The sequence below is a fragment of the Panthera onca genome, chromosome A3 (genome assembly GCF_046562875.1).
Source record: "Panthera onca isolate mPanOnc1 chromosome A3, mPanOnc1 haplotype 2, whole genome shotgun sequence".
Classification (NCBI taxonomy): Eukaryota; Metazoa; Chordata; class Mammalia; order Carnivora; family Felidae; genus Panthera; species Panthera onca.
The window spans coordinates 14,242,441-14,314,529 of record NC_138341.1 but is presented as its reverse complement, the minus strand read 5'-3'; the positions used below and the strand labels follow the sequence as shown (position 1 = coordinate 14,314,529).

The following is a 72,089-nucleotide window of genomic DNA, read 5'->3' as shown; positions in this document are numbered from 1 at the left end:
GGGGAAAGAAAAAAAAAGTTAGAGAGGGAGGGAGCCAAACCATAAGAACTCTTAAAAAGTGAGAATAAACTGAGGGTTGATGGGGGGTGGGAGGGAGGGGACAGTGGGTGATGGGTATTGAGGAGGGCACCTGTTGGAATGAACACTGGGTGTTGTATGGAAACCAATTTGACAATAAATTTCATATTAAAAAAAAGAAATGTGTACAAAAAGGAGACCTAGCTTATTCTGGGATGTCAAAGAAATCTAGGTGAAGAAGTAAGTCAGGGAAAGGACTTTACAAATTATTCCATCTAAATCCTCAATTACAAATAAAGCCATTACAAGCTAGAAAGAAGTGACCAGCTTGCCCCATGAATGGTGGTGGCTGACTCTATATACACTTATCTCTCTATAATGTTACCTACTCTCTAAACAGAACCTTCCAAAACAAGTAATTAGTTAAAAAGACTCAATGTAGAGATAGATGCACTATAGGCATGCAATCACAATAGTTACGGCAAATAAATATTTAACAACATTTAATTCAATTCAGTGAAAATATTGTTAAGTAAAAGTAGAAAGTATGAAGTAAAATAAGTGATAGTATACACTGACAGTACAGGTATTCCCTTTGAGTTTAAATTCAGCTCATCGTTAAAGGCTCAGCCACTATTTTATGTTCGAGAAGCATTAGTCTGGCCACAGGGAGCTTCTTAGAACTCCTGGCACATGTGACTATCTGCACCACTCTTATGGCATTAATGCTTACTGCTGTGCATTGCCATTTTTTTTTCATTTTTATATCGTTTTAAACTTGAGCACAGCAGAAACTATATATCAAAGCTTTGTGCATAGCCTTTAGCCTTTAGTGCTGAATAGTAATCAAGGAATCACATGTGTGGTAGACAGAAGTCTAAATGGCCCTCCAAGGTTCTAACCCTGTAGTATATATGCCATGTATAATCCCCTCCCCTTGAGTTTGGGCAGGACTTTTGCATATGATGGATTCCAAAGGTGAAGAGAGTTTTACAGATTTAATTAGGAACCTTAACCAGTTGACTATGAATCAATCAAACTGGGTGGACCTGATCTAATCAGATCAGCTCTTTAAATAAGACTGGAAACTTCGGAGATTCTTTTGCTGAGTTTTAAAGAGCCACCATGAGTTTTACAGCTGCAAGGAAATGAATTCTTCCAAAAATCATGTGAGCTTGAAAGAGCACTCTTTTTATTTATTTATTTATATTTTTTTAATGTTTATTTATTTTTGAAGGAGAGAGAGACAGAGAGTGAGCAGGGAAAGGTACAGAGAGAGGAAGACACAGAATCCAGAGCAGGCTCCAGGCTCCAAGCTGTCAGCACAGAACCTGACACAGGGGTCAAACTCATATGAGTTGTGAGATCATGACCTGAGCTGAAGTCAGACACCCAGCTGACTGAGCCACCTGGGTGTCCAAAGAGAACTCTTAACCTCAGATGCCACTACCATTCCAGCCAACACCTTGACTGTAGCTTTTAAGACTCTGAGCTGAGGACCCCACTAAGTGTACCCACCTTACTGACCCGTGGAAAATAGGATATAAAAAATGGGTGCTGTTTTAAGCTACTGAGTTTGTGGCGAATTATTCTGTAGCAATAGAAAACTGATTCAGTAATATATCTGTGTTCACTGTGCATACCCATGCAAGATGGTCTGGAGAGAGAAAAGCTATCTTAAGTAAATGGTGACAAATAGTGTATTAGCCAGCTTGGGCTGCCATAACAAAATACTACAGACTGGATGGCTTGACCAATAGAAATTTATTTTCTCACAGTTCTGCTGGCAGGAAGTCTAAGATCAAAGAAGCAGCATGCTTAGTTTCTGGTGAGGGCTCTCTCCTTGGTTTGTGGATGATTGCCTTCCCCCTGCGTCCTCACATGACCTTTCCTCTGTGCAGGTGAAGGCTGCCCCTCCCTCTTCTTATAAAATATACCAGTCCTATCAGATTAGGGCCCCACTCTTATTACCTCATCTAATCTTAATGATCTCTTCAAAGGCCCTGTCTCCAGTGACATAAAGTCACATGAATTTGGGAAGACGCAGTCCAGTCCATAACGAAGAGGTAATGCAGATGGATGGCAGAGGCACAAGTGAGTGGCAGTGGAAAAGGAGGAAACAGGATGCAGCCTGGAAAAGATATAAAGGAATAAGGGCCTGATGCTTACTTACTTCCAAGATAAAGGAGCAACCCACACCAAAGCAAAGTTTTCTGTCTTGGAAAGATCCACCAAAAGGGATATAACTGGCATAAAGGAAATCATCATTCCTTTGAGGACTGTTGTTCTTTGTTTTTCTGTTGGAGAGAATAATCAGGAAAAGAGGGGCAGAAACAGGGCAAGAACTTTTGTTGAAATTAAGGAATCGGCAAGTCATACAGTTGTGTCTACTAGACAACGAGGAATACAGGCTAAAAAGTGTAAATAAAAAATTCACATTTTAGCCAAAAAAAAAAGATGATGTGTAAATAGTTAGAGAAAATCTTCACTGAAATTAATGAAGAACTTATGGATTTTTTTCTATTTTTTTAAAATGTAATTCTATTTGTTTGATTTCCCAATAAAGAATCAACCTATTTTATGCTGTCCAATCCAGTTACATGTTAAAAAATGATCAAATATAAGTTTATCAAAACTGAAAATATTTCTTTTTTTTCTTTTTTTAAAATGTTTATCTATTTTTGAGAGAAAGAGAGAGAGAGATAGCAGGAGCGAGCGGGGGTGGGGGGAAGAGCGTGCATGCACAAGCAGAGGAGGGGCAGAGAGGGAGACACAGAATCTGAAGCAGGCTTCAGGCTCTTAGCTGTCAACACAAAGCCCAACACAGAGCTCAAACCCATGAACTGTGAGATCATGACCTGAGCCAAAGTTGGATGCTTAACCCACTGAGCTACACAGGTGCCCTGAAACTGAAGATGATCACACAGCAGTTCTAAAACATGTTTTATAAAATATAAACCTCATGAGGCAATCTATTATAGACTTTTATTGTAATAAAAAGATGTACATCTAAGCCTCTACCCAAGAGCCACAATGCTCATTATCTTACAAAAGATTCTGAAATCAACAAGGATAGTCTAGATCAATGGTTCCCAAGTTTGGTTGCATATTAGCATCACTCAGGGAGATTTACGAAAACACACATAAACAGGGTTCATCCTAGGTTAACTGAATCAGATCATGGTACTGGGCCTAGATGCTACTAAATTTAAATTATCCTCACATAAATCTGACGCATGGCTACAGTATTGGTCTGGAACAGGTTAGTAAGACATTTCTGTTAGTCTGTTCTGTAAATTAACCCCATGCTTTGTCCTTCTGTCATCATAAACAATTAACTAATTCCTATTAGACATTGTTATTAGCCTCATTAGACAAAGGAGGAAAATAAGATTTTAAAAAGTTTAGAAGACAGGGGTAGGGTCTTACATATTTGAATGAGGGAGAAGATAAGGAATGGTTTCAGGGAGAAAGAGAAAAGGTGTTTGACCTGATTCTTACAGGCAAACCCACCCCTATTATTTACAGAACGAGAAGAGTACCGAGTGCCCTCTCTTCATCTTCCAAGGATGTGCCCTCCAGCTGCATGGCCCATGCTCTGAAGGACTGACCTAGGAAGGCTCCCCAAAGAGGTTATGGAAAAATGCTTGGAACATTTTAAGTAGAGAATTCTGGAGTCCCAGTTACTTGGAGCATGGTGTAGAAAACAGAAAGGGTTAATGTGCGGGCTCAGAAAGGACATGTGCCTTTTGGCCTTATTGATTTTGCACCTTGTAGGGTGAAACATGGCTAAGGAAGGACAAAGTGGGGGCTCCCTAAAGCCCAGGATGTCCAGAAAGTAGTACCTCCTCAAGTCACAATCAGATAGGATTCAGCAGACACTGCTAGAGAAGGAAGGAAGAGACAGGGAGAAATTGCCAGAGGAAATTAACCAAATGCTAAAAGAGAATGGTCATGGAGTGAATATTCAAACTATATTAGAAGCAGAAGATATCCATTGTTCTTGCTTCCAAGAAGGTATTCCCTCTTATTCTCTTCCTATAACCTCTGCCTCCTGAAAACCTTAACTACTAAGGGTTGTATTGTGTCCCCACAACATTTGTATATTGAAGTTCTAACATCTAGCACCTCAGAGAGTGACATATTTGGAAACAGGGTCATTGCAGATGTAATTAGTTAAGATGAGGTCATACTGGAGTAGAGTGAGCCCCTAATCCAACATGACTGGCATTCTTTGGGCACAGAGACATATGCACAGAGGGAACACAATGCGAAGATGAAGGCAGAGGTCAGACAGATGCTTTTACAAGCCTAGGAAGGCCAGAGAGTGTCAGCAAACCACCAGAAGCTCCCTCACAGCCCTGAGAAGCAACCAACCCTGCCAACACCTTGATCTCAGGCTTTTAGTCTCCAGAATTGTGAGACAATACATTTCTGCTGGTTAAGCCACTCAGTTTGTGGTATTTTGTTACAGCAGCCCCAGCAGACTAATCCCACGCACCTACATGGATGTCACCTTCTCCTGGAGGCTTTTCTCTTGCAGCCCCTCTAAAATCTCATTCTTACCTTCTCATCTTTGGCCCGTGGGAGCATGGTCCTCAGAAAAGTCACCATACTCACTTGTGTTACAGTCATGTGCGTACCTGTCTTCTCTGACGGGCTGGAAGCTCTGGTCCAATCCATCATTTTCTTCCTGCAACTTAACACAGTACTTGGTGCAGGACAGGCGCCCAACACATTTGTTGGATAGAACAAAGTAAAGGAAAACCTTATAAAGAGCAAAGCCTATAGGAAAATATTTTTGGTCAGTGATGCATAAAAATCATTTTTCTCGCAGGTGAAGAGCTACCTTGAGTCTCAATTATTTGGCACCTACTTTCTGACAAGCATGGGACAGCCCCCAGTGACGCAAAAATGAATCAGATACAGCCCACAGTTAAAAGAATTCACAGGCAAATTAAAGGAGATATTCAAGTAAATATTCATACTGTAATGTCGTAAATAGTAGCTAAGAATGCAGCACAGGGTTCATTCTATGGGAATTCCAAAGAAGTATCTACCCCATCTGGGGATCAGGATGAGGGGAATAGGAAAGCAGTGGATGGTCAAGGAGAGTGACAGCTGAGCTGGGACCAGGACTGGGCCTCCCCACTCTTCTGGAGGTGACTGTGAACACACAGGCCTAGATAGTTGATCTTAGTCCTCCCAGAAATGTGTATTTGAACAATTCAGTGTTTCACTGAGTAGCAGGTGATTGAGCATGGATTTACAGAGAAGGGATCAGTAGGTGGCACAGTTAGAAAACAGCCACCTCCTGTAGTCAGTGGTTACCCCTACCAGGAAGAGATCTGAAAAGCCAGCAGGAGGGATAGTTACAACGAGTTTGTGACACACTGGAATGCAAGTCAAGAGAGTGCAAGGTCAAAGACAAGCAGCAGCCACGGAGAATGGTTCACAAGGAACTATCCTAGTTCTTCAGAAAGTGCTCCTCAGAACACATTGCTCTGCAGGCTCCTGACACTCAAGATTGCCTATTCCTCCCTCACGCTCGCAATCTTGGAAGCTACTCCATTTAGCAGGCAATCACACTGTGAAGCAACGGCCCCTCCTTTTGCTTCTGTCCCACTACATCAGTTTGTTAAGGCAGCTACAACAAAGTACCACAGACCAGGGGGCTTAAACACCAGAAATTTATTTTCTCACAGTTCCAAAGGCTGGAAGTCTGAGATCAAGGTGTGGCAGTCTTGGCTCCTTTTGAGGCCTCTATCCTTGGCTTATAGATGGCCTTCTTCTTGCATCTTCTCATTATCTTCCCTCTATGTCTGTGTCTGTCCAAATCTGTTCTTCTTAGGACACTGGTCATATTGGGTTAGGGCCCACCTGCAAGACCTCATTTTATATTAATTATCCCTCTAAAGGCCCTACTCCCAAATATAGCCCCTGCCTCACCTTCTGAGATGCTAGAGGGTTAGGAATTCAATGTATGAATGGAAAAGTGGACATGATTCAGCTTATAACACCCACCAAAACAGACAGTTTTGTTCTGTGTTAGACTAAGTTTTCTGTTCATGAGGAATTTCAGAATTCTGAGGGGGGAAATTTCTCTTCCTGAGGTGTTAGCATTCGTTTAGAAAACGTAAATACCCTCTCAGATAACTAATGGAGACTGGAAGGACAAGGCCTGAAGAAGGCAGAGATAGAGAGATGATGATAGACAGATAGATGAAGCTTAATAAAGTTTTAGCATCACGCTGCCATTATGAGTCCTGGGAGCCATAGACTATTCTAGCAGGAGAGAAAAAGTAAGGCCTCCATCAAGAAGCATTTCGAGATAAGCATTTTCAATTTATGGAACTTATTTCCAATAAATTTGGCAAAGAGATTTTTAAAAAAGAAATCCAAATATCCAGTTTTCCAGTAATGCATTGTGATTACATTTCATGCTCTAAATAAACATTTACTTTTATATCTAATTTTGTATTCTTTCTCTCAACATGTAGACTCCCCCTCCAAACTAGATCTGCCTCATAGAAGAAGATGAAACAGAAGAAATTCTTTCTCATAGCATGGACACTGAAATGTCCACAAATCTAGGCTGGGGCTCCAGGGGTGGGGTGTAAGCTATGTCATCTACTAAGAAGAGGCAGCAGAGGGCTGTGAAGAGAAAGGAGCCTGCAGGAAAGCAGGCAAAATGTGTTTTGTCTCTGCAAATCAACAACATTAAGGCAGAGTGGAGAGAACATACACACTGGTGCTGCCGACCCTCCATGGAACTTATCAATCTTTGAAGTATTCAGTCCTGGGCTGATATTCACGCTAAAAATGTTCACTGTAGAGACAGAGAGGGGAAAAAAAGAGCTTTCACTGGAAAATAGTTAAAAAAAGACTACATATTGGCTCTAAAATTATCTTTAACAAGAACTAAGAGATTCCTTTCCCCAGCAACTGAATGCCCAAGTCACCTAAACCATACCTTTGTAAATCAGGCCAAGGTGACACACAGAGGACCATGTGACTCACGTTTACCAGAGCTGGCATGGCCCATGCAAATGAATCATCCCAGCTGCTCATTCACCATGCCACCTGCCAGGCTTAGATGCTCCACACCGCAAGGCCTTTGCAAAGGAAACCATAGCACCTTACGTTAAGACTGCTGGGACACACAATCTCACTCTATCACAACTCTATCACAAGTTGGAGTTTCAACTTGTGATAATTCATCACAGCTCTGTCCTCAATTTCAGTTTGGGACTAGTTGAGAGTCAGACATGGCTGTCAGTCAGATGAAGACCAAACCTCGGATGTATTACTTAAAATAACTAGATAGGAGGAGGTGAATTAGATGGATAGTCACAGTGAACTATCTAAAATTTCCTCCAAACTTCAATCTACCCATAAGCAGAGTGGACAACTGTAGGCATGCCCAGTCAGTCAAAGTTGCCCCGGTAATCTAACCACAGCAAAGAGAGGACTTCAGAGATACTCTCTTTGCGCGCAGTCACATCTGAAAGAAATTGAATCTAGGAGAGCTGAACCAAACTGCCTGCTTCCAAACTCACCCGTTAGAGGAGCCATGTCTATCCCTATGGAAAGAAGTGAGTGGAGGCAGGAAAGCAAAAAGCCCAGGAGGGTGCCTCTGGCCAGAACACCAAACACAGGGCGTGGCAGATTCCACTGTACCGCATGCACAACAAAATGTTTTGATCTTTAAATCAAGTACTAGCACTTTCAAAAACAGATCCAAAGAAAATAATCAGTGATACAAACAGTTATGTATCAATATCCTCGTTTTAACATTTAACATTGCAGACCTCTCCCCGTCCCCATTCCTGTTGCATAGTCCCAGATAAAACAAGAGAAGCGGGGAATCCAAGTGCCCTCATTTCCCAACTAATCCTAAATGGAAAATACAGGAGCCAGCAACCCTTCCCTCACTCTGAGAGCCACCCAGTAAGGGCAGGAAAAAAGCTTAAACAATAAGGAAAAATAATAGTAATATCGCAGAGTGTCTGGGTGGCTCAGTCAGTTAAGCTTCTGACTTTGGCTCGGGTTATGATTTCGTGGTTCATGAGTTCAAGGTTCATGAGTTCATGAGTCGGGCTCTTTGCTCTTTGCTGCTAGTTTGGAGCCTGGAGCCTACTTCGGATTCTGCGTCTTCCTCTCTCTCTCTCTCTCTCTCTCTCTCTCTCTCTCACTGCCCTTCCCCCACTCATGTGCATGTACACACATGTACGTTCTCTCTCTCCCTCTCTCTCAAAAATAAAAATTAAAAAAAAAGAATAGTATCCATTAAAAGGTTTTCTAAATGTTTGTAATAAAATGAAAGACATTCATGCTGTAATGGTGAAATTTTTAAAAGGCAACAAAATTGTACTGCAACATAATACAAACACACATTTTTTAAGTGTTTCCACAAAAAATATAAAATAGATAAGAAACATCACAGGTGTATTTTTCTTATGTTATTACACATTTCTCTAACATTCCACAAAGAGCATAGATTATTAATATAATCAGAGTAAGATTATTTTTTCAACTTGCCCAGTGTATCCAGCCCATGATATTCACCGTGTATATACTACTTTCATAAAATAAAAAAGGAATTAAATATTTATTTTTTCATTTTATTTTTATTTTAGAGAGAGTGCATGCAAGAGGGGACAAGGGGCAGAAGAAGAGAGAGAGAGAGAGAGAGAGAGAGAATCTCAAGCACGCTCCATGCTTAGTGTGGCACCCAATTCAGAGCTCAATCCCAAGACCCTCGGATCATGATCTCAGCCAAAATAAAGTGTCTGACACTCAAATGACTGAACCACCCAGGTGCCCCAAGGAATTTAATTTTTAAGTATCACTCTTTGATCATGGGTTAAACAACAAGAAACCTAAATCTGCATTGCACATTATCATATAGACAACAAATAAATATCTACATCTATGTAGACATCCCCGTATTTCTACAATATAAAAGAGAAAACATATATTTTATCCTACTGTTGTAATCTACCTAAAAAGATGAGGATAAATATCTAATATAAATATTGATTCTAACAAAACTAATCAATGATCAAATAAATTATTGTCTGTGATCAAAGGCAGTATCAACATTTAATTATACATGATTAAGGTGCCAGATAAACTACAGTGTGTTCAATCAAACCTGAATTTCAGATAAATAACTTTTTTATTATAAGTATGTTTTCTGCAATATTTGAGAGAGCCCATGCAATACTTGGAACATACTAAGAAATTATTCATTATTTATCTGAAATATCAATTTAATTGGTCACCCTGAATTTCTATTTGCTAAATCTGGCAGTGCTGTTCATGAAGTCATTTCAAAAAGCTACATTCTCTCCCCTAAATATCCATTATACGAGTTCCAGCAGGGGCCCGAACAATTGAATTAACCAGAAAGCAGTCATCAAATGAAAACTAGAGCTTTCTAATTCAGAGGAAACACTCCTAGGAAGGACACTGGAATAGATTTCATGCTTGTAAAACTTGCTGTGTACACGCAACAACTGCCTTTGCAGACCTCTCCCCGTCCCCATTCCTGTTGCACAGTCCCAGATAAAACAAGAGCAGCAGGGAATCCAATGCCCTCATTTCCCAACTAATCCTAAATGGAATATATAGGAGCCAGCAATCTTTCCCCCACTCTGAGAGCCACCCAGCTGCACCACTCCATCATGCGACAGCTGCAGGAAAGTGACTTGAACTGGCTGTGGTTCCTCCGTAAAGCACAGAAGGCAGAGAAGCCAGGATTGCCAGAGCAATACCTGTCACTGGAAGAAGAAAGGAAGAAGTTGTCTGGCTTCCTTCTTATTCTGGAGATGGTTACCATATATTGTGATCGCAGGAAAATAGAGGCTGAAGAAGGACAGGAAGGGTGCTTGGACAATTGGTATTTTATTATCCTATGGCTGTTATTCCATTGTATGAACAATAAAATATGGAGCAAAAGATGCGGTCTTTCAAGCCGTCTCTATCTCACATATAGATAAGAATTCAATCTCCAAGAAGACTTCGTAGCCAGGTGGTTCTCTGGGTCCTTTATTAAGTGCTGATTCCAAACCCTGAAAGATACCTACCTATCGTTTGATGCAATACTTCCAGGAAAGTTGTTTTAGAGGAAGAGCAGTAACAAAACTGAATTCTGAGAACCACATCAGCAGGAGTAGGAAGGAATCCAGCAGAGGGTCTCCAAAGAAGGCATGTTCCAACTGCCTGAGCTTTGAACCAGATGACCCACCATGCCAAAAAGGACTCACTCACAAGGGCAGCTGCAGTTTCCTCCCTGGGTGATCTGCCCTCTCCTCAATTCTCCGAGGCCTGTCCCATCCCAACAAGGAGGTTTTTTAGCCTTGTGGTGAAAGTGACAGGTAGACAAGTAGATAGCAACGTGGTTAACTCCTGCTGTTCAATGACAACAATGGCCCGAAGACTCAAGCTGATAAATTATACATTTATCACCTTGCAATTACACATTTATTCACCCTGCAACTGTCCTGTTCACATACAATTGTGAGGGTAAATACCAATGTCCAACAGTTTGAAATCTATGTTATTAGCCCAATGTAGATTGGATGCAAACTAAGATATAAAAATCATGCCTTCTGTATTCTAATTTTTGTAACTTAAATATCATTTGCTTCCAAAACTAATTGTGTATATGAATTTCACATTTTGTTGCAAATCGATGTTATGTTCGTGTGTGCCTAGCATATTTTATTTTAGCTCCAACCTCTGCAATACCATATACTTTAGTTATATGTCATTTGCTTTAAGACATTGTGAAAGCCCTGTTTCCATTCCTTTTCACCAAGTCTGGCTTCTCAGTTGAAATTTTATTACCTATCTAGGTTGATTGTCTCCAAATGTCCTTTGGCCAGAAGCTTCCATTCAGCCAGAAGATTGCATTCTTATCTATATGTGATATAGAGAGGGTTTGAATGACCACATCTTTTGCTCCAAGGAAGCAGAGAGCTGAAAGAAATCACTCCTAGCCATTAAGAATAAGTTCTATTCCCATCTTTCCAATCTTTTTTCACTGATACTAGAAAAAGGAGGCATTTTCCCATAAAAGACAACAACCAGCTGGCTTTGAAAATCCTTAAGACGGGGGCGCCTAGGTGGCTCAGTCGGTTAAGTGTCCGACTTCGGCTCAGGTCATGATCTCACGGTTCGTGAGTTCAAGCCCCGCATCGGGCTCTGTGCTGACGGTTCAGAGCTTGGAGCCTGTTTCAGATTCTGTGTCTCCCTCTCCCTCTCTCTGCCCCTCCCCCACTCATACTCAGTCTTTCTCTGTCCCTCTCAAAAATAAATAAACATTAAAAAAATTAAAAAAAAAAAAAAAAAGAAAATCCTTAAGACATTGAAAGGTACTGTCTACGTCAACAGGATGCTTCTAATAACCATTTGTAAATAAAGCCTGCTCTTGGAAAACCTAAAGGCTCTGGCTCTCCATTGACACAGGCACTCACCAGTTTGCTTCTTCCTCCCTGAATTTATGTGAGTGTGAGGTGGGAAAGAATATTTAATTGATTTTGGTTATTGCTCTGTAATGTGAATGGACAGCATCTAAAGTAAGATGACTCTATCAGGCTGCTTTCCCTTCACAGAAATGAAAGTGGGGTTAATCTACTATATATCTATATCAGGAGCATAAACATCAATGTGTATCATGAAAGGACCTACTCCCTCCTCAGCACGGTGTCGGGCAGGGAGTGGTCAAGAGGCATAAGGCCTGGTTGAGTCCCTGGGCTTCTACTTGTTAGAAGGACTGAAAGGGACTTTGCATGAGGCCTAGTGTGAGTTAAGTTTCTTCATCTGTAACACAGGAATGAAACCTTGCCTTCCTCCTAGGCTATTCTAGGATATGAGTAGGAGAGTGTGAGCAAAAATATTCTACAAACTGTAATGACCCCAATAATAGCAAGTTCATAGTATGTGAGCTCTAGCTACAAAGGAGAGTCAGTCTCTAAGGATTCCCCTCAAATGAGGGCAGAAATGGTGACTTGAAAATAATGCTTTTATTTTAAATCTGTTTTAAACACTGTATATCTCCACCAAACAGATATGTTACTCTGGGGGAAAAAAACAGCATGCTGGTATTTTCAATTTGTTTATTTTATGCCACTCCTACAGAATAACCCAGGCCCTCTCTCCATAAAAGCCTTTCCTGATCAATACTGTGTTTAACCTCAACGTTACAGAGGTATTTAAATTAGCACATGATTCTCAAGTTCCTTCTCTCAGAGAAGTTCCACGGAGTAACTTTCTAAATATTGCTTTTGTCTGGGCCAAATCAACTTGAGATGCCAGATGTACATTACTACAAAGCTGCATTATAAGACAGTGCCATCATAACAAAATGGTGAAAACCAGAGCAGTTTTTATTAATAACAGCAGAACCTAATTTCATGGGTTTTAATTTACCATTTTTACATTTTGCTCTGACATTATCCAGATATAAATTGTTATGATGAGAAGCTATTCACTTGGGACAAAAAAAAATTACAACTCTGCTTTTAAAAAAAGACTCTGCATATATCAGTGAAGGACACGCTAATAAAGATTGGTCTGGAACATTTCTCTTTATGACGATTGACTTATCAGCAATAGTTACTGCAGCAGAGTTGGAAATTACATAATTGCCAGAAACTGTAGATATTTGACTTGGCAAGAACCCTGGGTTTATCTGATTTATTTTTGTTAAGAATTGGGCCCCATGGATATTTAGAAATGTTTAATGAAAGAACAGTAGAATATAAATGAAACAAGCAAAAATCCTCTTTTCAAAGGCTTCATTTAACTCCATCCTCACTGTTGTGATAACACAAATAAACCAAAGACAAACCTTTAGTGATGGCATTGGGCAAATTAAAACATTATGAGCTACTAACATCTGGACAGTTTCTCCCTCTTCATAATCATGCTCGTCCATTCTCTGCCTACTATTTATCAGTAGGCACTGCAATAACGCAACACTGAGATTTGGAACACATGCGTGGTCATGAGCACAACACACGAAGGGCTATATTCATGTGCAGGCATGTTCTGCCCTCTGCACTTGAGAAAGAGGTCACCCATTGTAGAGGGAGACAGACAGACACACAGAGAGACAGAGGCAAGTGTTTTGCGAAGACTGTTCTCCTGCCTTTGGGTCCCCAGTGCCTGGCCAATGCTCATTACAGAGCTAATTCACATCAAGTGCTTTGTTGTGGAATTGAAGTGAATGAGTCAGATGGACTGACTAGCTGGACATGGTAAGAGGAGACAGAATACAAAGACCCGAGTTTTGGCTCTTTGGTTGCATCATCAACACTGTGTGACTATACACAAGCCCTTTCTTCTTTCTAGGCCTTGGTTTCCTCATCTGTAAAATGAGTTCATTTTGATTGATTGTATCTGAAATATCTCAAATATCACCTGCTCTATTAACCCCCCCAAATTTTTAAGGCCTATTGTCCCACCAGAAATGTCACACTTCCTCCCCTGTACAACAAACTGTATATTCACCACTATATTTATTCAGTAAGTTCACTTATTTTGGCAATACCCTCCCCCCGCCCCCGCAGAACTCCATCATCGGTAGCTAAATTTTCTGTTAAGTTCCTCTTGATGTTCCCACATAGCATAGTTCTGATGGCATCCAAGGTGTGGTGAGCAGAGCCACATAGCAAAAAAAGTTCAAGCTTTGGAGTCAGACCAACCAGAGTTTAGATTTTGGTTCCTTCGTTTTCTAAGAAAGTTACTTAGCTCCCATGAAACTTGAACCACCTACAAAGTAAGATTCCTATTTCCTTCATCTCAGAGTTGTTGGAAGGCTGTGTTAAGACAAATGCTTTAAGCAGTCATTTGGCACCTAGCCAGTTTCTCAACATTATGTCGTTGCTTATAATCCACCTGCTACCTTGCAGATTCACTTAAGAAACATCATGTATGCCCCTTCTTTCTCATCCCATAGCTTCACATTCTGAGATCAGGCCCAGAAGTGAATGGGCTAAACAGACCCCAAAGGAAGGGAAAGCTACCCATTTCAGAAGTTAGTCACCTTCATCCCTTTGGAAACATTTATTGAGGACTGTGACGAAACAGGACAATATCATGCACTTGAGTACAAAATATAATCAAAGTGTTGCAGGACAGACAACATATAAATGACAAAGTGTCATATAGTATGTTTGATAATAGGGGGGTATACACGGTGTTATAGGAGGATCAAGGAGCATCCAAATCTAAGAGGTGACGCTAGCTTGGTAGTTTCAAAACTCCCTCATCTCTATTAGTGAAAGAGGAATAGAGTGCTAGGGAAATACCCTCTCCCTTGAGGCTATTTTTTTAAAGCAGGGGAAAAAATTAATAAAGAATTGACTTCCTCCATAGAAATATAAGTAATGGGATTTTAGTCAAATATTTATTTCACAGATACCTACATGTATAAAAGGATTATTGTAATTATCTATGCATTAAAACTTATCAAGCTTGTAGTCTTCTCATCACTATAAAAATTTTCAGGCACACAAATACTTCAAATGTCCACAAGATCTTTATATACTAAAAGTCATCAGGGTAGCAAAGTTTCTCACATGAGAAAATTATTCAGATTTAATAATGAATAACCATCATATAAAACAAGTCTCTTCCATGATCCAGTTGCTAACTGACTGGGAAAATGAGCAGAATTCTAATATAATACTTATATTAACATAGTTAAGTGTGGACTCTGTTTTAAAATAGTTTTCTCAATAAAATGACCTAAGTTCTTTTCAGATCCTTTGTATTTTCTCTTTCATTTTGTCTTGAGTAGTAAGATAACAGTTGAAGTATTGAGTTAGTATTATAGTATTGGTGTCAGACCAACCAAAGTTTAGATTTTGGTTACTTCCTTTTCTCATAAAGTTACTTAGCTCCCATGATACTTGAACCTACAAAGTAAGATTCCTATTTCAAAATGTGGTCTGGAAGCTATGTGCAGGTAAGAAATCGGGGCAAGAAACACTAAAGGCAGGAAGATAAGGACAAAGGCTCTTAATTTATTTCACAAAACTATATTTGCACAGTGTAATGAGTTAGCAATTATAAAACTATTTTATGTATACTCTAAAGTTGAGGAATGAATATGCTGGGGGGAAGCCAGAAGGAGGAAGTTATAAATACAGAAAGAAAGATTGGAATGAACACTGTAGATCTGGATTGTGATTGGAGATATTGGTATCAATTCATGTTTTTTAAGATCATAGACAAGTAAATAGTTAAATAGACATGTAAATAAACCCAGGTATGTGCATGTGCATGTATGTGTGTTTTAGTTCCATCTGTTGGAAGGGCCTAGCAGCAATGACATATGAGAAGCAACAAACCACTTAATGCCCACATACTCATTTCTTTTTTTTTAAGGTTCATTTACTTATTTTTGAGAGAGGCACAGACAGTGTGAGTGGGGGAGGGGCAGAAAGAGGGAGAGAGAGGATCTCAAGCAGGCTCTAAACTGTCAGCACAGAGTTCAACGCAGGGCTCAAACTCACGAACCCGTGAGATCACGTCCTGGGCCAAAACCATGAGTTGGATGCTTAACCGACTGAGCCACCCAGGTGCCCCCATACTGGTTTCTATATACTATTGTCCAGTAAAAGGAAATAGACTTCTAGAGAAATACCTGATTCCAGAGATGGAAGAGAAAAAGTACAAGATGAGTCTAGAGAATTCTGTCATTTCTGAAAGTAAGAAAGTACCGAATAATCTTGAGGACGTTTCAGAGATACATAGGAAGCTTGAAAGAGTTCCAAGTGGCCAAATCCGGAACAATATGAATATCTAAAAAATATGGTAACAATTGAATTACACACAACGAATAAAATAAAAATCTATGAGTCCATAATTACAGAAATGAGTAAATGTGTGAGAAGAGAATGTACTTCATTAAAGTAGAATGCCACCTGAGTACAGAAGGAATGGAGCTAGAAAATCATCGATGAAGCTAAAACTAGAGGTGAAAGTTTGAAGGATGGGGTAAGTGCAGAGGCTCTCAATACACCTCTTTACAATTACACATTACATACAAAGGGACAATTAGGAACTTCACTATGGAGAAACCTGAAAGACACAGATTCAACCAAATCTTCCAACTAAAATCACCAATACTGGGACAAACTGACATTGTGGTCCTCCTAACGAGATGCACTGAGAAGGACACAATATTGTTTCAGTGACACTATCCCAAAAATAAGTAATCTGAATCTAATGATAAGGAACTGTCACAAAGACCCAAATTGAGGGGCATTTTAGAGAATATTTTACTAATAATTTTCAAAAAGGCCCAAGTCAAAACAAACAAACAAAACAAAACAAAAACAAAAGAGAAGGGCTAAAGAACTGTACCCAAGATAGAAGATTAAAGAGAAATAAAAACTAATGTAGTGTGTGGTCCTGGATTAGATCCTGAACAAGAAAAACAATAAGAAACAGTATATTGTAACAGCTGCCAAATGTGAATAGAGGCCCAGGATTAGATAATAATATTATATCAGTGTTAACCTTCCTGATTTTAATAATGGCATTATACTTATGCAAGAGAACACCCTATCTTAGCAAATGCACACTGAAATACTTAGGGGTATAAGGGGCACAATGTCACCAACTCTCAAAGTGTCAAAAAAATTATCTATCTATCCATCCATCCATCCATCCATCCAGGAAGAGGAATAAAGGGAGAGAGAATTAAATTGGATAAAATATAAACAATCAGTGAATCTGAATAAAAGAAATCCAAGAGCTCCTTTTACTATTTATTTGTCTATAAGTTTTAAATTACATTTAAATCAACTATAACATGCATTTATTCAGTGAACATAATTCTTGCTCTCAATCAGTTCACAGTAGAGTAGGGAGAATTTCAACAACTACATGAAACACCTTGTTCTGGCAGAAAGATATACTGGCAAAGAGGTGACTCAGAATAGGAAGTGGCCACTTCTGCTTGGGGAAATCAATGAACCTAGTCCAGAAGTTCCTATCAGAAGTGATGAGGGCTGGAACCAGACAATGACAGAGGAGACAGATTCAAGAGATGTTGTGGAAGTTGAATCAGCAGAATTCAGTGATCAAATGAATGGCAGGATGGTGGAGCCAGGAGAAGCTTGGCATGACTCTTGTGTCCCTGCTCAGGTAACAGAGCTCACTGGGATAAGAAACACAGGATGAAGAAAAGATATTAGAGGGAGAGAATAAATCCAAATTTGAACATGACAAGTTGTAGATACCCACGAATCATCAGGCAGCAATGATACCTTTATTTACTTAGAATAGTCTCTCAAGGTATCAAGTAGACTAATCACTGAGGGCATTTGGCTGAAATTAGAAAACCACAAATGGGTATAATGTCATTCAAGCCTAGGTTTGGTGGAAATCGGATTGGGATCTGATTAAATTTAGAGTCATAGAAAGCACCTCCTCAAACCCTCGCCTGATCTCTGACACAGATAGTCTTTCCAGGGGACACATTGTCTTTATACTTATCTTTTTATTCATCCAGGAAATATTTACTTCAAACACTGTACAAGGCACTGGAGATACAGAGATGATTAATTCATTGGCCCTGCCCCCCAAGGTTTTCAGGGATTAGTGGAAAAGAAAAATAATTATAAATCAGTGTGCTTAGGGTAGAGGCTGCACAGGATTATGTAGAAGGGACAAGAGTATGACAGTGAACATGCAATCAGGGGTGTGGCTGGTTTTGAAAGATATTAAGGAAATCAAGCTAAAGCGTGCTAAGAAGTGCCTGAATGTGATAGGGAAGCGGATACAGGGGTCTAGGATAAATTCAGGATGGATTTTACCTGAGCTACCAGGAAGGTATTGGTGCCATGCACAGGGATGAGAACACAAGAGTCGAAGGCAAGCTTTCTTTGTTTTAATGGGGAGGAGGAAGAGGCTAGCAGCAGTGACTAACTGGAAAAGAAAGGAGAGGCCATCAATCTCAAAGCCAAACTCCAAAAAAAACCCGAAAAATGTCACCAACGCCAATTTCATCCACAAAAATACCGAATGCATGCTGGACTGGACTTGGCACTCCGCGCTGCGCTGAGGGACATGCATTGCTGACCCATATTTTGCAACAGTATCGAGGGGGAGCACCTCCAGAAACAAGCTGCTTGCTCCTTAAATAGCAAACACACATATGTTCTCACCACCAGCGGGGCTATTGCCAGGAAATCACACAGACCCCAAATAAAAAACAAGCCAAAGGAAAACAAAGAGACAAGCCTCCTAGTCTCCTGTTCATGGGGCACTGAAGTTCAGGGCAAGGCCCTCTCTAGGTGGTCACGGGGTCCAGATAAAATCCTTCCCAGAGCCTCTGAAATTTGTTTGTGCAGGTGAATCAGAAGGCAGGGGACCTGGGAAGAGGATGGTTACGGCGTGCCTGTTCCGTGCCAGGCACTGTGCTTCTTCCCTCACATTCCTTGTTTCCTGTCTATGAAGTCAGTGTTATTATCATTCCTATTTCACAAATGAGGAAACAGGCTGTGAGGGTGAGCGACTCTCAGAGGCCGCTGGGCAGTGGCCGTGCTAATGTTCAGAGCCAAGCCTGCAGATGCCAAAGCTGTTTCTTTTCTCAGCAATGCATCCATCGCCTGTCTCGAGGAAGTAAGCGTGCTTTCTGGGAGCTTGTCGGGGCCGGAGGTGAGGCGCCTATCACTGCCACGTCCACGCAGAAAACAACCTGGTAACAATGCAGGCCCAGTGTGCTGAACGTGTGTACGTGTAGATGTCTCAACACTCCTTTTTTTGTTGTTATTCTTTTTTGGGTTTTGTTTTTAAAGCTAACTAATAAGGAGAGAACCTCTTAGTCTCCACAGTTCCACTCAGATTATGGGTTCTCTGAGCAAGTTGATAAAGTCCTGAAAGTCTCAGGCCAGGAGTTGTTTCCCTGCTTTGTTCTACTCGAGACTTGACTCTGGGAATCAGAAGCATCAGAATGTCATACAGAACCAGACAGCTTAGATGGCCTCTGGGAACTCCAGGACACGTTCTCCTTAACACACTGGAGTTCCAGGTGCAGAAGCTTCCATGCCATGAACACGGGGAGGGCACATATTTAAGTCCTATTTAGCACTTGGTTCATCTGACCGGCATGCAGCAGGAAACTGGATAATTTTTTTTTTTTTCCCTCGGATGAGGCATAGCAAGCTGATTAATGATGTGAGGGAGAGTGGGCTAAGGAGGGGAGTTCTACAAAAGTTTCCTTTCGGAGAGCCACAGCCGGCACAGGGGAAGAAAGGTGTGCTTTGTAAGGGGGTGGCAGGCAGTGTTTAGCTAATTAGGGTTTGGTTAATGCTGGTGAGTGTCGAACATTCCCGCTAATGGCTGTTACTAATGGGAGAAATGGGATCATTTGTTAACTTTACTTAGGAAAGTGAGTGTTGAAGGCAGAATGGAGAAAAAAAAAAGGTGAACATGGCCCATTTTGGCTAAGCCAAATGCAAAGTGGAAAAAATGCCTCATGAGTTTCTTTAAAAAAGCAAGACCCCAATTTCACACGTGCACCACGCTCCCTTGCCTTTAGAAGACAGTGGTCACCCATTCCTACTTAGCCTGCTGGCTTTTCAGGCCCTTTGTTGACCTTCCAATTGACCTTTCCTCCCAGTGCAACATGCATAACTTCTTAAATGGAAGTCGTCTTGGGAGGCATGTGTTATTAAGAACTTACCATGAACTATGCTCTGTGCTTTGACTTGTATGATTTCATTCAAGTTTGACAACACAATTGTGAGATATGTATATGCATCTAATTCCCATTTTATAGATGAAAAAATCGAAGCTCAAAGCCCTAATCTACACAACTAAGTGGCACTTTTATTTTCCAGGGCCTTCTGTTTTATAGAGCATCTTTACCTTTAAGACTCCCCCAGGATAACCTTTAAAACTTATTTTCTAAAGTACAAATGTTTTCCTTTTCTTTTAATTCTTTCCCAATCCATCAGATACATTCCATTCCAGTGTCCCACAGAAAGAGCTCTCTGGCCGTTTGACTTCATGGTAACCCCTGAGTCATGTGGGTAATCAAGATGGACTGACCCAAGAAATATGAACTGCCAAAACAGCTATTCTTCACTAGTGAATTCTGAATGGCTTACTCTCCTCTCTGGATAGTCTTCCCAGAACTTGTACGTTGCAGCCATGACCTATGCAAGTGGAAGGCTGATATAAAAGTCATCTGGACAGAGCCTAGTACATATGTACATTGGCCTCTAGTCACTCCTTTGAACAAGGAATTTCCACTTATGAACTTTCGGCAAGAGTACTCTGCATATGCACTATGAACAGGGTCGATATGAGAAGCTGCTCCGTAATCATGCTCTCAGGCTGGTAAAGACATGGTCTCATCCAATAGGGTTTATATTTGGAAATATGAAGACTTGTTCTTTGGACTATTCAATCACCTGCATAGAATTTCAGATCGGCCCGTTGTTAATCTGGGTATAGAAGAATGGGCCATTGGAGAGGCTCCTTCAAGAGGAAGTCGAATTGAGTAGCCACTGAAGCTTTAGAGGCAGGTAGGACTGATAATCTTGATTTTACTAATTTTCAATTTTTTGACTTTGGACAGGTTGCTTCACTCTGCTTGGTAGTTGAAATGTAATAAATAATATAAAATGTGTGAACTGTTTAATTCATAAAGATTTCAAATCTTCCCTATGGCAGCAGCATCCCAAAAGAGAAAGAAAAAAAAAAAAGTAGTCACTGCAAACCTTTGAAGACCTGCTTGGTTTTGGCATTTACACAATGTTACTTCCCCAGCATTATATTAGATAAAGTAAGTCACAGGCAGACCTGAATTCAAGGGGTGGGAAACAGACTTCACTTCCTGATGGGAATGGCTACAAAATATTGTGCATGGCTTAGTTGGCCACAGAACCCGGTACTCTGAGTTAAACATACAACATGCATTACTCATATATTTCTTCCAAAAAAAGAAACCCTCAAACTAGGTGTTATACACCCATTTTATAGACATGAAAAACAGGCTCACAAACATTAAGAATTTATCTGAGATTAACGAAGTAGTTAATAAAGAGCAGGTCTGCTCTTTAAACTCAGTTTTTATTCCAAAACCAACACTGATAACTCAAATATATACTTTAAAGGCCAAGCATGAGCAATGCTTACATTTCTATAGAAAGGAGCTAAGAAAAATACACTACTTTATCCTCACATTTATGTTTTTAGGACTATTCCAAAGAAAACTTCTTTTTTTTTTTTTAATTTTGTCAATGTTTATTTTAGAGAGAGATTGAGAGACAGAGTGTGAGTGGGAGGGGCAGAGAGAGGAGGACACAGAATCTGAAGCAGGCTGCAGGCTCTGAGCTGTCAGCACAGAGCCCGATGCAAGGCTCAAACTCATGAACCATGAGATTATGACTTGAGCTGAAGTGGATGCTTAATTGACTTAGCCACCCTGGCACCCCAAGAAAACTTAAGTACATAAACTCTCCTTTTAGATGTCAAGGTGCTTCCAAGTCTGTTCCATGCCAGCCTCGACAATCTACAGGGAAGGGTCTACTACTCCTCCCAAAATGTCCAAACACATGAATCCAAGGGACTTAGAACAGGCTCAAACAACTCATCACATATTACTTTTCCCAGCCCATATTCTCAAAAAACAGGAAATGTTTTTAAATCAAGTGCCAAGAGCAGCCCTACCTAATTAGCCCATATTCCCAGAGATAGATGATGGTGATCATCAATTTGCAAGCCTAGGTTTTATTCATCTAACTCCCTGTTTTGAAAGATCGCTAACATCAAGTCAGTTAAATGAATGTTGTAGGCAATATTCTAAGATGACCCCTCCAAAAAAATCCCTCACCCTTGAATAATTTCCTCCCCTGTGAATACAATGGAACATCACTCCCATGATTATGTTATTGTACCTGACAAAAGGGATTTTGTAATTATAATTAAGGTCACTCATCAGTTGACTCTGAGTTCATTGAAAAGGAGATTATCCAGGTAGGGGTAACCTAATTTTGTGACTTCTTTAAAAACAGAGTTTTCTGTCTGGCAACAGAAGAGAAAGGCAGAGAGATTTAAAAGGAAAGGAATTTGGGGTGCCTGTGTGGCTCAGTCAGTTAAGCATCCAATTATTGATTTTGGCTCAGGTCATGATCTCACCAGGTTTGTGAGATCGAGCCCTGCATAGGGCTCTGCGCTGACAGCGATGAGCCTGCTTGGGATTCTCTTTTTTCCTCTCCCTCTGCCCCGCCCCTGCTCATGTGCTCTCTCTCTCTCTCCCTCTCCCCCTCTCTCTTTCTCTCTCTCAAGATAAATAAATAAACAACAAACAAACGAACAAACAATGAGAGAAATTCATCCAAGGCAAGTTCTCCAATAATGAGATGGAGAATGTGGGGCAAAATCTGAGAATGGCCCCTAGGAGCTGAAGGTAATCCTTGGCCAAGGATTGGCCAATCCAAAAACTTGCACTTCAGTCCTGTAGTCACAAGATACTAGATTTTATAACGTGAATGGGCTTAGAAGCAGATTTTTCCCCAGAGTTTCCAGATAAGAGCCCAGCCTGGCTGATACCTTGATTTCAGCCTTAGGAGACCTTGAGCAGAGAACCCAAATGGTTGTACAACTCTGTGAATACACTAAAAACAATTGAATTATACACTTTAAATGGATTAATTGTTTGGCATGTTAATTATATCTCAATAAAAGAGGTTTTTTAAGATTTATTTTAAAGATCTTATTTTTCAGAGAAAGAGTGCAAGCGGGGAAGGGGCAGAGAGAGAAGGGGACAGGATATCCAAAGCCAGTTCTGCACTGACAGCAGTGAGCCCGATGCAGGACTTGAACTCATTGGATGCTCAGCTGACTGAGATACCCAGGTGCCCGTCAATAAAGCTGTTTTCTAAAAAGAAAAGTGAGAAAAGTTTTGTAGGAGAAATTGAGGTATATAAGGCTAGGGAAGCAGGTGAGGAATGAGGGTGAGGCTAAATCATGGAAAGCCTTGCATATCAAGCTAATCTGACTGGAATGTGTTCCTCCAAAAATAACGGTTCCCTACAAAGGGTTTTAAATAAGGGAGTGAAAAGTCCTATTATTGTTTTAGAAAGATACCTCTAGTGGCTCTATAAGGATGAATTTGAGAAGAGAGACATATACTGCAGACTAGGAGGTTGGTAAAGAGATTAACTCACTGAAAAGATAGACTTGGCCTAAGGCAAAAGGACTGGAAGAAGGCCTAATGTTTGAGAAACAATGGAGACAGAAAAAAAGATGTAACTTTTTAAGATAAGGAAGAAGCTCAAGACCACTGGGGTTTCTAGTTTGAGAGTCCAGCTTTGTAAGGATGATGGTGCCTGCCTGGCCTTTTTTAGAGTCTGGGGAACTGGACCCAAGGGAATTGTGGGAGGTGGTGGGTGGGGATGTGCATTAGGTACTTAGAAATTTCTACTTAGATCCTGGGGCTCTGCCCTCTAGCCAAACACAAATGATACCGATTAAGTCTTTTTGTGATTGTGGTCTGGGCAGTGAAATTTTTAAGAGATCCTAAGTCATTCTAACACACAGCCAAGCCTGTGAACCTCTAGCTTGGATAGCTCCTTTCTAGGTGAGGCTGGCAGAAGAGCGCCCACCCGTTGCTTACCAATGCTTACAGCCTAGCCTACAAGACTTGGCCCTACTGAACAGAGATTGTTACAGAAACTGGTCTGGATCACCCGGCAGAAGAACCAAGTGGCACTTGCAGATCTTGGAAGGCAGGAGGTTTATTTTACACTGGTGGGTTCCGAGGAGTTCATTCCCCAGAGGTTTGAGCCCAGAACATCAACAGAGGGGACAATTTGTAGTCTGTTACTTCTGCATTCCTCATTAGTAGAAATTTGGTGCTGGGGCAAGCAGTTCTTCCGGGAAGAACCCAGAAGGGGAGTCTTCAGGCAGGGACTGGAATTCCCCTATCAGTCCTGTCGGCCATCTTCTAACAGATTTTTCCCTATCAAGATAAGCCCCATCATGAGTAATGGGGTTTCTTGGGCCCATCCAAGAAGCAGTTTCACTGAGGGTGGATTTTACCACAACAGATAAAATTTAAGGTAAGGAGAAGACTATTTGAACTGGTTAAGTGTGGGCTAGCTAGAGCTCTACTCTGAGTGGTAAGAATTCCTAATTACTCTTGTTCAGTGATTATCAAAGTGTAGTTCTCAGACAAGCAACACCAACTTCATCTGGGTACTCATTACAAATTCAGTTTCTTGGGCTTTAATCCCAACCTAATGATCACAAACCTTGGAAAGGAGGCCCAACAATCAATGTATATTTTTTTAAATAAAGTAAACCTTTACAAATTTTGAAATAATAATAGATTCATAGGCAATTATAAGAAATAATACAGAACCATCCCATTAATGAGAGAGTGTGGGCCAGCTGAGGGTCAAGTTCAGGCTAACAGCACCACTACCCACTCCCCACACCCCCAGCCTCCCCCATGCACCCCACCCCTGCCAGGTGGGACCTGTATGATATTCTTTGGACACCCCCACTACCCAAAAACAAAATAAATAAGTCTCCACCAGTTGACAAGAAAAAGGCAACCCCATCAATGGCCTAAAGTCCAGGAACTCCCTACTGTCTTAATGTTAATTGTTTGCTAGAGGGAAAAACAACCTTAGCTTTGACAATAGTTAGGTTTCCAGCAAGTCTTTAGCATGTGAAAGTCTCTTTGGAAACTTCCCTTTTGATTTTACCTACTCCAAGTCCTTGGTATATAACCAGACATTCCACACAACCCCAGTCCAGCTCTTCCTGCCCACGGGTCCTGTCCCTGTGCTTTAATAAAATCATCTTTTTACACCAAAAACATCTTCAAGAATTCTTTCTTAGCCATCAGCTCTGAACCCCACAAACCCCACCATCACCCCAAAACTTCATCACCATCACCCTTTGCCCAATATATGCCAATGGCAACATCTTGCAAAACTATAGTACAATATCACAGTCAGTATATCGAGACTGATACAATTAAGTTAAAAATATAGAATATTTACACAATCATAAGGATCTCTCATGTTGCCCTTTTTCGTTTAAAATTTTTTAATGCTTATTTATTTTTGAGAGAGAGAGAGAGAGAGACAGACAGACAGAGAATAAGCAGGGGAAGGGCAGAGAAAGAGAAGGAGATATAGAATCTGAAGCTGGATCCATAGTCCAAGCTGTCAGTACAGAGCCCCACACCGGGCTTGAACCATAAACCGCAAGATCATCACCTGAGCCAAAATCAGACACTTGAGCCATCCAGGCACCCCTCATGTTGCCCTTTTATAGCCACGTTCACTTCCATCTTGGCCTCATGTACTTCTTAAACCTTGGCCACTACTGTCCCCAATTCTATAATTTTGTCATTCAATAATGTTATATAAATAGAATCAAACAAAATATAGCTTTGGGGGACTGGCTTTTTTTACTCAGTATAATTCTCTGGAGAGTCACCTAGTTGTGAGAATCAATGTTTTCTTTGTACTGTTGAGTAGCGTTCCATGGTATGGACGTTTGTGTAACCATCCACCTACTACAGTCTTGTTTCAATAAGCCATCCAGGTCATTCTGATGCATGTTTGTTTTTGAGAACCACTGATATCTAGAAAAATAACTTAAAAAGACAGGGAAAAAAATAAGGTGTTTTTGTACTTCTCCTTCCTACTCACTGACCTTGTGGGTCTCCTCTCATCTTCACCACTACTGTTATCACAGTACTGATATCACTCTGTATCCTGCTTATTACTGCTATGCATTTCTTAAGGGAATGATGTATTTATTTAAGAAATATTTATTGTGGTACCTCCTAGTAACTGTTCTAGGCACCAGGAAAACAGCAGTGGACAAGGTATACAGGTCTCTGCTGATGAAAAATTTTCAGGACAGTGAGGCCAAAGGAGACAATAAACAAAGTCAGGTCAAAATAAATGCCATCTGCTTAAATCCCAACCAACCCAATGTGGCCCTCTTGAACATAAGTAACACTCCATCAAGAGCATTTGGATTCTGATGGGCCCATCCAATACATGTCTGAATGTACTAGTCACTATGGAAAGAAAGATTTTGTACTAAGAACTTTATGTTAGCTGAGAAAGAAGATACTCAGGAAAGTATTATTCATAATAGCAAAATACTGGAGATACTCCAAATATTCAATAATAGGGAAATACTTATGCAAATTGTAGCAGACCCACTGTAGAGCATATGGAGTCATTAAATTAATGATTACTCAGACCAAGTAATATCATGAAAATAGCTGTGTTTAATATTATATAGAAAAAAATCAAGATACTGAACTGTATACACTATATAATTCTAATAATATTTTACAAAGGAAGAAAAATTAAATGTCAGACAAATGGGTGAAAAAATTTTGGAAGAATATAATTATGACTATCTTAGGATACTGAGTTCACAGATGCCTTTTTTTGAACTCTCTAATTTTCACTAAATTTCATTATCTTTGAACTTATTTATATGCATACGTACAAACAGTTTATTATTTTTTTTTTTAATTTTTTTTTTTTAACGTTTATTTATTTTTGAGACAGAGAGACAGAGCATGAACAGGGGAGGGGCAGAGAGAGAGGGAGACACAGAATCTGAAACAGGCTCCAGGCTCTGAGCTATCAGCACAGAGCCCGACGCGGGGCTTGAACTCACGGACCATGAGATCATGACCTGAGCTGAAGTCGGACGCTTAACCGACCGAGCCACCCAGGCACCCCCGTACAAACAGTTTAAAATATTAATAAATGTTGTTGACATTCTGACATGCTAGTTACTTGTGTATCTTTAGACTCAGAGAAGAAAAGCTATGAGAGCAACAGAGCCACTTTCCACCATATTTATTCCAATAGACCTGGATGGACATAGTGAAAAAAAAGATTCTTCGGAGTCTTCCCAGTGCACTAGTGCCTAGTTGTATTAAGCAATATGCCTCCTACGTTATGAAAATCTCCTGGCGAAAGCAGAGTCTCCTGGTGTCCCCAGAAATTTTGCATAATATCACAGCTTCACAAGAAAATAAGAAATAGCAGAAGGATGACCCAGTAGGAGTCATGTCCCACAAATGACTATGCAAAATCCTCTTAGCTCTGTCAAGGGAATGGGTATATTCCTGTCGATAACCATGGCAAGAATCAAAATTCATTAGCCAAAAATAGATGGGAAAGGCCTAGTTATACACATTTGTGGTATTCTAAAATGTCTTTTAGAGTCCTTTTATGGAACTCTTTTAAATAAAAAAATTTCATCCACAACTAGAATGAAAATTTCACTATAGAAAATGATTTTGGTTGATCTGGAAAGTGTGCATGACAGTGTCATAACCTTGTAGTATCTTGGCTTTATTACCAAGGTTGAACTCATGGGGAAATGAACCCAAGACAAACAAGAGATATGCTGCTGTGATGGTTAATTTTATGTAACAACTGGACTAGGCTAAGGAATGCCCAGATAGCAGGTTAAACTGGTGTATATATTTGGGTGTATATATGAGGATGTTTCTGGAAGAGATTAGCATGTGAATCAGTAGACTAAGCAAAGAAGATCCACCCTCATCAATGTGGGCAAGCATCATCCAACCCATTAAGGGTTCAAAGGGAACAAAAAAGGTGGAGGAAGGGTGAATTCTCTCTTCTTGAGCCATAACATCTACCTTTTTCTCCTGCCCTTGGACATCAGAGCTCCTGATACTGAGACCTTCAGACCCTAGAGCTTAAACCAGGGGTCTTTCAAGCTCTCTGGCCTTTACCCTTGGATTGGGAGTTCACCATTGGCTACCCTAGTGTCCAGGCCTTCAGATTGATACTGACGCATACCACTGGCTTTCCTCATTCTCCAGCTTGCAGATGGCAATCAGAAGAACCTTCACAGTCACATGAATTGGTTCCCACAATAAATGTCTTCCTATATATCTATATATCTCCTATTGGTTCTGTTTCTCTAGAGAATCCTGACTAGCACAACTGCCTACATGTATGCGTAGTTTTCAGTGTTCAATAACAAAGTTAATAATCAGCAGATAATAAAGAAAGACAAATGAGGAAATCTGAAAAAATACGAATAATTCTTTAACATCATCCTCAGCACTCAAAACAAAATGACATATTTAAATCTTGGTACACAAAAAAATTCAAAACACTCATGAAGCTCATAGTCTATCCGAGGCTGTGTGCTACGGAAAGGGAGCAATAATCAAGGAACTTATTGAACATATGAATGCTGATTTACATGGAAGAGTCATGGAAAGGACAAGAAGCAAAGGCTGATCCTGGCTCCAAGAACCAGTCAGAAACCAGACTCTTCCAATCCTTCATCTCTGCAAAATCTTCCTCCTGTGTGTTACAGAAAGCAAGTCTCAGAGCGCTCCAGCTTTTGCTCCTGCTACTTTAACAACTGCTCCCTCCCAGCCTGCCCTCCTTGCTCTGTCTCACCAGTGGGACTCTCTAGAGTCTAGGATACGGGAAGAACCACCAAACTGATATTTGATTGATTATACATGTATATGAACAATAGGTATTTTTAAACTTCTGTTCCTACAACCAGATTGCATTGGAGATTAGAGATTTTCTGTTTGAACTCTCTAGTATAGCTATAGCATAATTATGAATAACACAGTGATAGCTAACATTTATTAATCACTTATAAATGCCGAGAACTGTCTTAAGTACTTCACACTATTTCAACTATCACGATTACTATCATTGTGTGCATTTTGATGTTGATACCATCATTTTCTCCATTTTACAAATAAGGAAATTGAGATTTAGGAAGATTAAACCACTTGTTCAGAATCTCAGAGAGATACTGGGTGGGGGTGAGGTACAGGGTGACAGTGGGGAAAGAATTCAAACTGAGGGCCTCTAAACTTGAGCCAATGTGTTTTACTATCTAGAAGACTCCTTGGAGTACTTTGATTAAAGCTTTCAAAAACTTCCTCTGATATTCAAATTAAATTATTAACTCCAATTAAGAGAGGAGGAAATCTGCCTTAGTCCTGGCTGGTTTGACCAACTCAGGCTGGTGTGTGAGTCTCTTTCCTAGAGCCTGGTTGAAGATAAAACCAGAACCATTAAATGCATTACATTAGCAGACCCTGTAAACCAGAGCTGGGGACTGGATTGTATATTTTCTGTGTGTACACAAGAGGGACAAATATGTGCTTAAAGTTTCGAGGATGGGGCAAATAGCAAAACGACAGTGCAGGTATCATTCTCCTACACTGTCTGGCCCAAGGGAAGGTGCTTTGACTTTGTAAAATGGAAATGACCTTGCCATTGTGAAAGAAACACCCAACATGAAACTAAAAACAGGTCTAAACTCCATTGTTCTCCATGAGACCAAAACCTCAGCTGTCAAAAATCATCTCCAGATTGCACAAAGTTCTCCAAAATCTTTTGGGGTAAACAATAATAAATGATCGGGGCCGCAAATGAGTTTGCCATTCAATTTTGCAGTACCAGAAAATGTACATCCACAGTGGGTTTACCTGATGAGTAATATAGTAATGTTTAAAAAGAAGGAAGCAGTAATATTGATATTGCTACGTATAAAACATTTTAACATTGTGTAGACATCACTTCCTAAAAACTCTAAGAATGGTTATGAGTAGATGTACTCAAATTTGAAGAAATACTATTGCTTTTTTTATAGTCACATATATAGAGTCAGTTTGTTACTATGGAATCACATATGATGTCATAAATTTGACATTCTAAGCGCAAACCTAGGCAGAGCAACAGAAACAACAGGAAATGGAGCTGGGGAGAGGAAAACCTGCGTAACAACAAAAGAAATTCCAGTTAAAAGAAATGAGTCAAACATCTCTGAAACAGAAAAAGAAGGTGAGTGAGCTGAATGTCCTAGAATCTTGCCAAAGAGCTAAGGAAATGTAGCTATCAACAAATGTAGATAGCATTACCTCTGGGGATGTTCGGCAACAATTAAATCATTTCAGATAATGACTGCATGTGGAGAAAAGGGAAGGAAAATAAAGGAAATGAAGAATGGAGAAGAATGAGATTAGAGCATACAGTAGCAATCAGTTGAATTATTTAGCCTTTATTGGGCTGACGCTCCTATGTCAGTGGCAAGAGGTGGAAACACTGTTGCTATCTGTGAAGAATGCACAGCCTAGTAGGAAAGAGAATATATAAACAAAATACAGTTCAGTGCTCAGTGAAAATATGTATAAAAGACACAGGCAACATAAAAGAATGTTTAACTCTGGGAACTTCTCCCAGGTCATGCTGAGCTGGGTTTTGAAGAACATTAAAGAGAAGAGGAGGTTACAAGGAAATAGGGTGATATGGAGGCAAATGCCAAGTCATTTAGCACAAGCAAACACAGAGATAAAAGTGTACAGTGGAGGGCGAGTTGGAGGCGGACAGGATGCACCATGAGGCTCCTGGTCTGTAAATCCAAGCAAATGAAGGGTGTACCTGGAAATGAAGCATAATTAGATTTATGTTTGATAAAGGTCACTTTAAATTGATGGGGTAGATCTAGAAGTTGGGAGGATTTAAAGTTATGAAACCTGACCACAAGTCTATAATTCTGAGAATGCAGTCCTATACTGATCTGAGATCTGGAACAAGGCAATGATACTAGGGATGGAGACGAAGGATTGGGTTTAAAATATCTTTTCACGGGATTTTAGGGTGATGGTGTGGAGAATGGCTAGGAGGATTTTAAGATCAATTCTAGGACCACACAGCTCTGCCATTCTCTGCAGTCACAGTCTCCGTCACTCAACTAACACAGATGCACAAAGAGCTTTATGCCTAGACTGCTCCTGAGCACCGTGGTCTAAGCTAGAAGATGAGCTCTTAAAACAGAAATAATGCTAATCTTGGTTGCATTACAGCTGCCGAATTAGTATGAAACAATACAAACACACACAATGGTATGTTCCACAATTGAAAATGAAAATATTTGACTAGCTGTCCATGACATGAATTATCTCCCTGTGCTCTCCTACACAGACTTCCCTACAAGTTTGTTAATTAAGAAATGTCCATCCTTTCACTGTAGCTGGTATGAGTAATTAGAAAATATGTACTGAAGACAGGTCGGTCATTAGATCTGCATGGGATTAAGAACCTTGATTTTAAAAATCAAGCTAATATTGGTGAGGCTTAGATGCACAGAAGATTGGAGTTCTGGTTTGTTAAGAAAACAAACAAGAGAAGTTTTAATTCTACGTGGCAAAAGGAAAAGTTCCTCATGCAGCAATCTTCAGAGGAATGGAGAGAAAAAAAATTATTCTGTGTGAGCAATTTCACATTAAATTGAAGTCTGGCTGAGCCCTAGAAAATTCTGCCATAGCCTTTCCCTTGTTATCATTTTTTTAAATGATAAATACCTCATGCCTCAATATATAAGCCAACAAATTTCTAAATTAAAAAATTGTTTATATAGTTCTCTGATAGGTGTTATTTTTTACCCATGCCTGTTATAACAGAGGGAAAATGTCTAAAATTTATATATACTTTTAAATTGGGAAAGAGACAAATTCTAATTTTTATTTATCCTCCCATTCCTAAACCCAAGGTTTCTAATGCCCCTAGGATTAAAAAATTAATAAATACACTTTGTTTTCATATTAAGAATGATACTGGATCGAAGAACTCAAAAGACAGCATAGACACAGAGAAAAGAAAGGATTCTGAGAAATCAGGAGTTCGTCTGAGCACGCAGGTGAGCTGACCTCTTTAGATATGATGAGTGAATTAAAGAGTAGAAAGCAAAACAGAAAATGTAAGGCAGCAGGGGAGTTCTGGGAGAGAAGACTGAGCTGCCGAGATTTCTACTAAGGGAAACCTAATGTTCTCATGAGAGGTTAAAGACAGACTAGGAGAAGCTGGTCCCTGCCTTCCCCACCAGTACACATCCCCATGTTCATATAGAATATATGGTGTAGAAACCACAGCCATATTCTCTGCTCAGCCTATGGGAGGAGACTGGTCATTGTTCAAATCAGGGAGGGAAGGGGAGTCTGGCCATCGCATTGACCATTTTCTGCACAATCTTTCAGATGAGGCGTGCAGTCAATCCGAATCACTTGCTGAGATGTTGCCCCATGCGAGGTCACTCGTCGTGTAGACGCTGCCTTTGTGCAGCAGAGGGAACAGTACTTCTTGGCCCCTGCCGCACAATACGTGTTTATATTCACATGTGCCTCTTGTGGGAGCAGGGCCGGCAGATCACCATGATCAGGGTGAGCAGAGATCAAACAACTGATTTTGGAGGGGAGCCACAGGCAGTCTGGGTGAGGGGCAGGATACGGGGAATAAAAACTCTTCCGCTTGCCTCTCCATGGTGTCCTCCATTCTTACTCCTCCCAAAGGAAATGCCAGAGTGCTCTATTGCCTCTTCGGTAGCTGCTTTGGAGCCATGCTGCAGCCCCATTTAGGAGGCACCTGCCCTCATCTTTGTAGTAGGGTCAAAAATGGTGAATCACATCTTCTTAGTTTCAGCTAACAGGCTTACCCTTAAGGGAACAAGTGGGGAAAAGGGAGGAAAAACGGTCAACTCTACTATGTTCCATATAAGAGGAGTCACAGGTAAAAAAAATAGGGGACATCAGATTTGTTTCTTAGTTTTGGGTTCTCCTCCAGGTGGATCCCCACTGTTTGTCCCTCACAGAGTTTAGGATTGGGCCAGAGCTAGAATAGTACATAAGGGTCAAGGTTGAATTAATCATATAGGCCAGGGACCTTCTCACTGGACTCTGCTATATTTAGCTTGACATGGCTGTTCTGTAGGTACATGCATGGCAGGAGTGGGTGATGGGGCATCATACTCCTGGGTCTCTTCTCTCCTCCAAAGGAATCACAAGAATCACCATTGCCGAAGACTGATTCTCGGGGGTACGTTGTGCGAAATCAGTGGTCACGAACTTCACGGAGCCCATCCACCAGAGCTCCATCAGTAGACGAAACCAGAAGCAAGAGTGCCAGTCTTAAGGTAGAGATGGAGATGAAATGAAGGGAACATGATATAATAATGATAATGGCGATGATGATGATGATGATGATGATGATAATGATAATAATTTTTTATTGATGCTTTCTATGTGCCAGGCCCTATTCTATTCATTTTACATGTTTTAGCTAATTCAGTCATCATTAACAAAACAAACAAACCTATAAAGCCCTATTTTATGGTGGAGAAAATTGAAACACAGAGTAACTTGCCTAAGATCTCACATTAATAACACTAATAGAGCTAGATTAAAACCCAGGGTTACCAGGTCTATAAACTGTACACTTAATGATTATGCTCTTTGACATCTCCTTCCATCTTTCCTTCCTTCAATAACTGAGTACCGAAGCCTTAGAAGATGGGGTGGAAAAATCAACAAAGGAAATAAGTTGTTGAAAAGTGTTACATTGTGTGGTGCTTTGGGCCCTTATGGAAGCCTTGTCCCATGAGAAGAAAACATTAGTTTTGAGATTGAGTTTTTGAGTACAGAGAGAGTGACACAGACCTAGATGGAGAATATGTATCCCTACCAATCCATCTATCCCTGTTTGAAAAGTGGCTCAATAATCTAACCAAGAATGTCTTTTGAAACACGTGAAACAATCATCAAAATTGAAATAAGATATAGGTGCTTAATAATTTACTGCACAGGTATACTTCCTTTCTAATTAGATGATTCTCTCCCAATGAGCTCCACTGGCACAAAGTTCTGAAGGCAACAGGGAGACCCTTGGTTCTCTAGACTACCAACCTTCCCAGCAATTGCTGCATTAATCAAAGGGCAAATAGAGAGAGAGATGCCTACAGATGTTTTGTAGAGTCTGCTGGTGGAGCATCTGGTCTAGTAGCTCATAGTTAACTGGAGGTCACAGATGAAGGCAGTGGTGAGCAAGGTCCCTTACTCAAGCCCTCCATCCCACCTGGAGGTCTCTGAATGAGCAGTTAAAATGAAAGCAAGCCATAGAACTTTGGAACTATGTGCCAGCTGCCTAAGGGCAAGAAGACCTGTAATATCTACTCCAAACTAAAACAAAACAAAACAAACAAAAAACAGTGTGAGGTGCTGATGGGATGGGGCGGGGGGGGGGGGGGGGGGGGGGGGGGAGGGGAAAATAAAAGCAATCTGTCTCTGTGTCTGTTTAACAGAAATACCTAATGACTGGGTTCTTGAAACATGTGAGCCCCTCCAAGCCCTACTTAAAGGAGCTGGGATGACCGGGATCCAACTAAGGGCTAAAAATGTAACAAAGGGAAGGGCAAGGGTCCTTTACTCCTGCTGGGCAGAGATAGGGGGAAAGGCGAGCATCTAATTCAGACTCCCACTTTCTCACTCCAGCTCCCCGCTAGCTCCACAACCTCCCGGACTTCATCCACCTCCCCCAGCCAGCAAGAGTCCCAGAAAGAGCTGTCGGCGCAGCCCTCGCCGCCCACGCCACCCATGCCTCTCGACTCGAGCCCTCCCACTCCCCCGGAGTCCTATTCCCAGTCCCGGCGCAGCAGCAAGATGCAGGAGAATCCAGAAGCCTGGGCTCATGGCATCGCGCGGGACTCCATGCAGCTACGGGAATACCCTCCTCGCACGCCCCCCACCGAATGGAAGTCCTATGCCCAGCGCAGGACGACCTACTCCACCCAGCTGGACCGCGACTGCCTTTCAGAACTGCCCCGGCAGCAGCAGCTGGAGGAAGAAGGGGAAGAGGATGAGGCCTATTGGGCATCCGTGAGAACTCTGTATGAGAAGACCCCCAGCTGCTCTCGCCCCCGACCGGTGAGCGTGGCCCACCGACCTGGGACCCAGGACTCCCCCTCTCTGCAACCCTACAGCCTGAATCTCCCCCAGCCTTCCTCCTCTCCAGTGTGTAGGGAAGTCCTGCCCAGCTTCCTGCTTCTCCTCCCCCTAAACCCCCACCCCTGTAGGTTCAGGAGTTGGAGGCAGGGGGCGGGTGTTGGGTTGTGGAATCTCAGCCCTTTGCTGTCTCCAGCATCTCAGTGCTCCAAGCGGACGCCTAGGTGTTTTCTTTCCACCTTTCCACCTTGCCCTGGCATGAGCCCCTTTGCTGATCCCTTCCTTCTGTGTGACTGTCCTCGCATTGGCACCCCTCTTATGCAGCCCAAACCCAAGCATGCCATCACCATCGCTGTGTCATCCCGGGCACTTTTCAACATGGTGGACGGCAGGAAAATCTTCGAGGAAGAGGGTCTAGAAAAGTACATGGAATATCAGCTCACCAATGAGAATGTCATCCTGACCCCAGGGCCTGCATTCCGCTTTGTCAAGGTACCGTCCAAAGCTGTGTTCCTCCTGTCAGAACCCTGGATGGAGAGGGAAGGACCCAGGCAGGTCCTTGGGAACTCATCCAGGTTTCTTTATAATTACTGGTCTACCTTTGTAATTCTTGCCCTTTTCAAGTTGACCTCAGGTCAACTTATGCTTTCACAGAGGCTCCTAGACTGGTGAGAAAGGGTCTCCAGTTCTAGATTTCGGATGCTGAGATGGCCCTCAGCCGAGTTCTAATGATGACATGTGTAAGAGACACCTTTGTTCCCTTCCTAGAAGGAGTGGTAACCGGAAACGATAATGAGTTACAATCCCAGCATTAGAAACAAAATGAAATTCACTTTAGCTGCCCCAAACATAATATCGAGATGATCTTGGTTGGTGCTTAGAGGCATGATTTTAATAGAGAAAGTAAAGTTCTCTGAACTCACACTGAAATGTATAGCACTTGTGATCCCCTATATAACTTATAAAATTTTACACCATAACATTATAACCAGACAGAAATAAATGACATCTCCACAAGTTGTGAGTAGAAGGTATTTGTGGGGCATGGTAGATGCATCGGAGGAAACCACTAACCTATTTTAAAGACTCATGTTTGAAAAATAGACAAAGTGCTTTGGTAGCACATATCCTAAAATTCGAACAATACAGAAACCATTAACATGGCTCTTATGCAAGGGTAACCTGCAAATTCATGAAGCATTCTATATTTTCACAATAAAAAATAATCACCAGATGATCCGGAAAAGCAGATTTTATGAATCCAAAAAAAAAAAAAAAAAAATAGACAAAGCATAAAAGGGTTAACCTGATCCTTCCCTCTACCTACCCCACAGAGATAATTCTAAGAAATCAAATGTAACGGTCTTCAACAAACTTTCCCTATCTACTCAGCAAACATTAACTGATGTCCTGTGTAGCAGAGGCTGGAAATACAGGAATGAATGACATACCCCTGCCTTAATGGAGCCATAATCTCTCAGTGAAGAGTCTTCAGAGTTTGAATTTGACACTGATGCTATCCTTTCTCTCCAGACTCCAGACTCCAATGCCTACCTTGCCTGCCCCTCTTTACATGCATTCATGTTTGTAACCTGCAGGCACTGCAGCATGTCAATGCTAGACTCCATGAGCTGTATCCTAATGAACAGGACTTATTTGATATTGTACTGATGACTAATAACCATGCCCAAGTGGGAGTGCGGCTTATAAACAGCGTCAATCACTATGGTAAGTAAAATAAACAACATGTGGAAGAACAGCTAGCTGCTCTGGAAGGGAGAAGCCATGTCATTTTGCTAACTGTGGCCTAACCAACGCAACGTCTTTGATACTGACACCCCCTTCTGTGTGAGGAATGTTTATTTGCCTATGTCAGAAAAAGAGAGGCCATGTTCATTTTTAACTTCAGCAGAGTTGGGCCCAAAGCTCCGGACTTAACTTGTCAAGTGTGAATTTCAAAGACTTAATCCCAGCTCCTGCGATATATTTCTCTGTTTTATATTTTTCGCTTCTGAACTTGACTTCAAGGAGCCATCAACCCAGAGGCTTTCTCTGGGTGATCACACTTCTTGTTCACCACACATCCATGTCTAAGGTTTACAGGTTTTCCCCTTTCCTTTCGACTCTTAACAATTTGATTCTCCTTGACTGCTTTCCCTGCACATCAGATCCATGCCAGCAAAAATGTCTTTGTTCCTTTACATGGAAATTTGGATTGACTCTCATCTTCTCATAGCATTTCCATCAATGTGTTGGATACTTTAAGAGAAAAATCCTCATTTTCCTGTTATGGAATTACCTGACTTGTTATCTGAGGACCTTTAGCCTATCTTTAAGTGACATATCCAGTCTTATGGGTATGTGAAGTCAGAGTAAGGTTGAACTTTGGTATATTCAAGGTTTAAAGTGGGTTTAAAGTGGGAATACTTATAAATAATCAAGATGTATTTTACAAATTATGAGTTTTACATTATCCTAATTATAAGGCTGATGTCTGAGACATACTTTAAAAAATGTTTGCCTTTCAAAAAAGCAGCTTTCATAGTGTTATGACACGAAAAGAGAACGTATATAAAAGGTTTGGTATAGATGAGCAGCAAAATCACTCAGTTATGGCAGCTATTAACTTTACAGCAATCTTATTTGATTTAGTAGGTGATTTAGGTCTCTTGACCCTTGCCAAACTGGGTCCATCATGGCGAGTAGCATAAGGAATCATGGTTATTGACCTAACAGTTCTGCTAATGAACTGACTGACCTCCATCTCTTCACACAGCCTTACTCATGAAATAACAACCTTTCACCTGGAAGCATCATTTCTCTTCTCGGAGTATTGAATGCAATCTGTGTCTCCTTCTGCTACATATGGCCTGTTAGATTATAATTATCTGTTTTACGTGCCTGGCTGCTCAGGGAACTATGATTTACTTGTGAATTGGGATGGTGTTTTAATCATTTCTGAAGTCCTCCATGCCACCAAATAATTTCTGACCTTTAAATTAATATTATTTAAGGGATTGTAGAGTATACTTCGGTGCCACTTATGCCCAATGTTGGCTTAAGTGAAAAACAAGAGTATTTTGTTCATACAGTAGCAAACACTTCCACCTCAACTGTCAATGGACTCTATCTACTCTGTTGGTCCATACAGATGAAACACAATGACTAGACTCAAAATTCTGCTTTGTATCACGTGCAGGTACCCATTCATCATGTACCTAAAAAATACTTTGAATGGGTATGTACTATCTCATATGCATAATGTTATACTTTATTCAGCTATTCTCATATCATTAAACAGTATTCTGCTTTTATAAATAATCCTGAGCTGAGACTTTTCCACATAAATCTTTATCAGAGCCTCAGATTATTCCCTTAGAATAAACTATGAAAAGGTCAAAAGCTATAAACTAATAAAAGCTCTTGAGACATATTGTCAGGTTACTTTCTAGATAGCTTGTAGCAGTTTATACCCTCATCTAAAGTGAATATGGGTAACTGTTTTACAAAACTTTCACCAACATCTAGCGTTTGCTTTTTAATTGTTGTTGATTCGAAAGACATTTAGTGGCATTTTAATATTTAGTCTGCTAAATAATTACATTTAAAATTCCAAGTGAAGAAGGAGACACTTTCAGACCTTTTGTTGTTGTTTTTAGAAAACAGTTTAAATCCTGGCACTGCTTGTCATTACTATTGTACTGTTACTGAAGAAATACAGAAATGGTACTTAAAATAGAGCCACACATTAACTATCTCTTTCAACAAGTGAAGAGCCTGTGGTTGAAGGAAAAGAACTATGTTCTAGTCTAGACAAGAGTCCTTATGAACCAATGGGCTTAGACAAGTCTTTATGTCTCAGTTTCCTTTTGTGTCACAATGAGAATAATGCCTGTCATACAGTTGTTGTGAGGGTAAATTGGCATGGTCTACGTGGACATACTTAATGAATTATCCTGTACCAAACCCATCCACTATTATATAAAATAGCTTTTTAAATGTAATATAGCAGTTTTTCAATATTAGTGCTATGAATTTTAAAACTTCAATAGACGCTCAATTATTCCTATGATAACTTTGATTTACATTTATAGTAGGTAGATTGTCTTTAGTCTCTGACATAACAAAGTCTTTCTTGCCCAATAATAGGCTTACTAATTGACCGCTTCTGTCTGACTGGTGGAAAAAGCCCCATTGGCTATTTGAAGGCATATCTTACCAACTTGTATCTTTCGGCAGATTCTGAAAAAGTACAAGAAGCCATACAAGAAGGTATTCATTTGGTTTTATCGAAGGTTTGCACTAGTGTTGACTTTCATTGGGCTTCATATATGATTATGTGGCTTGTTAAATTTTCTTGTAAGCCGTTTCCAACGAGTGGCAGCCCCTAAGGCTGTCTTTTAGAGCTCTGACCTAGAGGTGGACATCCTCAGTGATTGTCCTACAACTGCTTTTACACTTTCCCATCCCTTATAGAAATGGAGGCAGTGTGTAAACAATAGTTTGGGGATGCGTGGTTATAAAGAGCAGTTGAGTCATCAGGTAATAGCTTGAAAAAAAAATACTGCGAAGGTTTTTTTCTTTTTTTAATCATTAAAATGGTAGAAGAAACTGACGCTTCTGGGAAGACTATTAATAAATCTCCATGGTCTGCCAGGGATCGCTTCTGCAACTATGTTTGATGGAGCCAAAGACATGGCTTACTGTGACACACAGCTCCGCGTGGCCTTTGATGGGGATGCCGTCCTCTTCTCGGATGAATCTGAACATATTACCAAGGAGCACGGGCTGGACAAGTTCTTTCAACATGAAGCACTATTTGAGAATAAGCCTCTTGCTCAGGTAGGTTCAGTGATTTCTAATTAATTTTGATCTACTTATTTTCCAACATATAAATGTTTTGAATTATTTTAGGCAGGCTATTCCTCACTTCGTATCCTTCACACTTTGCTCCCTTTCTTTCATGAACTCCTCATTTTGAAACATCTGCTGCCGAGTTGGGTACTTTTTGTTTTTGGTTTGTTTTGTTTTTAGTTTTGTTTTGTTTTAGGGTTCTTTTATCTATCCTGTTTTGGAAATGTTTCTATGATCTTCTCATGATAATGAGTTCACCTCCAAATTACAAGTAATAGAGGTAATATGGCTTACCAGTAAACCATTTCTACATAATAAGTTCTCAGAATAGTAAAGTGATTTCCAATAGGTTCAGTAAACATTTATGGACCTCTTTGACCATAGACCTCAAACTCAATAAAGGCATTATTTAATTGAGAAAATCTGCACAAGTGTGAGCTCAGATTGAATCAAACAATGAGCCTCAAGTAAGTGCAAGCTATGAACACTGAATCAAAATGAAACTGAATATTTAAATTTTTTGAATCAACCCATGAACTGAAATGTTAAAGTCACAGTCTGAAATAAACAAAACTTACAACTCCTGAACCAAAGGAAATCTGAAACATCAAGCTATTCTCTAAACTGAATCTAAACTGATGGACCATTTAGTTTTAATCTAAGAATTTTACCAAAGAATTTAATTATTTAATTGGTCTTTTTTTCAGCTTTTCTTGAACTTAAAATAAACAAATATTGTTATTTTTATTATACTTGTAAAAGTATAAATAGACTAACAGAAAGCTGAAATGTTTCACTAATTTGCCTTGTGATAGCAAGCGATATTTAAACTGTGTGTGTGTGTGTGTGTGTGTGTGTGTGTGTGTACGTGTGCACACATGTGCACATAACTTCATGGTCCCTGCCTTAACAGCTTCTTTGGAAAACTTGATCTTATGTTATGAAGTTGTTCATTGTTAAGAAATTGAGAGGAAAATCCTTTGTTATATTTTAGTAAGTCTGCTGAAATTCAGAGTCCATTGTATAGTAGTCTATTACTGAAATTTGGAAATTTCCAGAAAAAGAACACTTAAAATATTCAAAATCATAATTATTTCAAGATAATCTTAAAATACCATTTTCTCATCTCAGGTAAATCAAATTTCTTTTAAATTTTGCATTAATCACTTCCCTTTTCCGTGTTAAAGAACTTGTTCTTCACATTAAACATTGAAATTGTGAAGCCCAACGCTAGTTATTGCTGGAATACCCAACAAATTTCAACTGAAGATACTTGTTTTCATTATGCAGTCCTTCTGGCAGTGGATAAAGACGCTATTTTACTTACTTACTTACTTATTTTTGATGTTTATTTTTGAGAAATAGAGCACAAGAAGGGGAGGGGCAGGGAGAGAGGGAGACACATAATCGGAAACAGGCTCCAGGCTCTGAGCTGTTAGCACAGAGCCTGATGAGGAGCTAGAACCCACAAATCGCGAGGTCATACCGAAGTTAGACACAACCAACTGAGCCACCCAAGCACCCCATAAAGATGCTATTTTTTACATAGTAAACGTAGCTTTTCTATAAATATCAGGTATTGCCAGTGTGTTCCACTGATGAGAAAGAAGTACAACCGAGGTACAATTCCTACCCAAGCCTTTCAAGTATGTTGGTCATGGGACTTGCAGCTTGGTCATGACAATGTCCCACTTGTCTCAAATAGAGGAGAGCTGAGAGTCCCCAGAAAATGAAACAGCTAGAGAAGATTAACTTGGCCACTCTCTGGTGGCTTAAAAGCTTCCAGTGTGGCACTATAACAAGTAACAGACATTTCCTGATTTGATCCCTACTTAGTCTCACCATTCTCAAACAGTGGTCTCCAACTCTGTGTGTATGTATGTGTCTGTGTGTGTCTCTGTGTGTTTTAATCATAACATTTGATGTATAATTTATATACAGTAAAATTCATAACTTTTATTGGGTGCTTCTGAGTTTTGACAAATGTATACCGTTGTGAAACCATGACCAAATTCAAAATACTCAATATACTCACAAAATTCCCTCATACCTCTATGTAGTCATCCTACCCTGCTATCTCCAGGACCTGCAACTACTAATATAATTTCTGTCCCTATAGTTTTGCCATTTCCAGATGTCACATAAATGGAACCACACAGTATACAATCTTTTGAATCTGACTTCTTTCATTTAGCATAATGCATTTGACATACATCCATGCCATTCCACGTATCAGTAGCGTCTGTTCCTTTTTATTGCTGAGTCATATTCTCTTCTATGGATGTACCACATTTTCTTTACCCATTTACCTGCTGGAGGAGATTTAGACTGTTTCCATTTTTTGGCATTTATAAATAAAGCCACTTTAAGCATTTGCATACAGCATTCTGTGCAAACATAAGATTGCATTTCTCCTGGGTAAACACCTATGAGTAGGATTTCTAGGTCACATGTTAAGTGTATGTTTAATTTTATAACATACTGTGAAACTATTTTCCTAAGTGACCATACACTTTGCATTCCCAATAGCACTATATACGAGATTTTGTTGCAGTACATACTTACCAGTATTTTGTACTGGTAATTGTTTTTTTGTTTGCTTCTTTTAAGCTGTTCCGTATCTCACTGTAGTTTTAATTTGCATTTCTCTAACAATAAATCATATTGAACATATGCCATCATATATGTTCTTTAGCAAAAATATCTGCTCAAATCTCTTGCTCATTTGTATTGGGTTTATTATTTAAGTTTGAGAGTTCTTAACATATTCGAGATACAAGTCCTCTATTAGATATGTTTTGCAAATATTTTCGCTCAGTCTCAAGACAAACATGTCTTTCTATTCTCTTTATACCATTCATTGTCTTTCAATGATCAAAATTTTACAATTTTGATGAAGTTCAAATTATCAGTTAGTTCTTTTATGAATCATGCTTTTAATGTCATATGTAAAAACTGTTTGCCAAAGTCACATAAATTCCCTATGTTTTTGCACATAATTTTATAACTTTAGGGTTTTTTTCTTTTAGGATTATTACCTATTTCGAATCAACTTTTGTATTTGTGCAAAGTATTGGTTAAGTTCACTTTTACTGCCTATGGATATCCTAATTGTTCCAGCACTATTTGTGAAAAAGATTGGCTTTCTGTTCCTTTAATGTAGGTGTCCATGCTTTTACCAATATCACACTGTCTTGATAAGTGCAGTTTTATAGTAAGTCTTGAGATCAGGTAGGGTGAGTTCTTCAAATTTGTTATTTTTTAAAATTCTTTTGGATATTCTGAATTTTTTTTTTTTTTTGCATTCTTATATAGATTTAACAACTAGGTTGTCCATTCCTGAAAAAAAAAATTCTGCTGGAATTTTTATTATGATTATGTTGAATTTATAGCTTAAACTTGGGGGAGGCAGGAAGATGTCCTAATATCAAGTCTTTCAGTCCATGGGTATAGTACATCTCTCCATTCATTTAGGTCATCTTTGATTTCTTTCAGTGTTTCAAATGTTTTTGTATATAGATATTGCACATGCTTTGTTAGATTTATACCTAAGTATTTCATAATTTTGGTGCTATTGTGATTGGTACTTTAAAATTTTGATTTCCAATCTGTTATCACAGATTTTGCATATTGACTTCGTATGTTGCAACTTTGTTAAATTCACTAGTTAGTATAGTAAAATTTTCATAGATTATTTGAGATTTTCTACATAGACAATATTGACTGAATAAAAACACTTTTATTTCTATGTTTCCATTTTGCATGTCTTTTAATTATCTTTCTTGCCTTATTACCCTTGCTTGTGAATTCAGTGGAATGTTCAACAAGAGTGATAAGAGGGGACATCCTTGCCTTATCCCTGATCTTAGGAACAGATCATTCAGTCTTTGACTCCTAAGTATATTATCTATTGTTTTCTTCAAGATGCCCTTTGCCAAGTAAGGGAATTACTTTCTAGTCCTATTTTTTGAGAGTTTTTACGATAAATGCATGTTGAATTTTGTCAAATTTCTTTCCTGCATGTATTGAGAAAAGCATGTGGCTTTTCTAGTATGTTGATAGCTAAATTACATTGATGTATTTAAAAATGTTGAGGCAGCTTTGCACTGCTGGTGTAAATTCAACTTGGTCATGTTGTAGTACCCTTTTTATATCTTGCTAAATTCAATTTGTAAAAATATAATTTAGGATTTTTTTTTTTGCCTTTATGCTCCTGAATGATATATAACTCTATAGTGTTCCTTTCTGGTAATATCTTACAGAATAATGCTAACTTCACAGAAGCATGTGGGAGATATTTTCTCCCCGTCAAATTTTTGGAAGACTTTGTGTATAGTTCGTATTATTTCTTCTTCAACTATTAGGTAGACTTTCACAGAGAAACCATCTGGGCTTGGACTTTTCTGTGTAGGAAGGCTTTAACTAAAAATTCAATTATTTTTAATAAACTATTACTCAGATTTTCTCTTTTTGTCCTACTTTCTGGCAGTTTATGAGTTTGTATCTTTAAAGTAATTTGCCTGTTTCATTGAAGTCACTGAATTCATCAGCATAAAGTTTTCATATGTTCTTATTTTGCTTTTACTATCTTTAGGATTGTAGTGATATATACCTTTTCATTCCTGATATTAGTAATATTTGTCTTCTCTGTGGTTCTCCCTTGTTCTTAGTCTAGCTAGACAACAATTTTATTTATCTTCTCAATAGCCAGCTCTAAGTTCCTAAAGATGGAAGTTGAGGACACTGATTTAAGACTTCTAAAATAAGCATTTAATACATTAAAATTTCTTCTAAATGATGCTGTGATGGCATCCCACAAATGTCGATAGGTTGTTTGTAATATTCATTCAATTCTAAGTATTTTTTAATTTTCCTCTGACTTTCTCTTTGATTTATGGGTCATTTAGAAGTTGGTTATTTGTCAAGTATTTAGAATTTTACTAGATATCTCATTATTATCAATTCCACATAGAATTTTGTTGTAATCAAAGAATACATTTTATATGATTTCAATTCTTTAAATTTATTGAGGAGTGTTTTATGCCCAGAATATGGTCTATCTTGGTTAATGTTTCATGTGTACTTGAGAAGAATGTTGATTCTGTATTGTTAAGTTGAGTAGTCAAAAATGTCAATTAGATTAAATTGACAGTGTATTAGGTAATATTGCCCAAGTTTTCCATATTGTCAGTAGGTTTCTACCTACTTCTTCTATCCATTATTGAGGAGGCAGGGATGAAGCCTTCAAGTATGTTTGGGGATTAATCTATTTCTCCTTTCAATTATATGTGTTTGCTTCATGTATTTTTAATCTCTTCTGCTTACTGCCTAAATATTTAGGATTGTTATGTCTTCTTGGTGAAATAATCCCTTTTCATTATGTAATGTCTCTCTGTCTCATAGTCATATAACCACTCCAGCTTTTTTATTTGTTTTGGTTTGGGCTTTTTCACTGGTGTTTGTATGGCATATCTTTTCCATAATTTTTACTTTTAACCGATTTATGTTTTTACATTTATTTTTTTAATGTTTACTTGTTTTTGAGAGAAAGAGAGACAGAGCGTGAATGGGGCAGGGGCAGAGAGAGGGAGACATAGAATCCGAAGCACGCTCCAGGCTCTGAGGTGTCAACACAGAGCCCAATGCAGGGCTCAAACTCACAAACCACAAGATCATGACCTGAGCTGAAGTCAGACACTCAACTGACTGAGCCACCCAGGCATCCCTATGTTTTTACATTTAAATTGTCTCTAGAAAGGATGATACAGACACCCGTTCTGAATATGGTGACATAAACTGGTCCCTATTTATTCCCTTTGGAAACTACTCAAAAGCAGTAGGAGAACTGTATTCCTCTATGTTTCAAAGCCAAACTAGTTATTAGTAGGGTGGATCCTGCCAACAGTCACCATACCCCCTTTGCTGCTGTTGCCAATTTTAGAAATAGTTAATAGTTTTAGAATACCTTTAGAAAATGAATTTTACATGTTTTTTTTTCCCTGATATTTGCAGTCTTAGAGAAACAGTGATCTAAATAATGTTTAGATCTAAATAGACAAAAGATCATCTGTTAAGTCATGTTTATAAATAAACAGTTTGTTTCCAAGACAGCAGGGAAGGGATCTTTTGAATTGAAAACAAGTCAGTCGTACAATACTATCCTTGTCCTTCCCCCATAAACTCTCTAATTGTTCCCAGAAAAACCAGTCTGCTTCAGTGATGAGTAATAAAAACAGAAGCAGCACAGAACATACACAAAGATACTGAGACAAAGGCAAAAAAGGGCAAAATCTAATAACAGATGTAGATCTCTCACTAGAAATAGTGGCCAAAGCATAGGTAAAAATTGTGACTAAACATTTACTATGACTTTTAAAAACGTAATAAAGCAGGGTCAGGGTCATAAAGTGGAAATGCAAGAATCAAGGGAGAGATAATAAAATGTTAAATGGTAGAACTCTGGAAATGAGTAAAATTGAAAAATAGGATTTTACAGAGAAAAAAAATGACAGAAATGTATCATAGATAAAGAAAATCCAACATATGCATAAGTGGAATCCCTGAAGAAAACACTGAAATTATGTTTTGAAGGGAGGAGGAGAGGATTGTGTGTGGTAAATACAAAGATGCAAAATTATATCAAAATATAAATCAATAAAATATCTGAAACTGTCAGATTTATTAAAAGATTAGGGGCACCTGGGTGGCTCAGTCAGTTAAGTGTCCAACCTTGATTCAGGTCATGATCTCACAGTCATGAGTTCGAGCCCCGCGTCAGGCTCTGTGCTGACAGCTCGGAGCCTGGAGCCTGCTTGGATTCTGTGTCTCCCTCTGTCTCTCTCTGCCCTTCCCCAGCTCATTCTCTCCCTCCATTCCTCTCCCTCTCTTCCTCTCTCTCTCTCTCAAAACAAAAGTAAATAAAAATATTTTAAAAATAAACTATTAAAAGAATAAAGATTAAAGGTGACATTATGTAATTGGGAACTAGAACAAAATTATCATCACCAAGACATTCCCTAGTAAAAAATTTTGACATCAAAGATGAAAAAGTAATTCTTTGAGCAGTCTGCACATATGAGTGGGGGAAAAAATCAAGCTGTCTTCAGTTTTCTCCACAGCAACACTCAATAGCAAAAGACAGTGGTGTACTACTTATAAAATCACTTGGAGAGAAAATATATATCACAGATTCTATATCTAGCCAAAAGTTTATTCAAGTAAAAAAAATAGATCAACAGTTGAAAACATACTATATTCTCAGAAATTGTTATTTCCATAAGATTTTCTTGGGAAAATTAGTCTAGAAGACACATATTGGCCCACATGTAGATGAGGCACAAATGGATGCAGAATATATTTAACCATAGAGCTAAAACTAAAACAATTGTAGGGATTAGGGTGACAGAAAAGAAAGTACACATTATATGTCCTAACGATGTAGAAATTATATCACTAATGAAAACAAGAAAAATGCGGAGGAAAAACATCCAAGGAAGAGTAAGTATGTTGATATCTTCAGTTACAATAATGATCAAAGGATAAGATGTAAAACTGATAAATAGAAATATAGGAATCTTTAATAATGAAAATGAGGAAGAGGGAACAAGTAAAATTGGGTGCTTGCAAAGAAACAGAAGATGAAAGAGAGGTAAAGAAGGACTGTAATTTCATTACTTCTCATTATAAAAAACACTAGGTCTGATATTTAAAAAAATAAAGGATTAAAAGTACTATAAAAAGTTAAAGTTACAAAGGTAACCAATATAAGGAAATACTACAGACCTTCCTAAATGTTAGAAGAAACACACATACACACATTCACAAAGAAAAAAGATACTCAATGAACAAGGAAAATACAATAAAAATCCTAAGACAGAACCATTATCGTATATATTAGTAATGCCAATAAATATAAATGGCCTAAAACTCAACTTTGTTTTAAAAAATTAAGACTTCCATATTGGATCATATAGCAGAATCCAATTCTTGCTCTATTCCAGAGAAACAGCTAGAACTAAGTGTTCAGAAAGATGAAGATAAAAGTAAGTGTGAAGATATACACAGGTAATTGTAAATATAAGACAAGGTTAGATTCAAGCCAAGAAGTCACTTAACTAGCATATATTACAATATAGCATAAATTATAATAATAAAACGTGCAATTCACAAAAAGCAAACCAAAATAGTGCTTCAGTGATTAACCAGACTTTATTTAGAGTATCCCATTTTGCCATGGATAATTTATGTCTGTTGCCCTGGTTTAACTTTGTATAGAAACTTCTTTCACTCTTAAAACATCTATGTTTAGATGATAAATTATATGGTCATCCTATATTTATTCCAGCAATGCAAGGATAGTTCCACAAAAGGAAACATATTCACATAAACGCAAGGAGTTTCGGGACTTTGCCATCGGCCTTAGAATACTGACGTTCTAATGCAGTATTATATCCTTTTATAAGCTCTTATAAGCCTCTGCTTTTTCAGCATTCACTTCCTTTAGCTCACTGGATCACAGCTATGACATATGTTCCTTTTACAGGGTCCCTTAAAAGGCTTTCTGGAAGATTTAGGCAGACTGCAAAAGAAGTTTTATGCCAAAGACGAACGGTTACTTTGCCCTATCAGGACCTACCTGGTTACAGCCAGGAGTGCAGCCAGTTCAGGCGCCCGAGTGCTGAAAACCCTTCGCCGCTGGGGTCTAGAGATAGACGAAGCTCTTTTCCTTGCTGGAGCCCCCAAAGGTCCCATCTTGGTAAAGATAAGGCCCCACATTTTCTTTGATGACCACATGTTCCACATTGAAGGGGCACAGAAATTCGGCACCATCACAGCTCATGTACCTTATGGCATTAATCAAAAAATGAACAATTAGGGATGGGGAGGAGAAATAAAGCAGTGAGTCTGGTATTACAGAAGCCACTTTTGTGGATCTCTAGGGTAATTAGATAGGTATTTCAGATGATTGGACCTCAGAACTTAGTTCATTTGGAAAGGTTTCCTCTTGATATTTTGAAAATATTTTGAACCCTCAAGTTACCTGCAAGCTACTTCTCTTTGAGCTATCAATGCTGTTGAATACCACTGCACTTACCTTTATGTGTAAGTCATATTGATGACTCTTTAGGATAAGTTTAGAACCTGAATGCTTGAATACTTAACAGGCTATCTCAGGTGTCTAGTTAGTTTTACAAAGCATTGCTCATTTTTGGAATTGGTTGATAGAATGAATTGTTACCCACCATCATTGTAGAATATTGGTCTTCAAAGAAGGAAAGAGTAGGGTTAGATACACTCTTGAAAATTGGAGCTTTTTATTCTGTTGCCTCTGTGACCAGGCTTTTAACCAATGCAAAATGAAAAGGTCACTCCACCTGCAATTTTGACTCCTGCACCAAGTTTGACACTGCTCATTGAGAAATAAATCAGCAGGTTATTCATAGAGGGCACTTTCCATCTAAGATGAGCTCCAAACAGAAGGTCTGGAGAACCTGAAGAACCTGGGGAAGGTTCTTTGAAGCTTACCCGAGGGTGCATTACCTCTGGACTACAAGGCTTCATATTTGAAGTCTCTGGCTCTGGGCCTGGCAGGTAGGTCCAATGTTTACATAAAAAAAAAAAAAAAAAAAAAAAAAAAAAAAAAAAAAGCTTTGGCTACCACTTCAAAATGTGACATGAAGTGTAATATCCTAGCCTTTCGTTGTTATTATTTTGTTATTTTTCTTTTGATTTCAAGAAACATCTATTGGTTATTAACCATAATCTGCATAATAGGCACAGTGAGATGGTTATTTTCATGTTACCTCATTTTCTCATCAAACCAAATGTTTGTAACAGAACATTATTATTACCCTCATTTTTACCAATGGAGGACTTAAGACTCACAAAGAAAAAGTAGCTTGTCCAATAACGTGCAGCTAATAAATGGTAGGACTGAGATTCCTTCAAAAGCTACATTCTGTTTTCTCTGTGAATATACAGCCTTCCACTTCAAGTTGTTATTAACTCCATGGTCATAGGACCCATCCTGAACAGATAGTCATTCCATTACGTTCTATGCTTCAGTTACATAGCAGTTACATAACAGGTCTGAGGATTTCCCTCCTCCTCTCCTCTTCATGCCCTCTCCTGCTTCTTCTACCCCCACTTCTATCTCTACTGCACCCATGTATACATATTCTGCCCCGGCTCTAGGTAAAGAAGACTGCTGCTGACATACAGGTTTGCTCTCTTTCTTAATTTGATATAAGCTAGTCCAAAATATACCAGTCATGACACTTACTGAGTACCTACTGTTTTCTATGCATTCTCCAGTGTGAAGACCACAAGAGAAACTCAGACATAATTCTGTCCTTTGGGAAATTTAAAACCTTGAACAATCCCTTAGAGTAAGTCAAGCATGCAAACTGATATAGTCAACCCCAAAAAGCTGTTTGTCCTCAGTGCCAAGAGAGGGTCACACATGGAAGTTGAGGAAGAGATCTGTGTGGGCTGGATGTGGTCAGACTATAAAGAGAACCGAGGTGAGCTTTTAAGAATGAAAAAGACATGGATAGGTAGAAAAAGAAAGAGGAAACAGATGTGCTCTGGGATCAGTGAGCTTGAGAGGCAACTTCAAATTACCAAAAGGAAGAAATAAAGGCCCACCCCTGGTGACTTCTTCTCTGGTGCTTTGTGGAATCCTCAGGGACAGTGCTCCTTCCCACCTGTAAGCTCTACCTTCAGCACTCACACGAAACCTTCTTCTGTCATTCTAACCCTCTTCTATGTGCGTGCTCAATGCATGTTATATCCTTCCCAAATGTACAGGAGTGGAGGAGAGTTTATCAAAATAATCTAGGGAGTTAATTTCAAACTGTACAAGTTGTGTGACTCCTCTCTTATCCTAAAGATTCTAGAATGGGGGCTTGGGCAGGGGAGGTCTCTGTACAAGACAATAAGCACATTAAGGGAAGAAATGGTGTCCTATTTCTCTGTGACTCTCCCAGGGCAGGGGCCTGGCACATACTGGATGGGTGAGTAGATGAACGAATGACAACTTGAGAAAAGTTGGGTCTAAATCTATGAAATTTGCAGCTTGAAGATGGGTCCCTGTGGCAGTAAGACCTCACATCTTTGTATCATTTTTACAGTGTACAAAGCACTTTCCCTTCCATTATCACGTTGAATAGCCTCCTGGAGGGAGGCGTGGAGGCACTAGTGAATGGCTTTTCCCACTGTATCTCTGCCAGTATGAAATAAGACCATTGGAGGATGCCTTTTGCTATAGAGACCAATGACCTAACGGTTTTCAGTTCTCAAACTGTGGTCCACAAATCAGCAGCATCAGAATCACCTGGGAACTTGTTAGAATTGCAAAGTCTCAGGTCCCATCTGGAACCTATTGAATTCTAAACTCGTACTGGCACCCTACAATTTCTGGGGGGGGGGGGGGGGGGGTTCATGAGTCCTCCAGGAGGTTCTGATACAACGCTAAACCAACCAGAACCACTGATCCATTCCATTTCCGAGTGGTTCCTGTTGCTGAGTTCTTCGCCTCATCATAATAAAAAAGAGCCCTTCCTCAGACTCCAGGTGGGCAGGGACAATTCTCCTGAGGGTGAAAGTAAACTTCACTGAGGGTTAACAAGTCCCAGGGCCCTTTAACGGAAAACACACTAAGCAAGCTCCGACGTATGGGATTTGTAAATTAAAAATATTCATTAGGCATTCCCATGGGGTCGACCCCCGCTACTCTCGGGCCTGTGCTCACCCTCCACGCTCAGGCTGGAGACCTCTCCACGTAGTCACCACGACCCAGGGCGCTGTACTACGGCAACCAATCAGATGCCCTCGGAAGGAAAACTACAAGTCCCAGTATGCCCCACGCCGTCCCGTCAGGCGGCGAAAGGCCGCGCCCCAGAATTCTTCGCGGGCAGGTGGCAGCCTTAGTCCCTGGCGCGCGCGACCACTCCGGAAGTCCCGCGCAGGGGCCGGTGGGCCCTCTGCACCCGCGGCTATGGCCCTGGTGGCTACAGTAGCGGCACTCCTGGCTGCACTGGGTGGGGCTCTGTGGCTGGCGGCCCGGCGCTTCGTGGGGCCCAGTGTCCGGCACGGAGGAGGGGACTCCGGCCTTATGCACGGGAAGACTGTGCTGATCACAGGGGCGAACAGCGGCCTGGGCCGCGCCACGGCCGCCGAGCTGCTGCGCCTAGGGGCGCGGGTGATCATGGGCTGCCGTGACCGCGCGCGCGCCGAAGAGGCAGCGGGTCAGCTCCGCCGCGAGCTCCGCCAGGCTGGGGGCCCCGGGCCGGGCTCCGACGCCGGCGAGGCCGGCGAGCTCGTCGTCAGGGAGTTGGACCTCGCCTCGCTGCGTTCGGTGCGCGCCTTCTGTCAGGAGATGCTCCAGGTGTGGGGCTCCGGGAGCCAGCTGGAGATCGGGGACGGGCGCAGGCCTCGGCGAGCGGGTGGGGCGTGGGCTGAGCGGCGGGTAGCCGCCCAGAGTCCGGGGGGTGTGACCTTGGGAAAGACCAAGCCTAAGAGTCCCAACAGTCCAGTGGTTTTGAGAAGGCTAGGGAGTGCAGGCTGGGAAAATTGGTAGGACAGGCGTCTGCCTTCCAAAGATGCTGAGGAAATAATGGCCCCAAGAGGAAAATAAGCCAGTTTCTGCACATTTCCTTTCATTATGTGAGGCCGGCCCTGGAGGAGATCCGCGAGGTCACGGACTGTTTTTTCTGTGTCCCTAGTGAATCTGCACCAAGCCATCTTTCAGAGAACCTTAGAGCCAGGGACCTTGAAACAATGTCCCCCCCCCTACTGGGGTAGGAAGTTTAGTTCTCTGTCACCAGTGGACTCATTAGCACCACATCCTTAAGCAGTATCTGGCCTGATTTCTAAATAGACTGGAGCTCAGAATCCCAGTGGCCAAGTGCTCTAAACGGGGACAAATAAATATAATACTTCGTATTTATTGAAGGTTTCCTATGTGCCAGGAGGTGTTCCAAGCATTCTTAGGATGACTTTCCTGTGTGCCAGGAGGTGTTCCAAGCACTTATAATGAAATTAAAGTGCCCTTGGCTATTACTGTCATCGAAGCCTCACAGCAACCGTGGTAGACATTTTTATCCCCATTTTACAACGTTAGGCAATGAAGGCTAGGTAGGCCAAGTAATTTGCCCAGGATCTGTCTCCAAAGCCCTCGCTGTTAGCTTCTATACTCCTGCTGCCTGCCAGTGAGGTGTAGGATTTCTTCGGTTAGCTGATAAATATTCCACTACAGAGGATGTCCTCTGTTGAAATTGAGATAGAAGAGTTTCCTGCAGGGGTAACTTGCAAAAGCCATATAGAAAAGTGATATTTAAAATTAGCTGGCCTGGGAAAGGTGCCTGTATGAAATGGAGCCTCTTGAGTCTACAGCAGAGGTTCCCAAACTAATTATTTTTTTTTCATAATGCTGGTGAGCCAAAGGAAAGATCTATCGGTTTATTAAGTAATTAGGTCCAAACAACCCAGTATTTACATCCTAACAACTTAGTAGCTGTTTGAAAAAATAATACACATAATTAAAAGAAAAAATTTTTTATTTCATTGTTCAATAACCATAACTATTGATGGGAAATGTGCACCTGTTGTTCACTGCACCAACTTCTCAGTCTTTGGGATCAGACTGGAAATGTCCATCTTTTTTTGTTCTACATTGATTTTTAACATTGTACTTGCATTTTGGTAAAAACTCAGCTTTGCAGAGATGAGACACCATTGAAAGGAATTTAGCAAAATTTAATGTTTAAGCTGTGAACCCCCTGCAGCTAGTAGTTTGAGATGTTGTACAGATTATCACTTTGTTTCCCTGGAAAATATAAAATTATCCATAGCACCCTGTGGAGTCCCTTATGAGGCTGTAGGGCGCTTTGATGCATTGTTTGGGAACTATTGCAGATCTTTTTTGTCTGTTTGTCTTAATAACTAGTGTTTCATTATCAGCTGAAACAGTTAACAATACTGATGTATAAAAGATGTTGAAGCATAAAAAGTGGGTCTTCCTGTTCATTAAAATGTGGATGGGTCTGGGAATGCTTCTCATTTCTGATACTTACAGCATTTAACCACTTTGGCCATTTGAGACAGAACTAATTAAAAGTTAAAGAGATAAACTTTATTAAGTTTCTTCCTGGCTCTGAAGTTCAGTGACAATAACCATATATATATTTTTTTAGTGGAAGTGTAAATTTCCCACAGGTTGGTATTCATGGTATTTATATCATTTATCTCCTCAAATTTAAAAAAAAAAAAATAGTGAATGATAAAGTCTTAAAATAATACAAGCCCAGCAAAGAATGATGGCTCAGAAATGATTAATACAGGAAACTCTTCCAAAGGATTAGTGAAAAAAGAACACTCCTTTCTTTCCCCCACGGGTGAACTTTTGCCTTCTTTTTGAAGTTGACTGTTGGAAAAGCCAAAGGTGCGTAGACAGAATGATAAATAGTTGATCCTCTGACAGGTAGGCTGTGATAACAGTTGTGAAATTTAACACATTTTTCTTTTTACTTACACTTGGCAAAAGGGCCAGTGAAATTTGAAATTTGACCTCAAATTAATTTAATCGTAGGTCATCACTCTGTCTTTACACCTGGAACATGTTGTGCATTTTTTTCTCTGCCCATCAGAAGAGACAGAGAGGAGCCAGGAAAGGGCTGGGGAAAACCAACTTAATATGAATTAAAAAATGAAAAGACTTCCTTTTGAGGACAGTCTAAATTTTAGCATTTTACTCTGGAGAGATGCAGGAGGGTACAAAGTGCAGAATTCTGACTATATAGATCTTCCAAGCTGCGGGCCTCTTGTAGCTTGAAAGAGGTAGATTTCATACAGGGAAAAAAGAACTGTATTCTAGAATCCTAATAGATGTTAAAGGTGTTGGTTGGGGCTAACTCCTCTCTAAATGTCCTTTGCTGTCATTGTGAGACTTAGTGTTATGTTTCATTGCATTGTTGTTGTTTTTTTTCCCCATTGTGTAGTTTCTGATATTTTGATATTACCTACTTATTTTTTTCTTAATATTTCTTTGATTTATTCTTGACATCCTCTCCAGTCTTATTTTGCATCCTTGACCCTCTCTACTGTCCCAATTTTGAGGAAACCACTTGAAGTTGCTCTATCCCCATGGTACTGTTTGCCCTTAGAAAACTACAGAATGGAGAAATCCTAATTTGGCCCTGGCATTGTTAATAGCAGCTCTGGGAATAAAGGATGCTGACCTGCCTTCTGCTATACTTCCACTTTCTAGCACACATCGATTCTCTAGCTATGGTTTGAAACTCCCAATTAGAAAAGCAAGCTAGCTTACTAATTAAAAATAGGGGCATTAAAAAATAGGGCATTGCTGTCAGAAGATTTCCTCTTCCCATTTTTGTTTGCCACTTAGGAGCCCTGTCTTCACAAATCACCTAACCCGGGTGCTTCAGTTTGCTCTTGAAGTTGTTGAGGGTAGATGAGATAACATGTGAGAAGCACAAGCCCCCCATTAAGCATGCAACCCACCCTCAACTGTTGAAAACCCTTGAAGGCATTGTATAGAATTTTAGTACTTTGCAAGAATTTGTTTTTAATTTCATTTGAGGCCTGTGTTCATAATTACCTCATTCTCTTTTTGACATTTAAAGGAAGAGCCTAGACTGGATGTCTTAATCAACAATGCAGGGATCTTCCATTGCCCTTATATGAAGACCGAAGATGGTTTTGAGATGCAGTTTGGAGTGAACCATCTGGGGCACTTCCTACTCACCAATCTTCTCCTTGGACTCCTCAAAAGTTCAGCTCCCAGCAGGATTGTGGTAGTCTCTTCCAAACTTTATAAATATGGAGACATCAACTTTGAAGACTTGAACAGTGAACAAAGCTATAATAAAAGCTTTTGTTACAGTCGGAGCAAACTGGCTAACATTCTTTTTACCAGAGAACTAGCCCGCCGCTTAGAAGGCACAAATGTTACTGTCAACGTATTACACCCTGGTATTGTGCGGACGAATCTTGGCAGGCACATACACATTCCACTGTTGGTCAAACCACTTTTCAATTTGGTGTTGTGGGCTTTTTTTAAAACCCCAGTAGAAGGTGCTCAGACTTCAGTTTATTTAGCCTCTTCACCTGAGGTGGAAGGCGTGTCCGGAAAGTACTTTGGGGACTGTAAAGAGGAAGCGCTATTGCCCAAAGCTATGGATGAGTCTGTTGCAAGAAAACTCTGGGATATCAGTGAAGTAATGGTTGGCATATTAAAATAGGAACAAGGAGTGAAAGAGAGCTATTTATAAAACTGGATGCCTTACATCTGTAATCAGAAATGGTGTGGCTTGAGTACTTGCTACTTGAAAACACAGCTTTGGTTTTACAGTAACTGCTGAGAGGTACATAAGGATATTTTGAAGGTACTAAAAAAGTTATTTTCTAGAGAACATAAAATTTCAGAAAAGTTTTAAATATAAGCATAATGAGTGGTGTAACGAGCAACAGTATAATGAATATACAATGAACAATTTTATAAATTATGATTGAGCAAGCATGGATTATAAATATTAAAGAATCCAGTGACTTAAACACCTTGAGAAGTTTTTTCAAATATCTTTTTGAGTTTCATGGCCAAAGTGTTAAATATTTATATTGCAGTGCTGGTTTTTGTGTGAAAATAATATGCCTATTGTGTGCACCATTCTCACTTGGAATAAATTCAGTGATGCAAATTCTTAATTGTGCATTTTTTACAAGTTTCACTAAATTGTGTCCTTTATCATCTTATTAGCCTCCACTGATCTTGGTATGCCCAGTGTCTTCCCTTCCCACACATCTTGCATGCTGCATTAAGAAGTAATATTTCGGGGCGCCTGGGTGGCTCAGTCGGTTAAGCGGCCGACTTCAGCTCAGGTCATGATCTCGCGGTCTTGTGAGTTCGAGCCCCGTGTCAGGCTCTGTGCTGACAGCTCAGAGCCTGGAGCCTGTTTCAGATTCTGTGTCTCCCTCTCTCTGACCCTCCCCCATTCATGCTCTGTCTCTCTCTGTGTCAAAAATAAATAAACATTAAAAAAAAATTTTAAAAAGAATATTTCAAAAACCCAAATCTGTGTCACAGTGTCATATCCCTGCTTAAAAATATGTGGTGGTTTCCAATTGCCCATAACAGTGGGTTTCCAGCCTTTTTTTGTTAAGCTGCAGAATTCTTTCTTCAAAAGAAGTCTTAAGGGGCGCTTGGGTGGTTCAGTTGGTTTAGCATCCAACTCTTGATTTCAGCTCAGGTCATAATCCCAGGGTCATGGGATCGAGCCCGTGTCAGGCTCCGAGCACGGAGCCTGCTTGTGATTCTCTTCCTGTGCCCCTCAACCCCCAACCCTCTTCGTTCTCTCTCTAAAAACATAAACAATACAAAACAAAAAAGTCTTAAGTAGAGAAACTTAATGGATAAAACAAGTAATTACATACTTGTTAGTATTGTCTTTTTCCAAATATGTTCCTTTTGCTAATTCCTGAAAGGACTTAGCAGAATATGATAGTTTATAAACTACTTCTATTTAAAGTTTAAACTCTTTAATATACATTTGAGACTATCCAGGAACTGGCCACAGGCTTACCTTGTCCTCTTAGTGTTGTCCAATAGAACCTTCTGCAATGATGGAAATAATTGTGTCTGTGCTGTCCTGTGAGGTACACTCTAGATACGTGTGGTTATTGAGTACTTGAAATATAACTGAGACCTGCATTTCTAATCTTATTTAACATTAATTTAGATTTAAATAGGCACAGGTGCCTAGTGACTAATGTCTCAGACAGGAATCTCTCTTCATTCCATTGTATAACCCAGTCATTATTATAAATCAGTCATATGTTCACTTGCTTCTTGGCCTTTCCTTCTATCGTTCCTTCTATCCCTGTAGGCAGAACCAGTCCTTTTACTACTTTGTTTTAATTGATTTTGGAGCTTTACTAATTATTTGCTCAAAAATCCAGTTAGATACTTAGAATAAGAATTCTTCAAGGAATTTTTTTTTATTTTGTTATATTCTTATTAGTGTTCCTTCCTCAAGAATCAAGTGTAGTACTTGACACACAGTAAACATTGAATACTGATGTTTGAATGAGTAATAAGTAATGGGTCAGTGGTGTGCCTAAAAATAAGTCTGAATAGGGCTATTGTAGGTATCTGTACTGTAACATCAGAAAAAATAATTAGTATTTCTTTGTCTTAACCATCTCTTATTGGAAAAGGAATTGGGACAGAAAATGATGGACTGTACAATACTGAATTTAAGGACCATTTTGCTCAGGAGTAATCCTCGGTTGGTTATTATTTTTAAGACTATTTATATTATCTGGTTACCAGTATCAATTCTTTTCGAGAATCGCAGGACCTTGGCAGATTACACAGAAGATCTGTTTTCTGTTAGAGCACTGGGTTGTGCATCTGAGGAACACGGTGTTTGTATCATCACAGGTGTGCCTCTGCAGGTGTAGTGGGTATAGCTGCATCATGTTCTTTGAAATGTATTTTTAAAAAATACTCCACAAAGAGACTTGCTGAACTTAGAAATATGGCAGGAAATACACCAGAATGCAACTTGGAAAAATGGAAGCTAATAAATCTGTCCTACACCTCGACTTCATTAAAAAGAGCGCCTTTTTTATTTTTTTTTTCTTCCAGTTAATACCATCTTTTCTGGCTTCATTTTGATACCTGATGCTTTTCAGGGGAGTTGGGCCTTTTGTAAGAGTTGAGCCTTTCAGAGTTCTTGTTTGCGGCACCATAATAAAATAGGATATATTAATTTATCATGATGGAAAACTAGAAACTCATCTGGAAACACCAAGTATTTAGGTAAAATGAGCTGCCATTTGGAAGATGTCCTTCCCACCCCGTGTTGTATGGAATCGAGGGCTAATAGCTATAGTATGACTAGTTAGATTTTGAAGATTATTATTAAACTTCTGTTCTGCTGACTTACTTCTAACCATTTCACTGGGCAAAGAAATGAGCAAAAGGCAATTCTGTTCCGCTGATTCTTATTCTCACCCTTAGCAAAATATTGTTAGAAGTGTGCAGTGTGCCAGATGATGCAATAATTGAGTTAGAAACCCATTTTCATGTTGGTTTCTGGCTTCATCTTTTGAAATGTTGCCTTCTACATCAAGCAACTTGTTCTGAAAAGAAGTGAACTTGCTAGATGTTCTGCCTCGATTCTACTCAGAGTAACTATTCTGTATAGGGGTTTCCCAGTAGCATTTAACTGGGAAAGGGATCTCATGGCATAAAGACACCACCACATCAGATTTGATTAACAGCTCAACTATCCAGTTCTCCCTGAGACACTGGCAAGGTACTTAACCTCCTTGAGCTTCTGTTTTCTTGGCTCTATCATTCAGATAATCCTTTAAAGGACTGTGCAGTGAATATATTAGAGTATGTAAATAAAGCATTTAGCAAAGTGCCTGGCACATAATAGGCACTCATCCATTTCCCCTTCCCAAATGCACCTGATCATTACTATTAATGGTAATAGTAATTAATAATAGTAATGTTTGTGTGAGTTCGTATGATGGAAACAAAACTAAACCAAGGGTCAGCAAACTTTTTACAAAAGGCCAGACTGTAAATATTTAAAGTCACTAGGCCATATACAATCTGTGGTACATGTTCTTTTTCTTTTATGATCCTTTAAAAAATGTAAAAACCTTTCTTAGCTCATGCAGGCCAGACCATTACATTTATGCAACAGCCCAATGGACTAACGAACTCTTCTTCTCTTTCAGACACTGTGCATGACAGCGGTTCTTGAGTGTGCTGTAACACCAGTCTCTTTGTGTGGCTCCTGTTGTTTCTTCATATCATCTCTAATCTTGTATGACTATTTGTTTGCAGACCCAGGAAGTCTAGAGAGTGTATTTTTTAAAACCTCTCTCCAGCTATCGATTCTGATGTGAGGAATCATAGTTATCCGCCTTCAACTCTCTCCCCTCACAAACCTGCTGAGCCTGGCCAGAGATCTGAGGGAACCTCTATTTGAATATTTAATTGATTCCAAATGTCCTAAGGAACACTGAAGAGAGAACATGTTACTAATCACCCTTCAGGAGCTTGGCCCCTACAGACAGCTTCAGATGTTTCACAAAGCTTATCTGGACAATAGGGAGTTAAATTAGTTACAGGTTAACACGAGGAAGGTAGTTTCTTCCTAAAGGCAAGTTAGGTGGAGTGCTCCATTTTGCACCACCAGTAAGGAAGAGTTTTTGCTAAATTAGATATATCACCAAAGTACAGAGAAGCACCTTTAACCGACCATTGACTTACTGTAATAACTCCATCTTGTAAAACATACTGACTGATACCCATAGGGTGCAAATGCTCTAGGCTGGCAGGTTCCCCTCCAGGGCACCTCTGGCTCAGAATTCTGCTCCCACCTGTTCTATCATATATTTACGAAGAGGGAGTTGTAGAGCATTCATGTATTCACTTAACAGATATTTATTGAATGCCTATTATGTGCCAGTCATTATTCTAGGCTTTGGGGAGGCAGGGGAAACAAAGAAAACTCAACCAAATCTGTGTGTGTGAGTTAGTTGTGCACTATTAGTAATCATAATAGAAATCATTCTTCATAATACAAACCAATGAAATATGAGCACAAAGAGAAAGAACTTCTATGAAAGGTAAGCTGAGTGCTTTCTTACAATTAAATGAGGGCAGATCGCTAGAAACTTGCTGTTGAATAAAGTTTCAAAACACCTGTCAAATACTAAAAATATATTTATAAAAATCTCAAAGGTGTCTATATTTAGTGCTTTGCAGGTGACTTTCAACTTTGACTCCATTTTATTTTATTTTATTTTATTTTTAATTTTTATTTATTTTTGAGACAGAGAGAGACAGAGCATAAACAGGGGAGGGTCAGAGAGAGAGGGAGACACAGAATCGGAAGCAGGCTCCAGGCTCCGAGCAGTCAGCACAGAACCCGACGCGGGGCTCAAACCCATGGGCGGTGAGATCATGACCTGAGGCGAAGTCGGACGCTCAACCGACTGAGCCACCCAGGCGCCCCTTGACTCCATTTTAAAGACACAAAAACTGGAAATCATAGACTATACTGTGTAAGTGACTATAATGCAATAAGATGGGATTCCAAGTGAACTCATACTCAAAAACAACAAATAAGGGCCCTTTGCCTTGTATCAGAAGATAGGCAAATAAATGAATATGCTGTATGTTTCAAGTTGAAATAATAAATCCCAGTGCATATGATTCATCTTTATGATTTCCTTCTTTAATCAACTTGTTCATGTAACCAACCAATTCCAAAGAAGAGGGCTAGTACTGTATGAAATAGAGCTATCACTGACACCAGAAAGTTTCAATTTGGAGGAATTGGCAATAAATGTGTTCTGCATAATGAGTCATATTTTCCTTAAGACTTCTAATCTAAATTGAAATATATATATTTTAGTACCCCAATAGACTTAATTGATTATTGGGTTTATTTGGTCCTGAGTGTTTTTGCATCCTAAGATTTATTTTCATCATTAACCCTGTTTGTTTCTCTGCTTCATTTAAAGCCCCTACTAATTGTGTTAAGTAGGTAAGTTCCTTAATATTTAATAGTTATTTTTTCAGTATGTCCTTCGGTCTTTAGAAGTTGCCATGTTACATATGATGTATGACAGCCTAGTCTGTTCCAAGTCTCAAGTTTTAAAATCTATTCAAAAAACAACAAAAAAGAAGTTGCTAACTTCCTTTATAAATTCTGACTCAAAAAATACTTTTTTTTTTTTTTTTGGAGGGAGTATACCCTATAGTCTACATAGTAATCCAGTGATTAGCAGAACGGTTTTAAATCCTAATAGCACCTTTCCTGCTACTATGAGAGCAGTAAAATGAATGAGTAAATAGAAGTTTAAGTTGTAAATATATTCAAGAGATTTTTATCTGTACAGACCTACATACAATGTTAACATTTTAGGAATATCTTGAAGTTGTACACATGGTTTGAGGAAATGCTGAGCGCAGAGAAATACATAATCATTAGTTTGTGAAAAAAGCAAAGCAAGTTTCTGCCACCAACCCATGAAAGCACAGGAAATGGCTTCATGTAGTAGGTGTTGGAGTCTGAGCATTCTGTTGACAGAAGCGGGTCCTACCCAGGGGTTTTGTGTTAATGTAATCAAACACTTCAGAGCTGCAGCCTAGCAAGCTCAAGTCCACCCACCTCAGAGTTTATCTTTAGCTCATCTGGAAGAGTTTATTTTAAACATTGAACATTGTTTGCTGCTGTTGAAATGAAAGTGAGAGAGTTACAAGCTTTCTTCCACTGCCATCTGGCAGATTTACTGATGGATCGGGTTCTTTAATCCATGTAGCCCTGTGTGTGGGAGCTATTGTCTTTGTGTTGATCATGCAGCTGGCTTGGCTGAACTTTAAAAAGCTCACACAAAGCTATGGAGAGCCATCCTATAGATAAATGAAGTTGGGGGTGTTGCAAAAGCCAATGGAGTCTTTTGCAGGAGGGTGGAGAAGGCTCGAATGTAGATTTTTCATTCTTCTCCGAACACACTATAGCTCTCTTTGTGACCTGTAAAAGAGGAGAAGAACCGTACTGGAATATTTTAAAAGAAATCATTGTAGCCACAAAGAAGTAACTATAGCTAAATTGGAAAAGTATGCAGCAGGGTAGAAAGGAAAGGAATAGCAGGTTAGAGGGTCCCCACCTCCTTAAAATAAATGCGGGATGTAAGAAATCAAATAAATGTGCTCTTATTTTCAGTGGGGATTTTTTTTTTCACTATGTGTGATATGGGGACATTCAAAGGCACCAACCACATACTTAGTCATAGCCTTTTGGGGTGTGGGACAATGTAGGATCTAAGTCAGTACCTTACACCGAGTATAATTTATGACTAACTCCAGTGTGTAATTCTTATCTTACCCACTAATGCATATACAAGCATTAAGAGATTCCATGTGAACAATGGGCTATGCGCAGGATAGGATACATTCAATATAACTTGCACTCAGTTTATAGAAAAACAAGAAGACAAATAGAACCAGAACTATCTTGGATATGTTAAATTGCCATTCAGTTTTCTTTCCTTTTAGTAAAACAACTGCACTGTGCACAATCCAGACAAAAACCAGTTTCCAACAAAAGATGCCTCTACAGTGAGATTTTGAATGAGTGATTCCTACTGTTTTTGGCTATTTTCTGGTACTTGTGGAAACAGAGTTGCTTCTTTTTATTCAGTCTTATTTTTGTTGTTTTGTTTTGTTTTGATAACAAGAGGCAATTGAGGTAGATCCTGTAGTTCTGTGTCCACTCACTTCTCAGTGGGTATTGAGCAGGGGCTACAGCAGTAGCAGCATCCTGATTCTGGTTTCCTGATCCCAGAATCAAAGCTATGTCTTGTAAATAAGTATTTCTGCCAGGCTCCCACCTTCCTGACCGTGCATGACAGAAGTAGTAGCTTCCTCTTACAGGTCAGTTCTGTAGTATTTCTGGATTCATTCCTGTTACTATAACCTAACCCAGTATTTCAGCCCTCCCCATTATTTTGTAGGCACCTACTTCCCTACTTTACTCAATCCCCTTTTCCTTAAAATATCTGGGCGGATTGTTTTCTGCTGAAAGAAAGAAAGAAAGAAAGAAAGAAAGAAAGAAAGAAAAGAAAGCAAGCAGATTAACAGGATTACTGACCAGGGACAAGAAGCATAAAGTTTCAAATAAAAACCACCTTGCAAATGAGCAAGCAATGGCATAATAGAAGACACAAAGAAATGGAGGGTTACAGCTGGAAAGGGAGGGAGCTGATGAAGGAGAGGCAGCCAACATGGCATTTCTTTGGTAAAATCACAGAAGTACAATGCTTGGGCCCTCACTCAGCAGCCTCACATATTTGAACTTGTCAAGATGTCAGTAGACAATGAGAAACCACCAAAGGAACTGGAAACCTCTTTCCTTTGGGTGACACACAGTGAGGAAATCCATTTGGGGAACAAAATTATAACCAGAAATTTGATTAGATACCTGTATTAGGTGAATTCATAAGCAGATTTATGCTCTAGATGGCCATGGCTCTTGAAGGGGGCTTTAAAAGGATGTGTTCTCTTGTTGACTACTCCACCTTCTGGGTGACATTTTCTTTTTGCTTTTTTTGAATCTGTGCTTATCACCTAAATATGGCTAGTCTGCCTCAGGAAACATTTCACTTCTATAATACATCACAGAGAAGTAAAAGCGGCCAAGTGAATTAGCCACACTCAAAGACACAGGTAGGGGTAGAGGAATATATCATTCATGGTCGCAAAGGCTGACATATGAGAGAGTATCCGCGAATCTTTCCTAATATGAGATTTCTGGGGAACAGGTTAATTTATCACAGCTGTTTTCCATTTAGGAAAAATGTAATAAATACTAGGCTTCCTTCAGCAGGCAATTTGATTAAGATTGTAGAATGACATGTGATGGATAATCCTGCATAAGTGTTTTGGGCAGTGTGAATGGATTAGAAGGACGTTCATAACTGAAACCCTGGCTACCCTAGGAATATTTATTTCTAGTTATCTGCTGCAAATCAAATCAGAGAAGTAGAGGTAAGGGGGATGCGGAGGCTACATGTGTTTAAGAACCAGACTATAGTGCATGGAAGGCAAGGACATGTTTGAACATTTTCTTCTTCCTGCTAACATCTGGCATGGGGCCAAAACATATCAATTACTCACAAGATATTAGGTTGATTATTTAATTAGTTATTTAATTACCAAAAACTAAGGTGTCTACCACCATATTGATGGTCAGGGTAGATGGAGCTGATTTAACCGGCCTGGCAGATGGTCTCTTCCGACATCCTGGAAAATAAGCTCAACCTTCACAGGGAGTAGAGGGTTCTTTGGGCTTGTGACAGTAATGCTGGATTGTCTTCTACACTCTTACTCAAAACACGGAATGATGCGTATGAAAGAGCCTTGAGTAAGTGTGTCATCATTTTTGACAGTTATAGTCAATAATAATTAGGAATTTGTAGGAGGGGAAACTAGAATGTCAACAAAGAAGGCTCACAGGCTGAAAAAAACGAATCTTGCCACAGATTTCCCTGGAAATGTCTATATAGTTCATTCAAACTATTGACTAGTGCCTTCCAGTTCTTTTTGCAGATTCCTGTGGATTCTGGTAAGCAGTCTGCCTTCAGTTGATGAGAGAGGATTTGCCAAAGCCAACACAATTAATTCTGCCACAACCAGTATGTATTTGCTCTGGTTCATAATTAATTTTCAAATAAGTATATATGCATGAAAAGAAATGAAGAGGGCTTATGTTCTTTTTAAAAATAATGCCACCGTGGGGCGCCTGGGTGGCTTGGTCGGTTAAGCGTCCGACTTCGGCTCAGGTCATGATCTCACGGTCCGTGGGTTCGAGCCCCGCGTCTGGCTCTGTGCTGACAGCTCAGAGCCTGGAGCCTGTTTCGGATTCTGTGTCTCCCTCTCTCTCTGCCCCTCCCCTGTTCATGCTCTGTCTCTCTGTCTCAAAAATAAATAAACGTTAAAAAAAAAAATTAAAAAAAAAAAAATAAAAATAATGTCACCATTCTTGCAAATCCTTAAGACCACGGATGATCAATTCAATTAGGACAACTGAGATGTGATTAAACTCACCAGAGAGAGTTCTTTCTAGAATAATTATTATTTATGAGAGATATTTCACATATATTATCTCTAATTCTTGTAGCAACACTGCAAGATATTCTTATTCCTAATTTGCAGATAAGGGAAGAGAGTTTCAGAAAGCCTACGTGACTTGCCTAGAAAGTGATGGGCCCAGGATTTGAACCAAAATTTTTCAGGTTTTAGAGACTTTGGCTCCTTCCTACCAGTGTGCACTTCTTTTAGTGAACTAAAATAATGTACATAGAAAAAGTTAAAATTTTCTCTAAAACCAACACAATAGTAGATATTTCGTTTTCATATTTATGATCATTATTATTCCCAATCTGTCCCTTTAATATATTCATTTTCTAGAGTAGATAATATTTTAAGTAAGGTTATTTCTGCCTGATAGGTCGAGAATGTGTTAATTTTTTTTTTCATTGACTACTATATTTAGTTTCTCTGTCAACACAAGTTAATTGAAAAGGTTTCTGCATAATATCCCTAAGTGTAAATTATTTATCGGGGTGGTTAAAAAACCCAGTGCCCCATCCAGAATGTTGGTTCCCTGCCAAAGGGATATATATCATCTTTCATGGCTTTGCAGAAATTGCACAAACAATGAAATGTCTGAGTTAAATCATAATACAATGATCAAAAGAATTGTATTACTGTACTTTATAGTAAATGCATCCATTTCTTTTGAAATAAAGCAGTTTTAACTCTCCAACATCTGCTGAAAATTCAGAGATTATACATATCCTATTAGCAAAAACCCTCTAAAGATTCCAAATACTTAGAATAGTTTTCCCACTTTGCAATTGATAACACACTTGACATACCAATATTATTTCATGTAAAATTTTCTGAATAAAGTGAGAGATGACAAGAAAAATACTTTTTGTGTTTCGTTTTCCAAAAAAAAAATTATTTGAGGGAATTTTGGCTGCTGAAAATGACAGGTTACTTAGACCAATACTTTAATTTAAAGACAACTGACAATTCTGGATAAAAATAGAAAAAATATGCGGACAATGTGGTGAGAAATTTTTAGATCAAAATCAGGCAAACATGATGTAAGAATCCTAAAAGTTAAGAGAGAAGGCAAAATTACTCTTGCCCAGAGGACCTTTGTCTCCCTAGCAGAAACAATGATGAATGCAAAATTTTGTTTTGACTGCCCAGAGCCTGAAGGAGGATAGAAGTGAAAGCCTGCACAAAATCTGGGATTTGGTACACACTCACAAAAATTCACATGAAGCTGGGATTCTGAACCATTCCACGCTCGTGGTAAGTATGAAAAAGAATTAACATTGAATTATACCCCCAACTGTCCCGTGGAACAGGGGAGTTGTCTTAACATTGAACAGGAGAAGGAACATATAAAAGAAGAGAAAACCCCTCCCTGGAAGGAAGACTAAGCCCTGGCCCCCAGGGAGAAGTGCCCATTGACTTCACCAGAGCAACCCCCAAAAAACTCAAACCATCAATTTGGCCGAAAGTCCTTTGGGGGACTGGTAGTACCCTAGAGGACCAGCAGAAAAAAACCCAAATCCTCTTCCAAGGAAGGGACCTTCATAAAAGGGCTTGAGCAATCTCCATAAATATTTTTTTTTCAAAGTCAACAAGTAGCTAAGGTACAAGCATAGGAACCATGAGTAAGAATCAGCAGCACTGATCCGAGGATTTCAGATACAGAATTCTCAGACATAGATGATATAACAAGTAAGTTGAATTCTCAGACATAGATGATATAATAAGTATGTTTGCTATGCTTAAAAAAATAAAAATTAGTTGAAAATTTCATCAGAGAAAAACTATAAAAGTGACACCTTTTAGAACTATATAACAATTCTAGAAATGAATTTATTTATAGAATTTATAGCAAATTATAACAAATATAATTTATAACAACATTGTAACAAATGAAAAGTGAGAGGGTAGATTTGGCTGCTGATTGAACACAGCAGAAGAGAGAAATAATAAGCTAAAGAGACAGATTAGAAGAAATAATGCAGAATGTTTCAAAGAGTGACATAAGGATGGAAGTTTTAGGGGAGAGATCAAGAAATTTGTAGACAGAACATTATATATATATTATATATATATATATCAACATATATATATCAACATATATATGTATGAGATATATATGTATATATATTATACATACATGTATATATATGAGATATATACATATACATATGAGATATATACATGTATATGTATGAGATATATATGTATATATATTATACATACATGTATATATATGTATATGTGTATATATATACATTATATATAATATATATATATTATATAATGTTTATTTTTGTGAAAGAGAGAGACAAAATGTGAGCTGAGGAGGGGCAGAGAGAGAGGCAGACACAGAATCTGAAGTAGGCTCCAGGCTCTGAGCTGTCAGGACAGAGCCCTATGCGAGGCTCGAACTCATGCTGTGAGATCATGACCTGAACCGAAGTCTGATGCTTAAACTGACTGAGCCACTCAGGTACCCCAGAATATAATATATTTTTATTGTAGTTTTTATTGTACTTTTATTGTAGTTATAGAAAGAAAAAAGGGGAGAATAGGGACAGAGGCAATATTTGAAGAGATGACAGAGAATTTTCCAGAACTGATAAGAAACAATAATCCACAACTTCAACAAACCTAATTTTAAAAGGAATGTTAAAAAGGCACACACTGAAAACTTACATACACACAACAAGCTGCACGCAGATATTTATAGCCTTACTTGTAAGTGCCAAAACTTTGAAGCAGCCAAGATATACTTCAGCAGGTAAATGGTTAAGTAAACTGTGGTACATCCAAACATTGGAAGGTTATTCAGGACTAAAAAGAAATGAGATATCAAGACAAGCAAAGACATGGAGGAGACTTCAATGAATATTGTTTAGTGAGAGAAATCAATCTGGAAAGGTTGCATACAAAATAACATACACATATGAAAGATAGTAATAGACTGAATGACAATAACTGCCAACCTAGAATTCCATACTCAATCAAAGTATATACCCAGAATGGAAGTAAAATAAAAATGTTAACAAACATAAACAGTCCAAAATGGAGAGAACCAGCCACAGCTGAACCCCATCAAAGGACATTCTAAACAATTCACTTCAAGCATAAGGAAAGTAATTCCAGATGGAAGTCCTGAGGAGATAAGACCAAAGAAAATATTAAGTAAAACTGATAATTATATTAGAAAATAAGACTCATATGAACACTTATTATATAAAAATAATGTATATAAAATAATAACGTGAAAGAATAGACTTAATACACCTGATAAGATTTAGGTTGAAATCATGAAGTGGTAAGTTGAGTTAAAGTGTTCTAATGGTTTTCCATTATCCAGGAGTAAGATTAAAAAGTCAAGATTGATACTCAAATTTGTTAAGTAAAGGATGCATGGTATATTATAGAGTAATCACCAAAATAATTTTTAAAAGGTATAATCTCCAAACTAATACAGCAGGAAAAAAAATAAAAATAATCTTTCTAGGGGCACCTTGCTGCCTCAGTCAAAGGAGCATATGACTCTTGATCGTGAGTTTGAGCCCCACCTTGGACGTAGAGATTACTTAAATAAATAAAAAGTTTTAAAAAATATTTCTAAAAGAATATAAAAACTAAGAAAAAGAGTAGGCAATATGAGACAAACATAGTACACAACATAATAAACCAAATGTATAGTTATAATAAATGTAAGTGATTAAATACTCCTATAACAAAGACAAAGATTTTTGGACTTTTTTTTTATGTTTATTTTTGAGAGTGAGAGAGACAGAGCATGAGTGGGGGAGGGGCAGGGAGAGAGGGAGACATGGAGTCTGAAGCAGGCTCCAGGCTCTGCGCTGTCAGCACAGGGCCCGATGTGGGGCTCGAACTCACAGACTGCGAGATCATGACCTGAGATGAAGTCGGCAGCTTAACTGAGCCACCCACGTGCCCTGGTTTTTAAAAACCCAATTGTAGGGGCACCTGGGCGGCTCAGTCAGTTAAGTGTCTGACTTCAGCTCAGGTCATGATCTCTCAGTTCGTGAGTTCAAGCCCTGCTTCGAGCTCTGTGCTGACAGCTCAGAGCCTGGAGCCTGCTTCAGATTCCGTGTCTCCCTCTTTCTCTGCCTCTTCCCTGCTTGTGCTCTGTCTCTCAAAAATGAATAAATGTTTAAAAAATTTTTAAACCCAATTGTACATTGTTTCAAGAGATACACCTTACATGTAAGTATGAAGATATTAAAAGCAAAAGAAAGGAAAAGGCTGCATCAGGACAAGTCACCAAATGAAAATGGACATAACTCTATTAGGACAAAGTAAAACTTAAGCCAAAAAACATTAGTGTAGATAAAGAAGGTCACTTCCTAACAGTAACACTTTTAGTCCACCAGAAAGATATGATAGATTTGCTTTTTGTTTTTTTGTTTTTTTGTTTTTTTTCAAATGTGCCATGAACCTAACTGTGTGAAAATTAAAAATTATAGAGCCTCAAAACATATAAAGCAAAAAGCAAGCAGATCTACTGTCTGTCATAGTATCCTTTTTTTTTTTTAATGTTTATTTATTTTTGAGACAGAGGGAGACAGGGCATGAACAGGGGAGGGTCAGAGAGAGAGGGAGACACAGAATCCGAAGCAGGCTCCATGCTCGGAGCAGTCAGCACAGAGCCCGACACAGGGCTCGAACTCACGAGCCTTGAGATCATGACCTGAGCCGAAGCCGGACACTTAACCGACTGAGCCACCCAGGCGCCCCAGTATCTTTTTTTTAAAACACACATTTCTCAGTAGTTGATACCCAAAGCTGACCAGATGTCAGTGAGCCTGTAGCAGATCTGAGCCATAATTTGATTAACAAAGCTAATTTAATAGACAGAGAACATTGTACTCAACAGCTGAAGAATCCATGAACTTTCGAGCTTGTACAGAAGAATTTCAAAGTGATTTCATTTTATTTACTTTTTAAATGTTTATCTACTTATTTTTGAGACAGGGAGGGAGAGTGCGGGGGAGGGGCAGAGAAAGAGGGAGTCAGAGAATCCCAAGCAGGCTTTGCCCTGTCAGCTCAGAGCCCAGTGCTGGGCCTGAACTCACAAACCATGGGATCATGACCTGAGCTGAACTCAGGAGTCAGATGCTTAACTGATGGAGCCATTCAGGAGCCCCTCAAAGTGATTTTATATTGGACTATAAACCAAGTTTCAACTATCTCTTGAATTTGAGATCATATAGAATGTATTTCCTAATCACAATGCAGTTAAGATAAACATCAGGAATAATAATCAGAAATTCTCTTATGTTTCAAAATTGAAACATAAACTTTTAAAATATCAATGGGTCAAATCAGAAAGCAAAACAGAGATGTTTAAATATTTTAAAAGATATGATAATTAAATAATAGCCTTGAATGAATATATTAGAAGTAGAAAATCATTGGGAATCAATCAGGCATGCATTCATATCTAGAGGTTAAAGTACAGCAAATATTAGCTCGAGAAAAGTGAAAAATTTTCAAGATAAGAGCAGATACTAATGAAATAGAAAATCAACTTACAATTGAGAAAATCAACAATGTTGATTCTTTGAAAAGATTTATAAAATGGGCCTACCTTTTGTAGAGAAGGCACAAATAAACAGACAATGTCACTCACTGCCCTTCAAGCCCTCAATGGCAGAATCTTCTTTAAGATCTTACCTACTTTCACTAATGATCTCTGTGAGGCTCTTCCAATTTCTGCCTGCTGTCTAGTCCAAAAACCGTGTTGCCTTTATATTGACTGATTGATTGATTTAGTATTATTCCACTTCTAGGTATCAAAATTTGTTCTGCTTCCCCACTGCTGTGAAACAAAACACTCTAGAACGCAGTTACTTAAAATAATAGCAACCATGTATTTTGCTCATGAGTTGGCAGTTTGGGACCAGGCTCTGCATGGGGGGCTCATCAGTTTTCCTCTTCACATTAGCTGGGACCTGAGCTGGTTTGAGGTATGCAATATATGTAGGTGCAGAGGGCCTCATATTCATAAGAGGGCCCACATTCTCTTCAACTTTTTAATAATTTTATCTTTGAATCTGTGTTTTGTAAATAAAATCTGATGGGACAATGGAACATGCAGTAAAGGCTTGGAGCCTAAGGTTACATGTAGCTTAGCCCTCTGACACCTTCTAGCATTCCAGAGAGGATTCCTAGCTGCCTGGCTCCCACCTTTATCAGGCACCTGCCTCAACCATCCCTATTCTTGCAGGGTGCTGAGAAACCTTTGAGGGTTGGCACTCACTTGGCATGTATCCCTGTCCCAAAGGGTGCACAATATGAAATATCAAACAACAACCGAAAAACCTATGGCAGGTCAACCAAGAGGCCATTAATAAAAGAAAAAACTTTTCTCCTACTTTAAGAACAAAGGTATCTGAATTTTCAGTTGCACTGAGCCCCACACATTACGTAGCCAGCCCCAAGTGGGCAACTGGCCTGAAATGGAAAATCCGGTTCCAAGATGGTTCATTCACGTGGCTGGATAGTTGGTGCTGGCTGTCAGATGGTTGCTTGGCTAGGACGGTTGGGTGGGGGGCATGGTTTCCGTCTTTGTGGACCTCTCTGATGGCTTGGACTTCTTATAGCATGGCATCTGGATTTCAAGTGGCAGCTGCTGTGTCCTAAGACTTGGGCCTGGAAATCTGCATAGCATAGCATTAGTTTTGTCAGATCCTATTAGTTACACTAATTGTAATC

The 72,089-nt window shown here is 39.4% G+C and overlaps 2 protein-coding genes and 1 non-coding gene across 6 annotated transcripts; all 3 read left to right on the top strand.

Moving 5' to 3' along the window:
* Nucleotides 1-29,769: 29,769 nt before the first annotated feature.
* Nucleotides 29,770-49,639, top strand: NT5C1B (5'-nucleotidase, cytosolic IB). 3 transcript variants are annotated; one of them, XM_060649166.3, is made up of 11 exons: nucleotides 29,770-29,903; nucleotides 31,669-31,758; nucleotides 32,096-32,278; nucleotides 32,890-33,027; nucleotides 34,382-34,813; nucleotides 35,156-35,323; nucleotides 36,430-36,559; nucleotides 38,981-39,103; nucleotides 39,489-39,673; nucleotides 47,686-47,727; nucleotides 48,228-48,258. In XM_060649166.3, exons 1-10 carry the CDS (start codon nucleotides 29,871-29,873, stop codon nucleotides 47,695-47,697), a joined length of 1,494 nt encoding a protein of 497 aa, XP_060505149.1. In that variant the 5' UTR covers nucleotides 29,770-29,870; the 3' UTR covers nucleotides 47,698-47,727; nucleotides 48,228-48,258. The 3 variants fall into 3 exon arrangements, with proteins under 3 accessions (XP_060505149.1, XP_060505130.1, XP_060505140.1); XM_060649147.3 differs by lacking the exon at nucleotides 47,686-47,727 and having other exon boundaries at nucleotides 48,228-49,639; XM_060649157.3 differs by lacking the exons at nucleotides 32,096-32,278; nucleotides 47,686-47,727 and having other exon boundaries at nucleotides 48,228-49,639.
* Nucleotides 35,941-36,043, top strand: LOC132672647 (U6 spliceosomal RNA). Its single transcript, XR_009607621.1, has one exon. It is a non-coding gene; the product is annotated as a U6 spliceosomal RNA (small nuclear RNA).
* A 1,934-nt stretch (nucleotides 49,640-51,573) lies between the features above and the next one.
* Nucleotides 51,574-56,410, top strand: RDH14 (retinol dehydrogenase 14). 2 transcript variants are annotated; one of them, XM_060649187.3, is made up of 2 exons: nucleotides 51,574-52,043; nucleotides 55,330-56,410. In XM_060649187.3, the coding sequence occupies exons 1-2, from the start codon at nucleotides 51,684-51,686 to the stop codon at nucleotides 55,945-55,947; spliced, it is 978 nt and encodes a 325-aa protein (XP_060505170.1). In that variant the 5' UTR covers nucleotides 51,574-51,683; the 3' UTR covers nucleotides 55,948-56,410. The 2 variants fall into 2 exon arrangements, with proteins under 2 accessions (XP_060505170.1, XP_060505162.1); XM_060649179.3 differs by having other exon boundaries at nucleotides 51,575-52,073.
* Nucleotides 56,411-72,089: the final 15,679 nt, after the last annotated feature.

What these genes read in the sequence shown, in the direction of transcription:
- RDH14 (XM_060649179.3), top strand. Translation starts at nt 51,684, where the DNA reads ATGGCCCTGGTGGCTACAGTAGCGGCACTCCTGGCTGCACTGGGTGGG. An exon ending in TCTGTCAGGAGATGCTCCAG is followed by an intron (nt 52,074 to 55,329) that starts GTGTGGGGCTCC and finishes TGACATTTAAAG; the next exon opens with GAAGAGCCTAGACTGGATGT.
- NT5C1B (XM_060649147.3), top strand. Translation starts at nt 29,871, where the DNA reads ATGAGTCAAACATCTCTGAAACAGAAAAAGAAG. An exon ending in GCTGCTCTCGCCCCCGACCG is followed by an intron (nt 34,814 to 35,155) that starts GTGAGCGTGGCC and finishes CCTCTTATGCAG; the next exon opens with CCCAAACCCAAGCATGCCAT. An exon ending in AAACAGCGTCAATCACTATG is followed by an intron (nt 36,560 to 38,980) that starts GTAAGTAAAATA and finishes GCCCAATAATAG; the next exon opens with GCTTACTAATTGACCGCTTC.